Source organism: Phoca vitulina, unplaced genomic scaffold (assembly GCF_004348235.1).
Source record: "Phoca vitulina isolate PV1807 unplaced genomic scaffold, GSC_HSeal_1.0 scaffold23, whole genome shotgun sequence".
NCBI lineage: Eukaryota > Metazoa > Chordata > Mammalia > Carnivora > Phocidae > Phoca > Phoca vitulina.
Window position 1 is genome coordinate 15424961 of NW_022589726.1, and position 67601 is coordinate 15492561.

Below are 67601 nucleotides of genomic sequence, written 5' to 3' on the forward strand. Positions count from 1 at the left end.
GTTTGGAAAGGGAGGTGCCGGCATGGGCTGGGGGTAGGGAACCTGGGCTTGGAGAAAACCAGACACAGCAGAACTATTCTGTCCCAGAGCTGCAGGGTCCACAGATTCCAGACCAAACCAACCAATGGGAAAAGGCCCTCTAATCCCAGAGAACTAAAGAATTCTCTTCAGTTATCCAACTTCCCTGCTGGACCCCACCCCTGACCCCCACCCCCACCCTTACCCCTGGCCGACTCAGAGAAGAATGAAGGCCCCCAGGAGCACAGTCTCATACCCTACGAAGTGAACTCAGTTTGACTGATCTTCCAAGCAGAGTTGAGGAGTGTTCTAATATAGATGTCAATCAGGATCACGATCCCCAACTTTGACACAAAAAGAAAAACAGACTTTTTACAGTCCCCCTGTTCTTGGTCCTTTCCTCTCAGAGGCTCTCTAGCCCTGACTCCAACCCCCACCCTAACCAACACCCATGGCTCTTCTCCCATGGAAGAGGGAGGGGAAAATCCAGCAGCTTTATCAGATGCATAAGAGTGGGCCCAGCCCTCTGCAGCTGTGAAAGGGTTAAGAGGCTGGGCCAGCCACTTCAGCCTGCCCCTCCCAGGGATTAAGAGTCCTCTATAAAGGGGACTGTCCACCCAGAACGGCCAGGGGGGTATCAGGGACCCAAGCATTGTGCCCATCCCCCCTGCCATGTGGGAACTGCGGTCAGCCTCCTTCTGGAGGGCCATATTTGCTGAGTTCTTTGCCACCCTCTTCTATGTCTTTTTCGGATTGGGGGCCTCACTGCGTTGGGCCCCCGGACCCCTGCATGTCCTGCAGGTGGCTCTGGCCTTTGGCCTGGCCCTGGCTACACTGGTGCAGGCTGTGGGCCACATCAGCGGGGCCCATGTCAATCCTGCAGTCACTTTCGCCTTCCTTGTGGGTTCCCAGATGTCTCTGCTCCGTGCCTTCTGCTATATGGCAGCCCAACTCCTGGGAGCTGTGGCTGGGGCCGCCGTGCTGTATAGTGTCACCCCGCCTGCCGTCCGAGGAAACCTAGCACTTAATACGGTAATGGTCAGCTAAGTGGGGCTGGAGGAACCTGGTACCCCGACTCCCCGCCTGGTGGAGGCCGATCAGCTCCTCAGGGGTGTGGGACATTGTGTGTGTCTGTGTGTCTGTGTGTGTGTCTGTGTGTCTGTGTCTGTGTGCGCACGCGCATGTGTCAAAGGTAGTTTGGAGGAGTAGGAAGGCATAAAGGCCTGGACTGACTCAAGAGACCCGAGTTCTGGTTTCAGCTTTCCTTCCAACTCCTTGCAGTTTCTTGAGGAAACTTATTTTACCTGACGGGGCCTGGAGCCTCAGCTTCCTCATCTGCATAAGTGGGTACAATTCTTTCTACCACGAAGGAGTATTATTAGGAGAAATTAAGAAAGAAATACAATTACTGTGAAGGGGGTTGTATCCTCCCTCTCCAGGGAACTGATGGCCATAAGGGGGTTGCTGTGTGGGAAGCCTTGAGGAGGTAACATTGTGGCAACCCTAACGAGCTGCCTCCTTTCTTCTTCCTTTGCCCAGTTGCACCCTGGGGTGAGTGTGGGCCAGGCCACCACGGTGGAGATCTTCCTGACGCTCCAGTTTGTGCTCTGCATCTTTGCCACATACGACGAGAGGCGGAATGGCCGCCTGGGATCTGTAGCCCTGGCTGTTGGCTTCTCCCTCACCCTGGGGCACCTCTTTGGGGTAAGCAGGAAAGGGGAGAAACTTCTTGTTTAAGGATTCTAGGGCCCCTCGCCCTTTCGCAACTTTTGAAGTTTCTTTCTGCCCAGCTCACTGTCAAACATGAACATAGGCCACCTCACTCTGTTTCAGTCGGCAACAAGAGGATTCAACACTGTTCTAGTCCTCTCTTCTGTGACCTCTGTATCTGGTCCTTCTTGACCCCAAGGTGGAAATGTATGCATCATGGGTAGATGCGGGCTTTGTCTATGGATCCATAGTCTGACCCCAGATAAGGTATCAGTGCCTTTCCTCCACTGTGGAGCCCCCACGTAGTTTGTCCTTCCCTACTTGCTGCTGGCTGGGGGCAAGGTGCCAGCCCTCAGGGGTATGTGGGTTGTAGGGAGAGAAGCTGAGGTAGAGGAGGGGAAAGTGTCTCAGTTATGACTGTGTCTTTTGCAGATGTATTATACTGGTGCAGGCATGAACCCTGCCCGCTCCTTTGCTCCTGCCATTCTCACCAGAAACTTCACCAACCACTGGGTGAGTGAGGGGAGAAGGGCAAGATCCTGAAGCCTTCCTGTGTGGGTGTGGGCTGCAGGCTCCATGTGTGGTTCCTGCTTTCCATCTGGATGTGTTAACTGCTTTACTAGCACCCAGCTAAAGGGGCTGTCACAGAGTTTGGCATGCCTGTGTGAACAGGATTCATTATTTTGCTAGAAAGAGAGGCTCTTGCTCATATTGTTCCTTCACTGGTTGGTCGGGGATTTTTACTAAGTAGCCACAGGATTCTAAAACTAGCACTTTGAGGATAGACAACTGAACAGGGAGTCAAAACCTTCTACTCTCAGAGCTCAGGATGTATATGAGTACAGATGGGCCTGTGCCTCATCCCAGTTCTAGCACATTATTGGCCTTGTGTGTGACCACGGCAAATGACTCTGTCATTCTGCACCCCAGTTTCCTTACCATAAAATGGGGGTGTTGAGAGAAATAAGTGTGAACATTATATATGTGAAATATTTAGCACAGAATCTGGTATGGACTAAGACCTCAATAAAAATTGGCTATGTTTGTGCTGTTTGGCCATATGCCAGCCAAATATACAGAAATAATTTTAAAAAATTGTTCAAAGCTGTAAGCCTATTTTCATGGCAGCATTATTCACAATAACCAAAAGGTGAAAGCAACCCAAGTGTCCCTCACAAGTGAGTGGATAAGCAAAATGTAGTCTCTACATGCACTGGAATAGTATTCAGCCTCACAAAGAAGGAAGTCCTGTCACAGGCTACAACTTGTATGAACCTTGAGGACATTATGCTGCATGAAATACACCAGTCACCAAATGACAAATGCTGTATAACTCCACTTATGTGAAGTATCTAGAGTAGTCAAAAATCACTGAAACAAAGCAAAAGGGTACTTGATGGGGGTTCAGGAGAGGGGGCAATGGGCAGCTGTTATTTAATGGGTATAGAGATTCAGGTTGGCAAGATGAAGGAGTTCTGGAGATTTGTTGCACAACAATATGATATACTTAACATATATCTGTACTGTACACTTAGAATTGGTTAAGGTGGTAAATTTTATGTTATATGTTTTACCACAATTAAAACATTTTTTTCAAAGCAATCTATAAACTAGTGAAAACTGGTAACAAGAAATAGAATATATATGTGGGATAAAGGACTAATCTGGTGAGTCAGAAAAGAAATGGTAAGTTTCAAGGTACAGGCAGTAGAGCAGTTTAGAATTTAAAAACAAACAAACACTGGTTTCTGCTTAAATAGTGCCCAGTTGTATATGCCAAGTACAGATGTCTGTTTTCTACCCATAGAGTTGGAAAAAGAGAAGCCTTGCTCTTGATCCCTTCCCCAAGTCTGATTATTCCTCTCCTTTTCCTACAGGTATACTGGGTGGGCCCAATCATTGGAGGGGGACTAGGCAGTCTCCTCTACGACTTTCTCCTCTTCCCCCGGCTCAAGAGTGTTTCTGAGAGACTGTCTATTCTCAAGGGTGCCAGGCCCAGTGACTCCAATGGACAACCAGAGAGCACTGGGGAACCTGTTGAACTGAAGACCCAGGCCCTGTGAAAGCTCCAGTTGGCTAGAGGGAGTAGGAAGCTTCTGGGTTTACTTGGAGGGGCTGAGCCAGCCCCTGGATGAAGAAAGAGACTGGGGGAGGGACATGTACTTCTTTATTTTTTAATTTATGTGTGTGTTTTTTTGCCTTTTGCCGTGTGAAATCTTTCAAGTTGCATTCATGAGCTGATTTGTGCAAACTTCCCTTCCCTTTCTCCCCATCCCACCTCTCTTCGCCGCTGTGTGTGCATGATTGTGCGTACGAATGGTATGAATGTGAGTGAATGTGGCTGTGTCTGAGTTTTGGGGCACAGCAGGAGAGGTAGGGAAGGGAAAAAAGGTGTCACCCTATACCTTCCTCTCCCAACCCAGTGTGGTGAGCACAGGGAACCAAGACCTTTAAGCTTCTGGCCTTCACCCTGCTGCCAGTCAAGTTTATTAGGGCCCTAGGTTTATGCGGGAGCAGGGAAGCAGGGAGTACTCCTCACAGGAGGCAGATGGAGACAAGGCATTCCAAGGATTGGGAGAAGGGGCTGGGGGCAGGGAGAGAGAAAATGGAGGTATGAGCCCCAGATCAGGCTGCAATTGTACCAAAAAAAGTTGGGGAAGTTAACAGGAGAGTGTAGCCTACTTATCTCAGGGATGCTTGCCCCAGGGACTTGGGTGGGGAAGTAGCTCTGAGAAAAGTGAACACTGGGGTTTGAACTGTTCTGTAAAGCCACATAAACTTGTCTACATCCACCGGCTGGGTTTTGTGTTCATTCTGGTATGATGGATCTCTTTGGAGGCCCTGGGCCAGTGAGCTCCCAACCTAAAAAAGGGGTAGGGTGAGCCTAGAATCTAGAAAATTTAAGTAGTTTAGCGGTTCTGCCAGACATCCCCAGAGGGGCTTCCAGGCAGCTGGTACTTAAGCCAAAGAAGAGCTCCCTAAGGTCAAAACAGGAAATCTGATGCCTGGAGCAAATGCAGAGGTAGGGGTGGGGGGCCGTAGGAGGGAGAGGCTTTGACCCTCGGAGTTTTAATTTAGTTAGAGCAGATCAAAACACTCTTCAAATGGTATCTTTCTGCTTTTACCCCTAGTTTTATAGTCTTCTTTATTTTCCTCTTTTTGTGTGCGTCCTTTCACTTTTCTCTCATGTGTCCTTTCATCTTCAGCAAATCTCTTCTAACTCCCTTCATATCCCAGAAACTGATTCTTTCTATTCAAATGATTAATAATTCAGGAGATAATTATTCGTCTGAGCCCTATCTTCTTTTGTCATCGGCAAAATACACTCAATCTCAGCAGAGTCCAGAGGAGATCCTCAACTTACCAATGAATATTTATTGTTGTTCTCTTCCTTTTAGGAGCCTGCACGCTTCGCAAGCTTTTAAACCTATACCTCTAGCATGAAAGACACCCCGCCCGCAAAGACCCCTCTAGCCCGTAGCTCAACTCTCCACTTCCTCCCAAATAAAGCCTAATTTTTCTAACTAACCATTGAGACTTTGGAAAAATCCACTTGACTAGGAGAAGGGGAAGAATGTTTGTAAATTTACCTCTAATCGGACTTTGATCCCTATTTTCTTAAGTCAGCAGAAAATTCATAGCGCTGTGGTTCTTAGCTCAACATAGGGGATCGACTCAGACAAAACAGTACTTGTACTCGCTTCCCTTTTCCTTACTTCATCACCACCACCTCCACCACCACCCCGCTCGCTTGGAGTTACATGGACCAGCCCGATTCGCCCCGCCCCACTCCGCACGCAGGCGGGGACTAGTCCCGCCGGGTCGGGTGGCGGGAAAGGCTGCGGCGCGGCGCGTGAGGGTTGCTGGCTCCGCAGGGATCCTGAGGACCGGCGGGGAGCGGGTGAGTGTGTGGGAGAGAGGGCTCTAGGGGACAGCGTCCTTTCGGAGGCGCGGGGGCACTGTCGAGAGTCGCTGAGCCCGGTTTCCCGCCACTGGCTTTCAAGGCAGGGGGCGGGGCTTGCGCGATAGATGCGCACGCGCAATTCTCCACCCCGAGTTCCGAGTAGGTGCCGCGGCGTTCCGCGTTCGCCTGAGAAGCTCCTGCGTTGTCCCCGCGCCTCTCTGTACAGGTGGTCCTCGCGCAGGGGTGGGGCTGTGATGGGAAGTGCCTTGGAACCCCTAAGGTAGAACAGAAGGCTCCCGGGCATTTCCACTTTGGAACTTTCCATCCAGTTCAGACCCGAAGAAACAAGTGCAGCTTGGTGGCCCAAGCAGGAGTCGGAATTCGGAATTCGCTTGACTTAAATCTTGGGTTTTTATAGAATGGATTTCTCATTCCCTTCCCTCCTTTCTCTCGGGTGTCAGGCTTAAGGAGGATACAGCCCTTGCTTGGGTTTGTTAGCTGGACGGGCAGCTGCTAATTAAGCTCCTTTCCTTGGGTCTCAGTTCTTTATAAAGACTCTGCCCTTCGTACTGCCACGAGTTAAAAAGTCAGTCTGGTCATTTCAGATTAAATTTAAAATTCCTCTTTGGCCACCCACAGTCAGGTTTAAATCCTTCACAGTCTGATCCTCTCAGCCTCATTTTCTAAAGCTCCCTAACATTTTTCCTGTGTGATGCCCTCGAATCCCAGCCACACGGAAGGGGTGTGTCTGCGTTGTGCTCTTTCATGCCTTGGTACCTACGCTCCTGCTGTTCTCTCTGCTTGAAGTTCTGGCCACTTCTCTGCCAAATGAACTTCTCTTTCAGGACTGAGCTCACTTGTCCCTCTGAAAACCTCTATTTCCAGCCCCCACCTCCCTGGCCAAAGTAGTCATTTCTTCCTTTGTGTTCTTGAAGTATTGTACCTCCTTCTATTATTAGTGTCACTGATACAGACCAGTAAAAAGTTCCTAAGCTCCTAACAGGTACTGTGCACTGTGCTCAGTGACAGGTGAACAGAGATGAATAGGACAGAGTTCCTGACCTTAAGGAACTCACAGTCTGGATGGAAAAACACATGTAAATGAGTCCTCTGCAGTTACTGGGTGACAAAGAAGTCTGCCCTGGCTTCCTAAGTCCTCTCACTTTGTACTCTCTTGAGTAAGCTTATTTACTGCCACAGCTTCACACACCTTCTTTTATTCTGATGCCTCCAAATCTCCAGCTCCAACCTTTCCTCCCTCAATTTCAGGACTTGTCTGCTTCAGTTTCAGTTTAGAAACCATTTATTGATCATTCACATTGTGCTGGTCACAATGATTCCTGATCTTAAGGAGTTTATAATTTAGATCAGTTGTTAACAGGATAGTGAGTTAGAATCACCAGATGAGCATTTTCAAAACACTCTAATCCAAGCCCCACCCTCTGCAAGTTCTGATTCTCTAACTAGACTCTGGAAATTCAGAGATGAGTAAGAAATATTTTATGCCCTCGGAATCTAAGACTAAAGGAGGGAGACAGACATTTCAAACAATCTGTTTAAATATGACGTATAACATGATCTGTAGATGCCATGATGGAAGTATATTTACGGCACAAAGTAGACATAAAGGAGAGAGAGGTCTCTTCGGGATGGAAAAGTTGGGAGGAAGTACCATTTGGGCAGTCTTAAAAGATGAAAGGATACACTGGAGGGCATTCAGGACAGAAGAGTAACTTGAGAGAGCAGCTTAAAGGTAACCAGTAGGGAGATTATGAAGGACCTTGTATTGTAGGCATTTGAAGCTGCTGAAACTTTAGTTTTGTAGTGCATGCTGTAGTAAATGATTCAGATAGTACTAAAGTGAAAGGTAAATATTTCCTCCTATTGTAGCTCCCTCCCCATTTTCCCCAGAGACAATCACCATGCAGTTTCTTATGTATCCATTGAAGGGTTTCAAGCAGGGTAGTTTTATGGCCAAATCTAGTAACTATTTTGTGAATAGATTTAAGGGAACAACGCTGGAAGCAGAAAAGGAGGTTAGGAAGTGGTTGAGTAACCTAAGCTAGAGATATTCAGGGTCTGAACGAAGGCAGTAGCAATGGGGATTTATAGGGGTTGGATAGGAGAGCTTAAGGAAGTAGAATTAGCCTGAGTTAATGACTTGAGGTATCTAGGATGACACCTAGCTTTCTATATGAATGACGAAATAGATAGTGTCAGTCCTTAAAGAGATCCACAATAGAAGTAGAGACAAATTTAGGGGGAAGATACTCCATTTTGGACATGTTTAACGTGAGGTATCAATGACACATAAAGATGGAGAATGCTATTCGGTAGTGGAATGTGAGATTGACACCATGGGAGCTCAGTATGGCAAGAGTACAGATTTGCTGGCTAATGACTCAGAGATAGTAGCTGAAGACATGGGAATGGGTGAGTTTGCCCAAGGAGGCTGTGTAGAATAAGACAGGAAGAGAACTGAAGATGAAGGCCTATGGACATCTGTGCTTGAGAAGGGGAAGCCAATACGGCGTCAAAGATTTTGTTTTATGTTGGGTTTTTTCCTCCCTGAGATGGAAGAGCTTTGAGCAACTTATATGGGCTGATATAAAGAGAAGATTGGAAACAAATGAGAAATGAGGGACAACCGGGGCACCTGGCTGGCTCAGTCGATAGAGCATGTGACTCTTGATCTCAGGGTGGGGAGTTCGAATCCCACGTTGGGTGTGGAGATTACTTAAAAACAATAATATCTTAAAAGAAAAAAAAGAAGTGGGGAACAACCAACTAAGGGACAGGAAATGATTGATAAATCACAAATGGAGGGCTTAGATTAGAAGCAAAGAAGTCTGGGTGGGCATTTGAAATATGTATGTTTTTAGGCTTGGGTGGAGAAAGTTGAAAGAGTTCTTCCTTGTCTGATGACTGACCTCAGTTGTTCCTCAGAGGAAGGGGGCAGAGACACCGGCTGAAAGATCTGGGAGGCAATGGAGTAGAGGGGCTTGAGGATAACCGTGAAAGCTAGAAACAGTTGGTCCTTGGGAAAGAGAAGAGGAAGTGGGCCAGGAACACAAAAAGATTGGCTGGGCCAGGCTGAGGGCCCTGCTCAGGTTGGAGACTACACAGTAGTTGTGTATCATTCTGCAGGGTTTGGTTTTCTTCAGCAAATCTAAGTCAGGATTTAAGTTCAGGAGTCTAGAAAGTGGATGGTTGGACTGATCTGAGGTTGGGATCTTTTGCAGGGTTGAATGCAACGAAAGGAAAAAGATTGACACCTCACAGAGAGTGATATGTAGTGATAACAATAGCAGGTCACGTGGTACTGCTTGTGTGACCCCAGTTTGATCATTTTGTTTTTCAGCTCAAAAATCTTCAATGACTTCTTGGTTTTTGTTTAAATCCTTGAATTGGTAGACAAAGACAAGGTTGTCCCATAAAGTCAGTTCCGACCCCTCCTTTCTACTGCTGTCCTGTTAGTTTCAGCTACCCGAATGGTTTCCCTCTCTGCTTTCGCTCTGGGAGTTCTCTGCCTCAATGCCCCAGCTCCTCTCAGCTGCGTGAACACTATGGAGCCTTCAAAGGCCCCGATCTAGTCACACTTCCTCTGACCAAACCTCCTTGACCACTTTCACCTGAAAAGAACCCTAGTTTGTCAGAATATTTTTTTTGGTATCACTTAATTAGAGCTTATACTGATTGTCTTTTACCTTATTTCTTTTCTGTTAGGCGGGTTTTATTTCTGCAACTACATTTCTTAAATTTCTTCAGCACCTGCGCAACATTTATCTTTTCTTCGATTTGGGGGCTCATCGTAAGCATTTAGTGACTGATCATAGAGTCCCGTAGGCAGAGAGGAAATTTACATTTTGAGATTTCTTACTTTGTGCTCAGCATTCAGTGAAGTGCCTGGTATCAGTGCTTCTCAAACCATCTTGGTAAAGGACCAGGTAGGTTTTTCCCCCTCCAAGGTGTTACAAATCAGTACTTTTCTTTCTTTCTTTCTTCCCCCATCCCCACGTTTACTGAGTTATAATTGACATATAAAGTACTTTTTTAAAAACACTTTGGTAAAACACTGGAACTACGTAATTACTAATGATAAACAATTAAGATAGTACTAAAGTGAAAGACAAATGAGATAAATGTTTCTCCTACCCCAGACACCCCCATTCTCCCTAGAGATAATCACGAAGTTTTTTATGTATCCATTGAAGGGTTTTAGGTAGGGTGGTTATATGGTCAAATCTGGTAACCATATTATGGATAGACTTAACTAAGGCAGGGAAAGAGGTTAGGAAGCAGTTGAATAATCTAAGCTAGAGATACGCAGGGCCCGAACTAAATTAAATTACCAGAAAAATAACATGAAAAAAACATACAGAATATAGAGTTTTTAAAATTATTAGATTCAAGGGGCGCCTGGGTGGCGCAGTTGAGCAGCTGACTCTTGGTTTCAGCTTGGGTCGTGATCTCAGGGCCCTGATCTCGGGGTCGTGGGATCGAGCCCTGCGTTGGACTCTCCCCTCTGCCCATCCCTGATCGCTCTCTCTCTCTCTCTCTCAAATAGATAAATACATCTTTTAAAAAATTACTAGATTCAACAAACATTAACTCTTACCTTGCTGTAAGATGTTCTAAATGCTTATGCTTCGTGTCTGTACTTAATGCAGACCAGCAGCTTGTGGACCAGCAGTGGTCCGCATACCATGCTTTGAGTAGCGCTGCTTTCCATGCATGATCTCATTTAAATTTCTCAGTATACTGACAAGGAAACTGAAGTTTAGGTTAAGCCACAAACTCAAGATCACCAATTTAGTACTGGACAGAACTGGAATCCAAATGCCAAATGTCATTCTTTTCATACTAGTGATTCTCAAAGCTGGTTCTTAGAGTTGATTTGGGGCGGAGTTTTTTGTTTGGCTTTATTTTGTTTTCAAGAAGTGAGTTAATTTTCTATTTTCAATAGCAAGTGTATTTAATATTTTCTCCTTTGTTTTTATTTGGTTCTTGCATTTTGAGGCCTACAAGTATTAATTTCAGAGGAATATTGCTTCGTTTGAACCACCTGGTAGTTAGTTGAGTGGGAAAAGTAACTGACATCCCTTTAAATGTCTGCTGAGTCTAAGATGTTTGACAAAGTTCCCATCTGTCTATGATGAACTGTGAAAGTAAAATATAATTAGTTTTTTCATAAATTCTAGTTATCAAATTTAATGGACTGTATTTTATCCTGAGATTTTGTTCTTAGTTTTTTTGTTTTTGTTTTTTATGTTTAAATAGAAAATAGAATATATAGTAATTGCGTGGGATTTTTTTGTAACAGCTTTATTGAGATATAATTTACAGACCATAAAATTCACCCTTTTAAAGGGTAGAGTCCACAGAGTTGTATAACCATTAGCACTATCTAACATTAGAGTATTTTCAACCCCTCCCCCAAAGATACTCTATATGTACCTACTAGCTGTATTCTACCTCTCCTTCTCCCAGGCCCTGGCAACCACTAATCTACTTTGTGTCTATATGGGTTTGCCTATTCTGGACATTTCATATAAATGGAATCATACAGTATGTAACCTTTTGTATTTGTCTTCTTCCACTGAAAATAATGTTCTCAAGTTTCATCCATATTGTAGCATGTATCAGCACTTTGTTCCTTTTCATTGTCAAATATTCCATTGTATAGATATACCACTTTTTGTTTATCTGTTCATCAGTTGATGGACATTTGGGTTTTTTCCCACATTGTGACTACTATAAATGATGTTGCTATGAACATTCACGTACACGTTTCTGTGTGGACGTACTTTTTATTTCTCTCAGATAAATAACTAAGAGTGGAATTGCTGGGTCCTAGAATAACTCTGTGTTTAACATTTTGATGAATTGCCTATTTTCCATAGCAGCTGAACCATTTTGTAGTCAGCAATATGAGGGGTGTGTGTGTGTGTGTGTGTGTGTGTGTGTGTAAGTGTCCTTAAGTTACAAAATGTAAAATTGGCAACCTTATGTTAGTCACCCTAAATTAAGAAACAAAAAATTAAAGACCCACCTATGAAATCCAGAAGTTTGGAAGCCACTGTATTTCACAAAACAAACAAATCAAAAAACCCAAAAACCTATCCAGGAGTTTATTGATGAAAAAAAAGAATTTCTTTTCAGTTGGTTCTTTGGCAAGCCAGAATGGCTGGTTTTCCTGTTTTGCCTCTGTTGTGAGTGAAAGAGGCAGCATGGGGGGAATCGCTTTCAAAGCAGAAAATCCAGGAAGTGTAATAAAATGCTTTTATTAGAACAAAGAGAAATTACAGACTTGTGTTTATTCTGTCCCATGCCTGGAAATAGTACATGCGGTTTCTCCTTTTCCCCCTGTGCAGGAGGAAAAGATTTATTGGAGGTAACTATAGTGAGACCCCACTCTCTTGTCTGTGCATCAGAATTAACTTTTTTTTTTTAAGATTTTATTTATTTATTCATTTGAAAGAGAAAGTGATGCGCACTCATGAGCAGGGGGAGGGGCAGAGGGAGAGGGAGAAGCAGACTCCCTGCTGAGCAGGGAGCCCCACTCCGGTTGGATCCCAGGAACCCAGAATCGTGACCTGAGCTGAAGGCAGATGCTTAAGCTACTGAGCCACCCAGGCACCCCTGAATACCTTTATTTTTAAATACAAGATGTATCTTTTTTTTTTTTTTTTAAGATTTTATTTATTTATTTGACAGAGAGACAGTGAGAGAGGGAACACAAGCAGGGGGAGTGGGAGAGGGAGAAGCAGGCTCCCGCTGGACGCAGGGCTCGATCCCAGGATCCTGGGATCATGACCTGAGCCAAAGGCAGACGCTTAACAACTGAGCCACCCAGGTGCCTCCTACAAGATGTATCTTTATTATTAATTTCCAAGATCCCTCTTCTGCTTCAGATCATTCACATTTTTATGTAGTTGTTATTGTGAACATTCTACTTTATGTGCCCTTTTTTATTTTTATTTTTTTAAGATTTGAGAGTGTGAGTGAGCAGGAGGCAGGGGAGGGGCAGAGGGAGAGAGAGAATCTCAAGCAGACTCCCCACTGAGCAGGGAGCCTGACACAGGACTCAGTCCCAAGACCCCAAGATCATGACCTGAGCCAAAATCAAGAGTCAGCCCCTTAACCGACTGAGCCACCCAGGCGACCCTACATGCCCTTTTTTAATGTAAGCTTTTGAATTTTAGTGTGCAGTTAGTTTTTATAGGACATGTTATTTATTGGTATTCTCTAGTTTTCCTAGCTGTTCCTCAGGCGTGGGATATCTGGCTTGTTTCCAAGCCTTTACCATTAAAGATAACTCACCTACAGAGCTCCTGCGTGGCTCAGTCGTTAAGCGTCTGCCTTCGGCTCAGGTCATGGTCCCAGGGTCCTGGGATGGAGTCCCACATCGGGCTCCCTGCTCAGCAGGAAGCCTGCTTCTCCCTCTTCCACTCCCCTTGCTTGTGTTCCTGCTCTCGCTATCTCTTTCTCTGTCAAATAAATAAATAAAATCTTTTAAAAAAAAAAAAAAACAACTCATCTATAAACATCTTCCTGAAGTGTTCATTCTCTCTGAGCCTCTGTTTCTTCATCTGTAAAATGGAAATGATTGTATCTATCACTTACGACTGTTGTGAGGTTCAAAGTGTAATAAAGCTATGAAAGCATTTTATAAACTAGAATGTACTAGGAAGAGGTATTATATTTGTTTTTGTGTAAGTGATTTCCTCTCTTTTTTGAATTGTTTTCTTGGGTTATAATCTCCAAAATGGGCTCACTGGTTCAGAGGTTATGACCCAGGGCAATCCGTTAATTCAAAATTAATTCATTCAACAACTATGTATTACATGCTCACTATAGGCATGTTCTAGGCATTGAGGAGTACAGCACTAAACAGTAAAATGAAACATTGCCCTCAGGGAGCTTTCCTTTTGTTGGGCTGGTTTATGACTTTTAATATTATCATATAAATATATAAATCAATGATTCCTGGGGCGCCTGGGTGGCTCAGTCATTAAGCGTCTGCCTTCGGCTCAGGTCATGATCCCGGGGTTCTGGGATCGAGCCCCGCATCGGGCTCCCTGCTTGGCGGGAAGCCTGCTTCTCCCTCTCCCACTCCCCCTGCTTGTGTTCCTGCTCTCACTATCTCTCTCTCTGTGTCAAATAAATAAAATCTTAAAAAATAAATAAATAAATAAATCGATGATTCCTAAGTGCCAGTGAGCAGAACAGTACTAGTCTATGAAAACATTTCTATCAGTCTGAAGTCAAATGAGAAAAAGAAGGACAATGTAGGGAGTTTTTCATAAAGACTTGTTTATGTACCTTAAAGAATGGGCATAGCTGAGATTATATAACATCTACTTTTTGCGTGTGTGTTAAGCTGTTTCTTTCTTTTATGAAACATTGGTGTTAATAGATGTTAGTGGGGTTTGTTGTTTTTTTTTTAAGATTTTATTTATTTGACAGAGAAACAGCCAGAGAGGGAACACAAGCAGGGGGAGTGGGAGAGGGAGAAGCAGGCTTCCCGCAGAGCAGGGAGCCCAATGCGGGCTCGATCCCAGGACCCTGGGATCATGACCTGGGCTGAAGGCAGACGCTTAACAACTGAGCCACCCAGGTGCCCCATTAATATCCCTATCTTTAATACCCTTACCAGTCAAGATGGCTTCTCCAGTTTGGGGGGATATATACTGGTACGTGAAATCATGAAGCATGGGAACCACTGATTTTTATTTTAACTTTGTATTATCCATCTGCGCTTACAACGTGCTGTGATATAACTTACCTGGATTCTCACAATACAATAACCATATAATGGAAGTGGAGTAGGTATCTGTCAGTTCAGGTCCAGGGAGCAGGCACTGAGTGGAGAGAGGAGTGCCTGTGATAGACCAAGAAGGCAGCGAGTTTGGGGGCAGCAAGAGGCTCAGCCCAGAGGGCTGATCTGCCAGTCTCAGCCAAGCCAGTGAGAAACTCAGAAGCAAGGCTTGACTGGTAGAGGAGTCCTTGTTGGACAGAAATGGCTAGGACCAAGGACCCCTGTGCTTATCATTTTCCGAGGGGCTGCCCAGGAAGCATAGCGCTGGGGTGGGTCCTGGAGGTACTGTCAGCGAGCCACAGTCTTTGCAGCTGAATGACAAGCTTTTTTTTTTTTTTTTTTAAGATTTTGTTTGTCAGAGAGAGAGCACAAGCAGGGGGAACGGCAGGCAGAGGGAAAAGCAGGCTCCCCACTGAGCAGGGAACCCAATGCAGGACTCGATCCCAGAACCGTGGGATCATGACCTGAGCCGAAGGCAGCTGCGCAACCGACTGAGCCCCAACAAGCTCTTTCTTGATGAGAAATCTCTGAGCGGGCACGTCCATGGCTGCCGCAGCATCTTTGCTGTGACTGACTGCCTTGGTGAAGAACAGAGAAGGAGGCAGGGAAGCCAGGACCCTGACCCCACCTTGTGACCATTGTCCTATTCTTTGTGTTAGTTTTTACTGAATGATTCCCAAATGAAAGAAATTGAGTGCATTCAGAAATGCATAAGCCAATCAGATTATAAGTAGTCTAGGAGAGGAAGATGAGACCAGACAGACAAAGTGAGTAGCTTCTAGTTAAATGAATGAAAAGAGTGAACTCTTAAGTTTTCTGTCCCTGGATGATTTTTTAATAGCGTGTTTCCACCCGGAATGGCTGAAACACCTGTGAGAGCTGTTTGATTCCAGTTCTAATGAATAGGCCCAAGACTGCCAGCTTGCTTCATGACCTGAGAGCTTTAAAATAGGTCATCTGACCCATTTCTTCCTCTGCTTTGCCTGTTGCTCTCTGGTTTTGTCAAAACTGCGGGGGGGGGGGGGGGGGAACCATAAAACTCCAGGGGATTAGAATCTGAAGTCCTGGGTCTCTTAACATAACCTCTTCCGTTCTCAAGTCTGCAAGGACATCTCCTTTCCCCTCCCCCTCTTAGTTTGGTAGCCAGGTAACAGGTAGCTGTTACTACCTTGTTATTTTTGCCTTTCAGGTAAAGTGATGTTTTGAAAGCAGATGTCTGAGTACTCTGCTGGGGCCACTTTTACAAATATTGAATCTTTACATAGCATTGGTCTACAAACTACAAAGGTATGGGGGAAGGGGAGCTGGGAGTGTATGAGGTTGTCTGTCTTAGAGCCTCCCAGCCATGGCTTTGTCTCTGTTGTTAGAAGACTTTATCCTGTCACACCTTTCAGTACCAGAGTGTGATGCTGGGTCTTACTTTGAAGAGGATGTGCTGACTCAGCATCTTTATAGACCGTTTTTGTCAGCTCCCTAGGCTGCCACTTGGAGAGAACAGAGAGGGAAGCCCTTCAGTCTGGGTGTGTGCACGTACGTATGTAAACACACCAGTGATCTATCTGAAAAAGCTGATGTGTCTAAGGGGAGAATCAGAGATCCCACACACTGCACCTACCACACTGGAGTCCAGGTCTGAGGGGCTACAGGTCCCATGAGACAGGGCACTGAAGAGAAGTCTCCCTTCAGACTCTTGGTCCTTCAGTGTTTTACAGGCTCACGCTTGCTGGGCCGAGCATTCGGAAAGTAGATTAGCACTGGGTGAGGATAGAAGGATAGCAAGTAGCCTAGAGAAGTAGACCAATCACATAAATGCAAGGAGATGACATCAGGCATTAAACCTTAGTCCTTTGGACACTACCCATTTACTCTTGGGGAACAGGGGTGGAGTCAGGGGCTAGAGGTAGCTATGGAACAGGGAAAGGTCTCTTCAGAGGAAGCTGCCAAGGGCTGAGAGCAGTGTAGCTGAATAACTAAGGGGCCAAGATTGACGGACATTCCCAGTTTTCCACAGGAACAGGTTAGTGAACACAACGTGTTTGTGTGTATCTGTGTTATTAGGGTCAGGTTCTGAAATATCCAAGATTCAGGATCTCCTGGGGCGCCTGGGTGGCTCAGTCTTTAAGCATCTGCCTTTGGCTCAGGTCGTGATCCCAGGGTCCTGGGATCGAGCCTGCATCGGGCTCACTGCTCAGCGGGGAGCCTGCTTCTCCCTCTCACACTCTCCCTGCTTGTGTTCCCTCTCTCGCTGTCTCTCTCTCTGTCAAATAAATAAATAAAAATCTTTAATTAAAAAAAAAAAATTCAGGATCTCCACCTACCTGATTATCTGATGAGGGTTTAGGGATCTTAATCAAAAGGGACAAGCCTCAGAAAAAGAAGATGGTTCTTCTGGGGAGAATGATGGGGAGTTTAACTGGTTCCTATTTAATTCTTCTCCTCACCCATTCCGTTAGACACTAGCTTCTACTAAGATCCCCAAAATTTAAGAGTAACTTTGGGGAAGAGAGTGAAGGAACTTCCTCTCTGCATGCCCAGTGCCTCAGAAGCCTCCGGACTCCTAGGAATGTCAGATCCTAAGTAGAATCACTGTATGGTCAAAGCTGGGTTTCTTAGCCCTTGTGGTACATAGAGCGGTAACATGGTATGTGGAGGGGCTGTGGAAGGTGGAGGGGCCTTAAAGGAGAGGGAAGCCCATCCCCCGCTTCCTCAAGAAGGCTACGGAGCTCTCTGAGGGTGAAAGTCTCAGAGCTGATGCCTTTCTCTAACCAACCTTTCTTTCTATGCATTATCTTGACTCTGAAACAGACTGTCTCCATAGTTTTAGATCCAAGTTAGAATATGGAGCAGGTGCTTAATTCTTAGGCTTGGAGTCTCCCTGGTTTTGATCAAGTAGAAGCCTTAATTTAAGCTTTCCCTGGAACTAGGAATAGCACTTCTGGTACTTTTGAGAAAAGTGAAGCATTTGAGGGGCGCCTGGGTGGCTCAGTCGTTAAGCGTCTGCCTTTGGCTCAGGTCATGATCTCAGGGTCCTGGGATCGAGCCCCGCATCGGCCTCCCTGCTCGGCAGGAAGCCTGCTTCACCCTCTCCCACTCCCCCTGCTTGTGTTCCCTCTCTTGCTGTGTCTCTCTCTGTCAAATAAATAAATAACATCTTAAAAAAAAAAAAAAAGGCGAAGCATTTGAGGACCTTGGTTGGAATACTCTAAGCATTAGGGTCCTGTTCTATCCCCCTCTCCCTTGCATGGAGAGGCCCCTCCATGTGTTATCTTTCCCTGTCTCTGCAGGCCTCATCATTTCTGGGTCCTGTCTCCACCTACCTTATATCAGTCTCTCTTGGCTGGCCCACTGGTGTATGGACTTACACATGATGAATTGTGAACTTCTAGCCACATGTAGTGCCCTTGGGTACTTAGAGGGAGACACTTACCACAAGGAACCAGATTGCTTAGGTGAGTGCCTTTTTGAGGAAACAGGTAAAAAACTTGCTTGAATTGAGGCGGTCTGTAGAATTTCTCAAGTCATGGGTATGACTAGCCTGTGGGCCGGGGTGGAGCTTCTTCTAGGGTTCCCTGTGTTTATTCTATCCCTGAAGAGAGCGTGAAGGATTTGATCCGCTACTTGAGGCACGAGGATGACACTCGCAGTGTGCGGCAGCAGCTGGGGGCAGCCCAGATCCTGCAGAGTGACCTTCTACCCATCCTTACCCAGCACCGCCAGGACAAGCCTCTTTTTGGTGCTGTTATCAGGTTGGTTCCCCAGCTCTTTAACTTGTACCGTGCGCCAGCCCTTGGTGTTTGAGCCGATAGATTTTGGCGTTGGACGCTGGTGAGGGAACTGAGCAACATCTCCCTCCTTCCTGGTCTCCCCAGGCTGATGGTGAACTTGACACAACCAGCCTTGCTCTGTTTTGGCAGTGTGCCCAAGGAGCCTAGCTTGCGGCACCATTTTCTGCAGCTGCTGGCATACTTGCAGGCCTACAAAGAGGTGAGGTTTTCCTTCAGAGTCCCTGGGGCAGAAGTTGGGGCAGTAGGGAAGGAGAGGGTGGGTGCCACTTAAGGTCCATTCCCCTATTTTATAGGCCTTTGCCAGTGAGAAAGCTTTTGGAGTCCTCAGTGAAACTTTGTATGAGCTGCTGCAGCTGGTGAGTGAGGGTGCACCTGCCAGGATCCCGAGGGACTGTTAGTGCCTTGCTCCTCCTCTGGGCAGAGCGCCAGGCTGCTTGGTCATTGTCAGGACAGTGGAGTTTGGAGATGTGGTCCCAGTCCTTGCAATACATAAGCCCCATCCATTGTCTCTGGCTGCCTCAGGACTTCTTGAACTCTTTTCTTCCTTCTTAATCCTGGTTCTCCTCTGGGCCTCTGTCCTCTAGCCAGGGTAGATGCCACCTGCCTTCCGCAGGGAGTTTCTTCCTCTAACTGTCCTTCTGACTAGGGCTGGGAGGAACGGCAGGAGGAAGACAGCTTGCTGATTGAACGGATCCTGCTGCTGGTCAGAAATATTCTCCATGTTCCAACTGACCTTGATCAGGAGAAGGTGAGAGGGTCTTGGGTTGTCCGCTTTCTTCCGCTTGGTCAGGTTGAGCTGCACTTTTTTGCTTTTCTGCCCTCTGACAAGTCAGGGGGGATCCTTGGTCAAGGAATGAGTTGGAGAACCTCAAGGCAGGGCAGTGGAAGTGAATGACCTCTCTTCCTCCCCGTATCACTCACTGCTCAGAGGATCGACGATGACGCCAGTGTCCATGACCAGCTTCTCTGGGCAATTCACCTCAGTGGCCTGGATGACCTGCTTCTCTTTCTGGCCAGCTCGTCCGCTGAGCAACAGTGGAGCCTGCATGTGCTAGAGATTGTCTCCCTCATGTTTCGTGACCAGGTGAGAACCTGGCTTATTTCCCTAGTCCCTTCACCCATGTACTTTTCTGCTGTGTAGCCAGAATTACTCTTGAAATGGTGGCTGAATTACCTGGGAGCAGGTGGGTGACAGAGTAGCCATGTCTTGAGTATGGGGTACTTTCAGCAGTCCTAGTTCATTCACCCTTTCTGTTCCCACTAGGACTGAACCTAGAACAAGGAATGGCTGCCCTTCTGACTCTTGCTTTGTTCCAAATCTAGAACCCTGAACAGCTGGCCGGAGTAGGACAGGGACGCTTAGCGCAGGAGCGGAGCACAGATGTGGCAGAACTGGAGGTGTTGCGCCAGCGAGAGATGGCAGAAAAGAAGACTCGAGCCCTTCAGCGAGGCAGCAGGTGAGTGGCAGGGAGGTGCCGTGCCTCTGTTCCCATCCCTTCCGTATGGAATGCTGAGGGCTTGGGCCAAAGGCTAACACAGTGGGGACCAGATAACAGTTTGCAGTCATGATATGCTCCGATGTGCTGATGAGAGAGAATGGAGATAGAGCTTCCAGAGAATTGAGGAATCACCCTGGACTATTTTTTGTACTGCAGGCATTCTCGATTTGGGGGCTCCTACATTGTCCAGGGTTTGAAATCCATTGGGGAGAGGGACCTCATCTTTCACAAAGGTCTCCACAATGTGAGTACGCTCCCCATTTGGGGTGGGAACATTGTGGAGTTGAGGATGCCTAAGGAAGGTAAGCTGGGGGGTGCCTGGCTGCCTCAGTCGGTGGCACATGCAACCCTTGATCTCAGGGTTGTGAGTTCGAGCCCCATGTTGGGTGTAGAGATTACTTAAAGATAAAATCATAAAAAGGAAAAGAAAGGTAAGCAAGCATCTCTGGACATAAAGCGTCTTTGTTCTTGGGCTTAGAAAGTTGGAGACAGGGGCACCTGCGTGGCTCAGTCAGTTAAACATCTGCCTTCGGCTCAGGTCATCATCTCGGGGTCCTGGGATCGAGCCCTTCATTGGGCTCCCTGCTCAGTGGGGAGTCTGCTTCTCCCCTGCCCTCTGACCTTCCTTCCTGCTTGTGCGTGCATGCGCGCTCTCGCGCACTCTCTCTCTTATCTCAAAAAAGGGGTGGGGGGCGCACCTGGGTGGCTCAGTCGGTTAAGGGTCTGCCTTCAGTTCGGGTCATAATCCCAGGGTCCTGGGATCTAGTCCTGCATCAGGCTTGTCCCTCTCCCTCTGCTCCTTCCCCTCTTTGTGCGCATGTGCTTGTTCTCTCTCTCTCTCAAATAAATAAAATCTTTAAGAAAGAAAGAAAGAAAATCTTAAAAAATAAAAAGAAAGTTGGAGACAATAGGAGAAATAGAGCCTCCGGCATTATTGTCTTTATCTATATACTTCACTTAGTACCAGAGGGAACCTTCTAAGAGTTTTTTCTGAGGAAATTGTAGCACTAGGGATGTGGAAAGAGCTGCAGGGGGAGGGTGGTGGTGAGGGCTAATTCTGACCCCCCAACCCACACCCCCAGCTCCAAAACTACAGTTCGGATTTGGGAAAGCAGCCCCGAAGGGTGCCTAAACGTCGCCAAGCTGCCCGGGAGCTATCCGTTAAGCGCCGCTCTGCCCTCAATGTGAGACTCTTCCTCAGAGACTTCTGCTCTGAGTTCTTGGAGAACTGTTATAACCGGCTCATGGGCTCAGTGAAGGTGAGAGCCTGGGAAAGATGGAATAGAGTGGTAATGGGGCCAGTGGTGGGTAAGAAGGGCAACTGGGGAGGATATGGGAGGCTGACCCCGGAGTGTGGACTAGTAGGCAGGCAGGGTATAGGGCACCCTTGAGAGATGGTGGGGATGTTGGGAGGGGGTGCGTTATTGGGACCATTTTAAAAAGGCTTAGAGAGGGGGGCGCCTGGGTGGCTCAGTCGTTAAGCATCTGCCTTCGGCTCAGGTCATGATCCCAGGGTCCTGGGATCAAGCCCCGCATCGGGCTCCCTGCTCAGCGGGAGGCCTGCTTCTCCCTCTCCCACTCCCCCTGCTTGTGTTCCCTCTCTAGCTGTGTCTCTCTCTGTCAAATAAAGAAATAAAATCTTAAAAAAAAAAAAAAAAAAGGCTTAGAGAGGGATGTCTGGACGGCTCAGTTGGTTAAGCATCTGCCTTCGGCTCAGGTCATGATCCCGGGGTCCTGGGATCGAGTCCCACATTGGGCTCCCTGTTCAGCAAGGAGCCTGCTTCTCACTCTGCCTGCCACTCCCCCTGCTTGTGCTCTCTCTCTCTCTCTCTCTCTCTCTGACAAATAAATAAATAAAATTAAAAAAGAAAAAAAGGTTTAGAGAAAGTCCCCAGAGGAAGGGGAGAGACCTGGGGAGAACAAGAGAGGGCTGGAAATTCTGAATCCTAGAATATTGTTACAGTGGTGTCCAGGCTCTATCCCATCATCCTATAGGACAAGGAGAAAGTTGAAAGCCCTGGGGTCATGGGGTGATCTTTTTTTCCTGGTCATTAGGATCACCTGCTGCGGGAGAAGGCTCAGCAGCATGATGAGACCTACTACATGTGGGCCTTGGCTTTCTTCATGGCCTTCAACCGAGCTGCCTCCTTCCGGCCAGGCCTGGTTTCTGAGACCCTCAGTGTCCGTACCTTCCACTTCATTGAACAGAACCTCACCAACTACTATGAGATGATGCTGACTGACCGCAAGGAAGCCGCGTCCTGGGCACGGCGGTGAGTGGGATGAGAATTGGGGTCAGAGTGGGCGTCTTGGCCAGGCTGGCAATCTGAGTGCCTGAATTCTGGGTGGTACTTTCTTTCCTGTTTCAGGATTAAGGTGGTCAGGCTGGGGAGCAAGGACCGGCTGGGTCATGGTTTTTGATAGCACTGTTTTTTGGAAGGGGTAGGGGTGGTACTGTTTGCACAAGCCCGTTTGTCCTCCATTTTTTCTCTATGTCTCATCTCACAGGATGCACCTGGCCCTGAAGGCCTATCAGGAGCTGTTGGCCACAGTGAATGAGATGGACATGTCCCTGGACGAGGCTGTGAGGGAGAGCAGCCGCATCATCAAGAGTGAGGCCCTGGCCTGGTCTCTAATCCTGGCCTTTCCCATCTCTTGACCACAATCTCACTCTTTCCAGCCCCAGCTTCATCCATCTCTGCCTTTCCCAAAGTTTCCAGACCAGTCCTTCCATTCCTTTCTCTTCCCCATTCCTAGACAACATTTTCTATGTGATGGAGTACCGAGAACTCTTCCTGGCACTCTTTCGAAAGTTTGATGAGAGATGCCAGCCACGCTCTTTCCTTCGTGACCTGGTGGAAACCACCCACCTCTTCCTCAAGATGTTGGAGCGGTTCTGTCGGAGCCGTGGGAACCTGGTGGTGCAGGTACTGGGCAGCCCTGGGATGTGGAAAGAGCCGTAGGGAAGGGTGGGGAACAGGGAACTCTCCTCACATTTCTGCAGCTTGAGCTGACCTGTTAGAACTACTCTGAGCTAAGGAGGGCAAGGAGTTTGTTGGTGTTGCTGTTGTGAGTCTACTATAGTTTCCTTCTTTCATTAAATTAATCTCCAGTGTAATGTAAATATCCTAATTCATTCAGGAAACATTTACGAAACACCTATTATGTGCAAAACATATAAACTCTGGGGATTCATAATTTTAGAGTTTAGTAATTATGCCGTGATCCTTTCTGGTTATACTTCATAAGTACTATAGTGAGATGGAAGGAGCCCTAAGTTAAAAGCCAGGAGGTCTAGAATCTCATCCTATATTAGTAATTGTTAGAATAACTCAGGCTACTCATGTCAGTCCCCAGATCCCTAAAGATGGGATTGTAATATAAGCCTGAAATGAAATAAAAAACTAAAAGTCTTGGACAAGGGGCACCTGCCTGGCTCAGTCGGTGGAGCGTGTGACTCTTTTTTTTTTTTTTTTTTTTTATTATTAACATATAATGTATTATTTGTTTCAAAGGTATAGGTCTGTGATTCATCAGTCTTTTTTTTTTTGTTTTTTTTTGTTTTTGTTTTTGTTTTTTTTGTTTTTTTTTTTTTTAAGATTTTATTTATTTATTTGAGAGAGAGAATGAGAGACAGAGAGCATGAGAGGGAGGAGGGTCAGAGGGAGAAGCAGACTCCCTGCCGAGCAGGGAGCCTGATGTGGGACTCGATCCCGGGACTCCAGGATCATGACCTGAGCCGAAGGCAGTCGCTTAACCAACTGAGCCACCCAGGCGCCCTGTGATTCATCAGTCTTACACAACACACAGCGCTCACCACAGCACATACCCTCCCCAATGTCCATCACCCAGCCACCCCATCCCTCCCACCCCCCTCCACTCCAGCAACCCTCAGTTTGTTTCCTGAGATTAAGAGTCTCTTATGGTTTGTCTCCCTCTCTGGTTTCTTCTTGTTTCATTTTTTCCTCTCTTCCCCTCTGATCCTCTGCCTTGTTTCTCAAATTCCACATATCAGTGAGATCATATGATAATTGTCTTTCTCTAATTGACTTATTTCACTTAGCATAATACCTTCTAGTTCCATCCACATCATTGCAAATGGTAAGATTTCATTTTTTTGCTGGCTGCATAATATTCCATTGTATATATATACCACATTTTTATCCATTCATTTGTCAATGGACATCTGAGCTCTTTCCATAGTTTGGCTATTGTGGACATTGCTGCTATAAACATCGGGGTGCACGTACCCCTTTGGATCCCTACATTTGTATTTTTGGGGTAAATACCCAGTAGTGCAATTGCTGGGTCGTAGGGTAGCTCTATTTTCAACTTTTTGAGGAACCCCCATACTGTTTTCCAGAGTGGCTGCACCAGCTTGCATTCCCACCAACAGTGTAGGAGGGTTCCCCTTTCTCCGCATCCCCGCCAACATCTTTTGTTTCCTGACTTGTTAATTTTAGCTATTCTGACTGGTGTGAGGTGGTATCTCATTGTGGTTTTGATTTGTATTTCCCTGATGCTGAGTGATATTGAGCACTTTTTCATGTGTGTGTCGGCTATTTGTATGTCTTCTTTGGAGAAATGTCTGTTCATGTCCTCTGCCCATTTCTTGATTGGATTATTTGTTCCCTGGGTGTTGAGTTTGATAAGTTCTTTATAGATTTTGGATACTAGCCCTTTATCTGACCTGTCATTTGCAAATATCTCCTCCCATTCTTTCGGTTTGTCTTTTGGTTTCATTGACTATTTCCTTTGCTGTGGAAAAGCTTTTTATCTTGATGAAGTCCCAATAGTTCATTTTTGCCCTTGCTTCCCTTGCCTTTGGCGATGTTTCTAGGAAGAAGTTGCTGCAGCTGAGGTCGAAGAGGTTGCTGCCTGTGTTCTCCTCTAGGATTTTGATGGATTCCTGTCTCACATTTAGGTCTTTCTTCCATTTTGAGTCTATTTTTGTGTGTGGTGTAAGGAAATGGTCCAGTTTCATTCTTCTGCATGTGGCTGTCCAGTTTTCCCAACACCATTTGTTGAAGAGACTGTCTTTTTTCCATTGGACATTCTTTCCTGCTTTGTCGAAGATGAGTTGACCACAAGAGTTGAGGGTCCATTTCTGGGCTCTCTATTCTGTTCCATTGATCTATGTGTCTGTTTTTGTGCCAGTACCATACTCTCTTGATGATGACAGCTTTGTAATAGAGCTGTAAGTCTGGCAATGTGATGCCTCCGGCTTTGGTTTTCTTTTTCAACATTCCTCTGGCTATTCAGGGTCTTTTTTGGTTCCATACAAATTTTGGGGTTATTTGTTCTAGTTCTGTGAAAAAAGTTGATGGTATTTTGATGGGGATTGCTTTGAATGTGTAGATTGCTCTAGGTAGCATTGACATTTTAACAATATTTGTTCTTCCAATCCATGAGCATGGAATTTTTTTCCATTTCTTTGTGTCTTCCTCAATTTCTTTCATAAGTGTTCTATAGTTTTCTGAGTACAGATCCTTTGCCTCTTTGGTTAGATTTATTCCTAGGGTATCTTACAGTTTTTGGTGCAATTGTAAATGGGATTGACTCCTTAATTTCTCTTTCATCTGTCTCGTTGTTGGTGTATAAAAATGCAACTGATTTCTATGCATTGATTTCGTATCCTGCCACATTACTGAATTCCTGTATGAGTTCTAGCAGTTTTGGGGTGGAGTCTTTTGGGTTTTCGGAGCATGTGACTGTTGAACTGTTGGGAGTTTGAGCAGCACGTTGGGTGTAGAGATTACTTAAAAATAAAATCCTTGAAAAATAAATAAATAAATAAAAGTCTAGGGTAAGAAAACACTAATTCAAAGGGAAACATGCACCCCTTTGTTTATTGCAGCATTATTTATAATAGCCACACTATGGAAGCAGCCCAAGTATCTATCCATAGATGAATGGATAAAGATGTGTATTTTTTATATATATATATATATATATATATATATATATATATAAAATAGAATATTATTCAGCCATAAAAAAGGATGAACTCGCCATTTGCAACAACACGAATGGAGCTAGAGAGAATAATGCTAAGTGAAATAAGTCAGCAGAGAAAGGCAAATACCATATGATCTCACTCATATGTGGAATTTGAGAAATAAAACAAGCAGAGGAAAAAGAGACAAACCAAAAATCAGACTCTTACCGATAGAGAACAAACTAATGGTTACCAGACAGGAGGTGGGTGGGGGGCATGGGGGAAATAAAGAATGGGGATTAAAGAGTACACTTATCATGATGAGAAAAATGAAATACAATGATAAAGTCTAAGACAAGAAGAAAATCTCAATGAATTTGTGTATCCTGCAGACACAGGCACTCTGCTTTGTAAAAATCTTCCTGTAATTCTATTTGCTGTGGCTTACAGTTTGGTCAGAACTAGACTTAAAAGTAGTACCAGTGAGACCTTACAAAAAGATATTTTTACATTCAGGGCTCTATTGTATTCTCAGAAATACTAGGTGCCGTTGTTTACTGAGTGTTTACTGTGTGTCAGATGCTGTGCTTAGGTTTTCATGTCATCCTCATGGTAGCGCTAGGACCTGTGCACACGGTGGTGAAGCAGCTTGTTCGAGGTCTTGCTAGTGCCTAGTGTCAGTACTTAAATCCAGATCTGTTGGGCTCCGAAGCTTATGCTACTAACCTTTGGTGTGTTATGAGTTTCTTGAATAGAGCGTGAGCCTCAAGGGCCTCCTAGTCCATACTATTTGCCTGTGCCCCAAACTGGTTCACAGCCTTGATTTGGGGGAACAGGGGTGGGGTGCTGACTGTCATTTTCCTGCTTTTCCGGAGGAAAAAAATACAGGTTATGTGTACATAGTGCTTTGCATTTTACAAAGCCTTTTCGTATCGAATTTCGTATCCTCATAGTCAGTCTGTTCATTCTGTAAACTTTTGCTTAAGATATCACTGCTTTGGGGAAATCCCTGACCCCAAGAAATAAGTCAAGTACTATTCCTGTGTTTTGCCGTAGCATTTTATGCCCAGCCATATTCTAGTTCTTGCCCATACTGTAATATACTTTACCTGTCTCCTCCACTGGACTGTGCTCCTCAAGGGCAGGGAAATAGACCGTTCACTCTTGCTTCCCTATTGCTTATGAATAGCACACAGTGGTCACTCTGTGACTATCAAATTAATTAATTCAGGCCTCTAATGAATGATTGGAGAAGACATTGATGGGAAAACATCCTCTTAGCTTTCCAGCCATCCTAACAACAGTTCTTTCTCCAAAGAACAAACGAAAGAAGAAAAAGAAGAAAAAGAAGGTTCTAGATCGGCCTGTTGCTTCTGGTGATGTCCCCTCTGGTGCAGGGGCACTAGAGGCTGTGTGGCCATCCCTGGCCGAGCAGCTACAGTGCTGTGCCCAGGTAGGTCGCTGCAGACGCCCTCCCTTTCCCGGGGGTAGTGCGCTGGTGGGCTGTCTGGGGTTCCCTCCTCTGTTCCCATAGCCTTAATCCCGCTCTAGGGTCCAGAGCTCAGCGTGGACTCCGTGGTTCCCTTTGATGCGGCTTCAGAGGTGTCTGTGGAAGAGCAGCGGGCAGAAGCCATGGTGCGGATCCAAGACTGTCTCCTGGCTGGCCAGGCCCCACAGGCCCTGGCCCTCCTTAGGTCTGCCCGGTAAGAGCTCTGCGCCCCCACCCCCGTCCTCCTGGATCCAGCTCCTGGGCTTTTGGGGGCAGAGGGAGGCTTTCCCTGGTGGTCCAGGTTTCTTTGTCTTCCAAAGAGAGAAGCCCCATGAGAAGCACAGGGGCTCTGTACTGAGCACCGAGTCCTGGGAAGTTTCGATTGGCATATTGGGGGTTGGGTTGTTCGTTTTTCTTTTATTTTTGAGAAATATCAGAAAGCACAGTTAATTGGAAAAAATACAAATAATTCTACTGGCTAAAGGTAATCAGTCATCTTTAACATTTTGATGAGTCATCTTTCTTTTTTCCCTCCGTGTTATGTATAGACATACACAACTTTTTTTACAACAATGAAATGCTGTACGTCCTGTTTTATAGTATTTTTTTTTACTTCTCAGTATGTCGTGAGCATCGTGTCTCATGAGATATAGTGCCGTAATTGTTAATGGCAATGTGAGACGTACCTTTGTTCAACCAAGTGTGAGACGTTTCGATTGTTTGCATTTTGTTCCTGCGGTATTCAGTGCAGTGTGGCTGATGAGGGAGGATTTCCCTAGAGTCTTTGTTTCATCTTTGAGGTAACAGTTTGCATTCTCTTCCTGGCTGACAGATGAAAGATGAGTCCAAATTCCTTCGCCCACCTCAAATTGTAACTCAGATTCCCCCTGGCTAAGGTCTTTTTTCTCTCCGTGCTTCAGGGAGGTGTGGCCAGAAGGAGATGTGTTTGGCCCTCAAGACATTTCTGCAGAGGAAGAGATCCAGCTGCTGAAACAGATCCTCTGCGCCCCGCTTCCCCGTGAGTCTCCGTGTCCTTCACATGCCCTTCCTTCCAGCTCTCCTCTAGAACCAGCCTCACAGAGACCCAGTAATCCTCACTTTTTCTATAGGGCAGCAGGGGCCAGAGGAAGGAGGGGCAGAGGAAGAGGAGGACGAGGACGAGGAGGAGGAAGAGTTGCAAGCGGTCCAGGTGTCAGAGAAAGAATTTAATTTCCTGGACTACCTGAAACGGTGCGCGCCGAGCAGTCGCAGTCGGGCCCCGGGTGGAGACTGTAGAGCTGGGAGGGTGAGCAGCGTCCTTCCCGTGCTGACCCGCTCGCTCCCTCCCGTCCCGGCGCAGTTTTGCAAGCTCAGCTGTTGTGCGAGCCTGCGTGCTCCTGCTGCGGAGCTACGCACAGAACAGCGCCCACACCAACCGCTGCGTGGTCAAGCTGCTGCACCGCCTGGCCCACGACCTCCGGATGGAGGGCCTGCTCTTCCAGCTCTCACTCTTCTGCCTCTTCAACCGGCTGCTCAGCGACCCGGCCGCCGGGGCCTACAAAGTGAGCACGCAGCAAGCAGCGGGCATCGAGAGGCGTAGGGGAGTGCTAGGGTCACAAAGGATAGTGTTCAGGAGACAAAGGGTGCTGAGCGGTGCCGAGGGCTGAGAGGTGACAGAACGGTGAGGAAGCAGGCAGGCAGGTTGAGGGGGCTGGGGGAGGGGGGCGGCTAGGAGAGTCTGAGTGAGGAGGGGCAGCCGGGAACAGGCAGAAAGTACCGAGAGGGCCTGGTTGATGTGTACACTTAGGCCAGAGGTCGCACAGCAGCCTCCCTCGCCCACAGGAGCTCGTGACTTTCGCCAAGTACATCCTGGGCAAGTTCTTTGCGTTGGCTGCAGTCAACCAGAAAGCCTTTGTGGAGCTGCTGTTCTGGAAGAACACAGCTGTGGTCCGAGAGATGGCCGAGGGCTATGGCTCTCTGGACGGCGGGTGAGCTTGAAGATGGGGACCCATGGGCAATAGTGGGTGACACGGTCACAGAGTGTCAAAGCTGGAGGAGCTTGCAGATCAGCTAGTTTGACTTTCTTCCCCTTTCATAGGTGAGAAAACAAGCCCCCAAGGTGAAATGTTTTCCCTGAGATCACCCAAGAGAGGAAGTGGGACTGGATCCTAAGTCTCCTGTCTACTCTGGTTTCCTTCCTTCACCCGCCTTCGTGGGGGGCGGTCAGTTGGCAGTGGGGTGGCCCCTTAGAGTCCGTGTGTACCCCGTCCCAAAATGTGCCGGGAAACTGAGGATTCATGGAAATGCTTGCCCTCTTTCCCTGTAGCTCAGCTCCTCTCCTTTTCCCATAATCCGTTCAGCCCTTGCTGTGTCGGCTTCCATAGGCCCAACCCAGAAAGTCTCTTTGTTTGACTTTTGGGATCGTAAGTGGAAGGAGAATGAGGGAAAGGAAGCACGCCTTAGGCCTCCGCTAGCTGGCTCCTCTGACTTACCTGTGTTGCCCTTCTTATTCCTTTTAGAGCTGACCAGAGAGGGCCTTTGGTCTCCTCTCTTGGGGCCAACATCCTACGTGCTCCCTTTCTCCTTTCCCCATTTAGATCCTCCAGTCGCAAACCCCCTATGTGGAGCCCCGAGGAGGAGGCCCAGCTTCAGGAATTGTACCTTGCCCATAGGGATGTGGAAGGTATATGAGCCCTTGAGATCTGAAGATTTCTGAAGTGGGCAGCCTGAGCTCCAGGACCCCCTTTACTGCCTCACTCCCCCTCCCTCTTAGGTCAGGATGTGGTGGACATCATCTTGGCCCACCTGAAAACCCCTCGAACACGCAAGCAGGTCATCCACCATCTGGTACGGCTGGGCCTGGCTGACAGCGTCAAGGACTTCCAAAGGTAGAGGTGCATGCTCTGGAGGGCATTGAGATAGGGAGTCCTCCATTTGCTCCCTGGGCCCCTCTTCCACTGACGTGTCCTTAAGCAGGAAAGGAACCCATATTGTACTGTGGACGGAAGATCAGGAGCTAGAGCTGCAGCGGCTGTTTGAGGAGTTCCAGGACTCAGATGGTAAGTGATGGCGGGACTCCCGAGCCGCTGAGATGAGAGCCAAGCTGTCCGTGTCTTGCCCCTGCCTCCTGTTCCCGAGGAAGGCTTGTTCCATCCCTTCTTTCCTTTATTATATTTGTGGTGTCATTTGTGAGTGAATTGAATTAGCCTCTTTGCAGAGGCCTCTGCTCTCCTTCACTACTCCCTTCCCCCTGTTGCTCTCGTATTTACACTTGCCCTCTTTGTAGACGTGCTGGGCCACATCATGAAGAATATCACGGCCAGACGCTCACGGGCCCGAATAGTGGAGAAGCTGCTGGCTCTGGGACTGGTGGCTGAGCGGCGGCAGCTATATAAGAAACGCCGCAAGAAGCTGGCGCCCTCAGGCTTGGTAACAGTCTTTCCCTGGCTCTGCAGGCCGCCCTCCACCCCACCCCCGCAGCGCTCCTCACAGGTAGCTCACCTGGATGGTTCCTGCCTTAGGCTCTTTCTGGCTAGGTCCCCCCAGTTTCCAGGGGTGGTCAGGAACCAGAGGACTCCACGCCATTCCTCATCTTGTCCCCTTTTTTCATTTCCCACCCCACTGAATTTTAGCCTAATGGAGAGGAGTCCCAGAAAGATTTTTACCAGGAAGATCTGGAAGAAGGAGAAAACCGGCCAGAGGCAGAGAGTGACGAGGATGAAGGGAAAGAGGAGGAGGACTCAGAAGCAGAACAAGCCGAGGGGAGCTCAGTCCTTTCAGCTGAGACCCTTGGGCAAAGCCTGTCGCAGGAAGGTGAGGCCTTGGGCCGGGAGAGATGTCTCAGGTGGAGGGGTGGGCAGTATGAGCCCATGGTAAGTCTCCCTCCTTCCCGTAGGCTTCTCTGCTCCCCTTCTGTGGCTGCAGAGCTGTCTGATTCGAGCAGCTGACAACCGAGAAGAGGATGGTGAGCGGATAACTGGCGGTTTCCAGGGCTGGGGTAGCGGCGGCTGCCGGACACGTGCCCGTGGGATGCTGGCCGTGGGATGGACCACCAGGTCTGGCTTCCGCTCTTCACCACATGACCACTGACCCCGTCCTAGGCTGCTCGCAGGCCGTGCCTTTGGTGCCGCTGACGGAAGAAAATGAGGAAGCGATGGAAAATGAGCAGTTTCAACAGCTATTGCGCAAGCTCGGGGTTCGGCCTCCTGCCTCTGGGCAGGTAAATACCCTGGTTCCACTTTCAGCCACGGCGGCGTGTTGCTGCTCCTTTACAGTACATCTCTTCCTCCTCATTGCAGTTGCCATCTCTGACTTCCTTCCTGGTCAGCTCTGACCGAGGCTCCTGCAGCACCCGGCCTGTTCATGTTCTCTGGTCTCCCCGTCCCCTACTCCACCTTCCGTGCTGCCCCCCAAGTTATCTTTCTAAAGTAGGGTTTTGAGTATATCACTCCCCTGTCCAGAGCACTGGGTGGTTCCCCACTGTCGGCGGGACAGAGTCCGCAGCCTCTGAGTGGCATGCCTGGCCTTGGCCAGCCTTTGCACCCTCACGGCCACGTCACCCACGCACCTCCCTTTCACCATCGTCATCCTGGACTACTTTCCATACCTCCAAACAGCTGGTCGTGCCAGTCCCTCCACTGGATGGCTCCGACTGCACATACAAGGCGACACTCACCTGTCACCCATCTTCCTGATGAACCTCCACTCAGCCTTCAAGAGTCAGTTCAGTTGTCCCCTCCTCAGAGAAGTGTCCCTATCACTCCTTCAACCTCTGAAGTGACAGTAGTAACTTTGGTAGCTGGGATTTGCTCATTCCCCTGATGTAGCCCCAATCCTGTGATGTTACAGTATGTTGGTTCTTTCTTCCACTAGATTGTGGGTTTCTTGAAAGCAGGGATCATATCTGATTCACCTTTAGATCCCCGATATCCATTCATTGATTTATTTCCTTAACAACTGAATTTCCTGGGAACCTTCGGATGTATCAGGCACTGTGCATATATTGGATAAATAAGCAGTAAGAATTTACAACCTTTGTGGATCTTCACCAATGTGGGATCATATTTATTCAATGAATAATATCAAGATCTGGTGAACTAGAGTCTGCTCCTTTCCTGTTACTCCCATTTTCAACTTCTTTGCTCCTGTAGGAAACCTTCTGGAGAATTCCAGCTAAGCTGAGTCCTACCCAGCTCCGGAAGGTAGCGGCTTCTTTGAGTCAGCCAGAGGAGGAGGAAGAACTTCAGCCAGGACCAGAACCTAAAGTGCCCGGAGAGCAAGGCCCTGAAGAGGAGCACCAAAAGGAGCACCGTGCACAGGCCCTAAGGGCCCTCCTGCTAGCCCGAAAAAAGAAAGCCGGCCTGGTGTCCCCAGGGGGTAAGACCACTTGCCTATTGGGTACTTACTATGGGCCAGCCATGTTGATCGAGAGGACTGATAGGGTATTTTGAGAATATGAGGGCCCGGTTCCCTAATTCCATGCCTCTTATGGTCATTTCAGGGGAAGGGGCTGCTGGCGAGAAAGAACAGCTGAAAATGGCACCCAGGAAGCGACAACTGCTAGACAGCGATGAGGAACAGGATGAAGACGAGGGCAGGAGCAAAGGTAGGGAGTCTGACTGGGATCTGCTTTTTCTTCTGACCTCTAGCACTCTTCTCCTCAGTCCTGAAGATCAGCGCTACTGCCCCACTTCCCCCTTAACATATTTACTCTCTCTTCTCACCCCTGTCGTTCCCCTAGCCCCAGAGTCAAGAGCTCCAGAAATCCTAAAGAAGAAACGGTTCCAGATTGAGGATGAAGATGAGAGCAACTGAAGACCTAGAAGCTTTGGGGAAGGGTTAGACCATTTTTAGGTGGGGAATTTAAGTCAGAGTTCAGAGGGTCACACAGGACCCAGAGACTCCTCTTACCAGACAGAAGCAGTAGAGTCCTGGGCTTCCCCGTGGATCTGCGGTTCTGGAAGTTCAGGCAGGGACACCTGGGTGGCTCAGTCGTTAAGCGTCTGCCTTCGGCTTGGGTCATGATCCCAGGGTTCTAGGATCGAGCCCCGGATCGGGCTCCCTGCTCCGTGGGAGGCCTGCTTCTCCCTGTCCCAGTCCCCCTGCTTGTGTTCCCTCTCTCGCTGTGTCTCTGTCAAATAAATAAAAGGCAACAGCTGTTGGATTCCTCTGCAGTCACTCCTTGCTTCTCCCAGTTTTAGCAGAATGCCTCAGTAGCTCTCTGGGGACTTACTCCTCTTCTTCTAGGATCCATTTCTTTGGGTTAGTAGCGCCCCTTATCAAATGGGAGACGTGAGCAACATAGAGAAGGCACCTTGGACCCCTTTCGGCTTTCTGCTAGAGGTGGGTCACAGCACCAGATGGGGAGCGTTGTGACATGACGGGGGGGGGGGTGTTGCACCATTTTTAAAAGACACCAGATGCTCCCAGCCTCGTTTCTTTCCTGTGATCACCCCCTAGACACCATATTGAACCTAATTCCTGCAGTTGAGGTAGGGTTAGGATGCAGTACTTGCTAGATGATGAATGTGTTTGGTATTAAATTAAACGTGTCTAATTAAATTGAAAGTTGCCAATGTTGATATGACGTGCCAATCTGTCTAAGGACCCCAGCCTTCCACCTGCTATGTTCTCGGAAGAAGAACTTTTAACTCTTCGGGTTAAAAGAAACCATCTCCCGTCCCTTTTCTCCTGCCTTCCCTACAGAAGACACGACAACATTCTCACCTCCTGATCCTTTGTCTAGGATAAATCTTCGGGGTGACAAATGTCCTCAGCAGGAAGAAGCTGGAGCCACAAAGGAGCAAAAGCCAGTTCTCCACCTTGGGGCAGAGTGGAGGATAAAGTCTGGGCAAGAAAGAGATGGATGAAGATTACAAATGTCATGTCCTTCCCAATTCTTGGAAACCGTCAGCTTTCTGGCTCCCTGTGTTTCTGGCTAAGGCAGGGTGAAGGAGAGATTCAGGAAATAAGCATTCAGATCAGGGAGAACCCTAGGTAAAGGATGCGTTTGGACTCTTGTTCCTCCAACTGGGTGTTTTTTTTCCTCCCACAGCCCCTAAAGGTAGAGGTGAAGCTATCTCCAGGATAATTGAAGTTTCCAAGGGCTGAGACACTTCCCAGCTCAGACCGGTCTTGGTAGATCTTTATGCCCAGCCTTTCCCCACTTGCCAGCCTGAGCACTGCTGCTTTTCAGCAGGGCTCTGCCTGCTCCTCTGCTGTGTCTTGCTGTCCCCATTGGCTGTCATTCCAAGAAATGCCCGGAAGGGGGCCCTGACCTGTCAGCCATCTTTGAAACTTCCAGCCCCAATTTCTTCTACCAGTTTCTCTTACCAAGTATAGACCATTTACTTGGGTACAGAGGTATTGCTGTCCTTTTCCATTTATTTACCCCATAGTTTTGAATTTTTTAAAAAAAGATTTTATTTATTTATTAGATAGAGCTAGTATGAGCGGGGGGAGGGGCAGAGGGAGAAGTAGACTCCCGGCTGAGCAGGGAGCCCAATGCGGGGCTCAATCCCAGGACCCCGGGATCATGTCCTGAGCCCAAACCAAGAGTCACATGCCCAACCGACTGAGCCACCCAGGCACCCCCATTGTGGCAATTTCTTAAAATAACACAAGTTTGGTGCATTGATTGACTCTTCCTTTCATGAATGATTTCTCCGTAGCATGTGATGCTGCTCAATAGCATTTTACCTACAGTAGAACTTCTTTCACAATTGGAGTCAATCCTCTCAAACCTGTAACTGCTTTATCAACTAAGTTTATGTAGTATTCTAACTTCTTTGCTGTCATTTCAATAATCTTCACAGGGCGCCTGGGTGGCTCAGTTGGTTAAGCGACTGCCTTCAGCTCAGGTCATGATCCTGGAGTCCCTGGATCGAGTCCCACATCGGGCTCCCTGCTCGGCAGGGAGTCTGCTTCTCCCTCTGACCCTCCCCCTCTCATGTGCTCTCTCTCATTCTCTCTCTCTCAAATAAATAAATAAAATCTTTAAAAAAAAAAAAAAATAATAATCTTCACAGCATCTTTACCGGGAGTCAATTCCATCTCAAGAAACCACCTTCTTTGCTCATCCATAAGAAGGAACTACTCATCCAGGAAAGTTTTATCATGAGATTGCAACAACTCATCTTCAGTCTCCGCTGCTTATTCTAGTTCTCTTGCTATTTCCACCACATCTGCAGTGACTTCCTCCATTGAAGTCTTGAACCCCTCAAAGTCATTCTTGAGAGTTGGAGTCTACTTCTCCCAAACTCCTGTTGATGTTGATATTTTGCCCTCTTCCCATAATCATGAATGTTCTTTTCTTTTTTTAAGATTTACGTATTTGAAGGAGAGAGAGCGCAAGCAGGGGGAGTAGCAGAGGGAGAGGGAGGAAAAAGATTCCGTGCTGAGCCCAGAGCCCGATGCAGGGCTCCACATGGGACTGGAGTCTCACGACCCTGAGATCAGGACCTGAGCTGAAATCAAGAGTCGGATGCTCAACCAACTGAACTACCCAAGTGCCCTGAATCACGAATGTTCTCTTCTTTAAAATTTATTTTTATTTTTTTTAAGATTTTATTTATTTGACAGAGAGAGCGAGAGCTCACAAGCAGGAGGAGCAGTAGAGAGGGAGAAGCATGCTCCCCACTGAGCAGGGAGCCCGATGCGGGGCTTGATCCCAGCACCCTGGGATCATGACCTGAGCTGAGGGCAGATGCTTAACCGACTGAGCCACCCAGTGCCCCAAGAATGTTCTTGATGGCATCTAGCATGGTGATTCCATTCCAAAAGATTTTCAATTTACTTGGCTCAGATCCATCAGAGGAATCACTGTCTATGGGAGCCCTACAAAATGTATTTCTCAAATAAGACTTGAAAGCCAAAATTACTCCTTGATCCATGGGCTGCAGAGTGTATGTTGTGTTAGCAGGCATGAAAACCACATTAATCTCATTGAACATCATCAGAGCTCTTGGGTGACCAGGTGCATTGTCAATGAGCAGTAATATTTTGAAAGCAATCTTTTTTTCTGAGCAGTAAGTCTCAACAGTGGACTTAAAATATTCAATACACTGGGGCACCTGGGTGGCTCAGTCGTTAAGCGTCTGCCTTCGGTTCAGGTCATGATCCCAGGGTCCTAGGATCAAGCCCCACATCGGGCTCCCTGCTCGGCGGGAAGCCTGCTTCTCCTTCTCCCACTCCCCCTGCTTGTGTTCCCTCTCTCGCTGTGTCCGTCAAATAAATAAATAAAATCTTAAAAAAAAAAAAAGCTTTACAAAGGAGCTTAAGAGAATGAGTCACATCTTACATTGGTTCTACCCCCAGAGTACACCACTCCTCATTTCTGACCTTGACTCCTACAGTATCTGACCCTCTAAGATTCCTCGTCCCAGTCTCCTCTTCCCTTTCATTCTTGTTCCATTCTACCTGCAGAATTCCTTTTAAAATGTGGTTCCGATCATGTCATTGCCCTGCTCAAGAGCATTTGATGGTCTCCCATTTCTTTCGGGACAGAGTCTGGATCCAGAATAGCATGCCTCATCTCGGCAAGTCTTTGCAGCTTCAACTGCCTTATTTTACATTGTTGCCCTCCCCCGACTTTTTTTTTTTTAAGATTTTATTATTAATTATTTTAAGTAATCTGTACACCAATGTGAGGCTCGAACTTACAACCCTGAAATTAAGAGTTGCATGCTCTACTGACAGAGCCCGCCATGTGCCCCAGCCCCTCACACTATTTTGAATCACCCTCACAGAGCAGGCCTTTTCCTGCCACCAAACTGTTGATCATGGGGCGCCTGGGTGGCTCAGTTGGTTAAGTGACTGCCTGCAGCTCAGGTCATGATTCTGGAGTCCCGGGATCGAGTCCCACATCGGGCTCCCTGCTCGGCGGGGGGTCTGCTTCTCCCTCTGATCCTCTTCCCTCTCGTGCTCTCTGTCTCTCATTCTCTCTCTCTCAAATAAATAAATAAAATCTTTAAAAAAAAAAAAAAAAAACTGTTGATTATGACAGCCCCTGTGCTGGTGGGCTCTATCCAACTCCTATCTCATCAGCTCAGATAGGCTTGCTTTTGTGATGCAGTCTTTGTCACTCTTGGAACCTCAAACCACAAGCAATCACTTTTCTAGCTGGGATTTGTTCATGCCCCTGATAAAGTGCCAATCTTACAGTGTTTCATCTGGTTTGTTCCTTTTCCCATTAGACTGTAGCTCCTTGAAAGGACTGTCTTACTCACCTTGAGGTCCCAAAGGTGCATTTATTACTATATCCAATTAATACATGTTTTCAGTGCCTCCTATATGGTCGCCATTCTGGGCTTTGGGTGTTAATTGGGAGTGATTACTAAAGACTAGGCATATGTAGGTGAATAAAGCAATATTAATAAGGGTCCCAGCACTTGCAGATCTACACCGGTGCAGTATGAAGCACAAAGTAGCTGTTAATACTAACAATGTGCTGATCTAGAGGCTGGTTCTTTCACTTTGCTGCCATTTTCAACTTCTTTGATGCCATAGGAAAGTTTCCTGTGGAATCCAAACACGCTGAAGCCCAAGAAAGTTAGAGGATTCTTTTTTTTTTTTTCTTTTTGAGATTTGATTTTTAAGTAACTCTACACCCAACATGGGACTTGAACTTACACAACCTCGAGATCAAGAGTCACATACTCTACCAACTGAGCCAGTCACGCACCCCAAGTTAGATGATTCTTTAAGTTGCTCAGAGGAAAGCTTCAGCCAGAGCTGGAATCTGAGGTCTCCGGAGAGCAAGGGCCTGATGAGGAGTGCTAAGCCCAAGCCCTGGGGGCCCTCTGTAAGCCAGCAGAAGGAGAGGAGCCCTGGTGTCCCTACGGGAGAGGAGCAGGACTGCTGTCTGTTGAGTACATATGTACCAGCCACTCTGCTCTAGGGGGCTGATTGAGTTAATTTTGATGCCTCCTATTTCAGGGGAGACCAGGCTCATAGGGAATGGTAGCTAAAACACCCAAGATTTTTAGGACAGTGAAAAGTACTCTGTATGGTACCATAAAGGTAGGTGTATGACATTATGTATTTCCTAAAACCAAGAAGTATAGGATGCAAAGAATTAAACCCTAATGTAAACTAGGGACTTAGGTAATAATAATACATAATAAATAGTTTTAATATAATTAATTGTACCACACTAATGTAAGATGTTAATACCGGAAATATTTTAATATTTGGGGACTGTATTTAATGCTCAATTTTCCTATGAACCTAAAACTACTCTACAAAATAAACTACTGGGATGCCTGGGTGGCTCAGTCGGTTGGGCGTCTGCCTTCGGCTCGGGTCCTGATCCCGGAGTCCCTGCTCAGCGGGGAGCCTGCTTCTCCCTCTGCCTGCTGCTCCCCCTGTGTGTGTTCTCTCTCTCTCTCACTCTCTCAAATAAATAAAATCTTAAAAAAAAAGAAGCGTCTGCCTTCATCTCAGGTCATGATCCCAGGGTCCTGGGATCGAGCCCCACTTTGGGCTCCTTGCTCAGCGGGGAGCCTGCTTCTCCCTCTCCCTCTGCCACTCCCCCTGCTTGTGCTCTCTTGCTCTCTTTCTCAAATAAATAAAATCTTTTTTTAAAAAATAGTAAAAAATAAACTACTAAAAAAAACCCTCTACTAATTGAGACAGCAACCAAAAAAAATCAGCTGACAGCTGATGGGAATTGATGAGGAACAGGTGGAAGACAAGGACAGGAGCAAAGGTAGGGAGTCGGGGAGGCGGGGAGGGGAATCTGCTTTTGCCATCATCCTTCTGTCATTTTTCTCCTTGGTCCTGGAGACAAACTCATCACCACTTTTCCTCCCCCTACCATGTTTACAATTCTTTTCTCTCTCCCCTGTCACTCCCAAGGCACTCGTGTTGGAAATTGGAGGAATTTCCACCAAAAGCCATTTTCACCTGGAGGGGGATGCTGATGCTGATGCTGATGCTGATGCTGACTGGCAAACTGGATGCGAGGAGAGGCCCAGTTATCGATGGCGAACTCAAGTCAGAAATGGGAGAATCTGACGGGGTCCAAAAACTTCCCTGAGCTGTCCAGAAGGAGCAGAGCCTTGAGGTGCTCTGTGGATTTAGAGTCCAGGAATTTCAGGCCAGTGTTGGATGCCTCTAGATCCAATTCTTCGCTCTCTCAATTTTAGGATTGTGTCCCAGTAGCTCCCTGAAGACTTATTCCTCTTGTTCTAGAAAACTTTTTCCCCCTGATTTCTTTTTGCTCCTTAGGGCTCCTCCTGGGGCTGAGAGGAGTAAGATAGAAGGAACCTGGGATTTGCTCATTAGCCTAATAATGCCTTTGGCCGTCTGCCAGAGATAGGTTATAGCACCAGCGTGGAACCTGTATGGCAAAATAATGGGATTTCTGTACCAGTTTTTAGGTGGCACCATATGCCATCATTCTCTATTTTCCAGACTACAGTTTCTCATCTAGACCCCTAGAAATAAGAAATGAAGATCAATTCCTACACTGATACAGGCTTAGAAAGAGGTCCTATCAGGGTAATGAATGTGTTTAATTAGGGTATTGCGCTGGTATAACAAGATAAAAACAAAAGTTGCTCTGATTTGATCTGACTTGCCAGTAGGTTCTATTTTCTCATTTTTCTACCTGGTAAGTCCATTGAATAAGAACTGTTTTGGGGTCTCCTGCCCAGAAATCATTGGCATCCCTGCCTTTTGCCTCCCTGCTTCCCCAGAAGAGACTGAGGAATTTTTCCTGATCTAGGTTTAGGTCTAGAGAAATCCTTAGGGTGATAGGGATACGAGGCAGGAAAAGCAGTAGCCACAAAGGGCAATGGCCCTTTTGTCAGCATGGGGCAAAGGTGAGGGGGAAAAGCCTGAGCCAGGAAGAGGTGGATAAATATTTGTGAATATTATGTCCTTCACTGTTTTCAGAAGGGCCAACTTTTTTTGGCTGGGGTGTAGAGAAGGTGAGCTCTAGGAAGTTGTCATTCAGATTAGAGAAGCACCGAGGAAAGGACGTGTTTGGACCATCTTGTTCCTCTGGCTTGTTTCCTTCTGGAGCAGGTGAGGACTGCCCACAGCTTGTAAGGGTGGGGGTGAAGCTATGTCCAGGCTACCTGAAGTTTCCAGGGGTAGAATCACTTCCTAGCTTTGACTAGTCTTAGTGTCTCTTTGGCCCAAGCCTTTCCCCACTTCCCACCCCAACAACCACTTCTTTCCTGTTTCCTGTGGGCTGTTCCTGCTGACCCACCATGATCCAGGCTGTGCTGCTCCTTTGCTGTGTCTTTTTGTTTTTTTAGATTTTATTTTTAAGTAATATCTACAGCTAACATAGGGCTCGAACTTACAACCCCGAGATCAAGAGTCTCATGCTCTACCGACTGGGCCAGCCAGGTGCCCCTTCGCTGCGTTTTGCTGTTCCCATTGGCTGTCTTTCCAAGAAATGCCCAGAAAGGGGCCCTGAACTTCCAGCCATCTTTCACAAAAACTGGCCATCCTCTGAACACACTCTCCAGCCAGCTCCCTCTCCCAGATCTCTTGCACATTGCCTCCTCCTCAGCCCCTCTGCCTGAGTACCTATCCAACTTGGCTCTGGGGGTGGCCCTGGAGGAGGCTGGCTGCCCGACTGAGGCCCACGTTCTCAGCTTCAGCTTGTTAGGATGGGAGGAAAGGACATCACTGAAACTCTTCTCCATGAGAGGAGAGCACAATGAGGAGGAAAGCATTGGCAATACTAAGGTCACTCTGAGGGATCTGGGGGGACCTGCGGGGAAGCTTGGATGAACCTAACACTCAGCTATTTACCCTGAGGAATGTATTGCTGGTGGCAAATACACACGTGGCGTGATTGGTCTACCAGCCATCTGCCATGTTGTGGGTGGCCCAGTTCAAAGATGTTGCTGTCAGTATCCCCTAGAGCGGCAGGAATGCGTGTTGGGAGTGTGAGGAAGAATTAGGCAAAAAGCTGAAGCACCCTCCAAGTTAAGAACCTCTCAGTGTCTACGGATGATGACAATATAATTTATCAAAAGTTCCACAGTTATTTGGGAGTGCTTTAAGGAGAAATTCATTTAGGAATTTGTTTAGGCTTACTTCAGATATTCAATGCCACCTAGGCAACAAGTATCTTTTCTCAGGACTATGTTTAAGGATGGGACATAGTAAGTAGTTAGAAATGTAAAAGACCAGGGGCGCCTGGGTGGCTCAGTCGGTTAAGCGTCTGCTTTGGCTCAGGTCGTGATCCCAGGGTCCTGGGATCGAGTCCTACTTCGGGCTCCTTGCTCGGCGGGGAGTCTGCTTCTCCCTCTCCCTCTGCCCCTCTCCCCTGTTCCTGTGCTCGCTCTCTCTCTCTCAAACAAATAAAATCTTAAAAAAGAAAGAAAGAAACGTATAAGACCACTCAGGACAGATGTACCTTATTTCATGCCAGTGCTAAAACACACATGGGACTGGTGTTAGCCTTGAGCCTCTCCACTTAGTATTGCCCGGCCCCTAGTTCTTATTCCATTTTGCTTTTTTTTTTTCTTTTCTTTCAGTCATCATATACTGTGCATGTAATATGTACTAAGCATGAGAGGTAATTTAACCTTTTTCGCATTCATCCACCCTGTACTAAATCCCCAACTAGATGCTGTAGCTCACTAATTTAATTCTTAAACTGAAAAGAGATACAATAAGAGAGAATCATAGATATCTAATCTCTCCTGACTCTGGGTCTCCCAGCTCATAGCGTGAGCTAGAGTGGAAAAGTGACAGGGACGTGTCAGAAATGCCAAAGAACAGGGTCTTAGGTGTTGAGGTCAATGTGTGACAAGGGGACAAGATTTGGGCAGCCAATACAAATGGACAAATATTTGCAGAGATTGCATCTCTTACTGATTATGGGGGAAAGCAAATATCTCCTTTCTTCATGGGGCAGAGAAGTGGGCAGAACTGGATTGAGGAGCAACCAAACCTATCAAGACAGTCTCGCTCCTCACATGAACTTTGTGGTAATTTGGGGCCCCGTATAAATGGGTGGAAATAAAGCAGAGGAAGTCTCTGGTGACTTGAAGATGGGGAAGGCCAAGTGGGAACAGTTGGGCTGCATTTCCTGATTCTTGGGCCTTTACCTAAACTTAACAGAAGTTTGGAGATGATGGATGAGGTGTGCCCTGAGTCATGGGCTCCTTTCAGACCACAGCCCTTAGGGAAATTGTTTGTATGTTTCTGGTTTGTCCCCTCCCCAGTGTATTCTGTTTCAGACATGTGTGACCTCAGATTCATCACGATACAAGTTGAGCTGCTTTTTTGCTACCTCCTGCTGCACCCTGTGGATGTCATTTCATATGGAAACCGGACAAATATTCCCTTATCCTTGAGATCCTGGCCACCTTCCTCAGACCCCTTGTCCTGCCAGACTCTGCTCCCAAAGTCCCTGCCTGGCTTCACCAACATGGCTCCTCTACCCAAGTTCCTGGTAGCCTTACCACTGGTGATCGCCCTGGAGAAAGCTGGTTGCCAGGCTGATGTCCGGACCCTGCAACTTCAGCTGTACCACCAGGGGGGTGTAAAAGCTACACAGAAACTCATCCAACATCTTCAAGAGCGCCAGAAAAGCAGAAGCACAGGGAGGGCAGCTTCAGTGGATGCCCTGGCCTCTGCTCTACAGCTGTTGGCCAGGGAGCAACCAGGCCCAGAAAGGGCCCGACGCTCCCTCCCTACCAATGACTGTGAGCAGGAGCAGGAGCACGGTGTGCACAATGTAGTCAGGTTGTTTCCAGCAGTGGGAACCTACTACAGTCTCGGCACAGCTTTGTATTATGCTGCTCTGAACTGTTCAGACAAGGCCAAGGAACGAGGCCAAGATGGGGTCATAGATATGGGTTATGACCTTCTGATGACCATGGCTGGATTGTCTGGGGGACCCACAGGACTACTAATCAGCGCTGCGCTTAAACCTGCAGTGAAGGCTGGTATTGAACAGTTGATCCAGTATTACTATGGGAAAGAGGCAAACACCGCTCTGCCAGAGATCAGCATGGAGGACTGGGGGGGGGGCACCTAAGATGTGAGTGACCTGGAAGAAACAACTGCCATGGCCCTTTGGTGTTAGTTCACCTCCCTGATTAGTTCGGGGCTTATATAATGGCTATGACTTAGATCCTGGGAATGGCAGTCTTGGGATATAAAAGGTGGTGATCACAAAATGAATAAATCTAATATTTTGACAAGCTGTAATGTGTGTATGTTCAAAATCCCAATCTCTGGTTTGTTATCAAGGAGGAAGTCAGTGCTGTAAAATGCAGGAATTTTAAAGTTTGGGGTTTGGAGTCCGAGGATTTAGATTTGAATCCAGGCTCCACTTGTAAGAGCCTCAGTGATCACTGACAGTAACAACTTTTACTCCAAACTCGGTTTTTTAAAACCTCTAAAGTAGTGATAATCATTTTCACCTGGATGGGTTTTGTGGCAATTAAAAACGATACAATGAACCTCAAGTTCTTAGCAAGGTACCATCAATAAATATTTATGACTACAGCTCGTCCCTTCCTATCCCGAAGTGTCGAAATTCCGGTCCCACCTCTCATGGAGCTCTTACAGCCTGCAGCGTCCTGGACCAGTCTCAGTTTCCTTCCCAAGGCAAGGGTTCTCGGAAATCAGCTGTTATAGTCCCTGGCTATTCCATTAATCGGACTCCTCCCTCCGCGGGCACGGGGCGGGGCGTAGTTGAGCTTTCCCACCAATCGCTGGAGCTGGGGGTGTGTGGTTTCGGCTCCTCTTGTCCCGCCCCGCGGGGAGAGGACTTGTGGCGGCGCCAATGACTTAGGAAAGTTTGGCTGAATGGCAGCCAGCGTCGGGGTTGCCAGGCAGCGAATGGCGAGCTCCCGAGTTCAGCCGTCCGCTCCAGACCGTGAGCTACAAGGGGGCGGATCCGAGGGGCGGGTCGAAGCCGGGGGCGGAGCCCGCGTCCGAGTTTTTGCGGCCGGAAGCCTTGCCCTGAGCCGCTGGAGAAAGCTGGGATTGAGACCCTTACCAGGTACGGGCCCAGAGGGGGCGTGCGGGGGTCTGGGTGCAGGCGCGAGTTCCTACCCGGGAAAGGCGGCAGGCCCCGGAGGTACGCCCCGTAGTGGTAAAACTTCCTCCCCAGGTTGAAATAGCTGTCTCCTGCTGCATAACCGAATCTCCCCATCCAGCCCAGCTCTCCAACCCTAACACCCGTCTTCCCAAACTCCCCGGCAGCCTCCGATACCCTTAGCTGATGCTTTTACCTTCCGGTCTTAGTCTTAATTTTGATTCTCACCAAAAAAACGATGTCTAAAGGTAGATACGATTTCACTTCCTTCGTTGTTATGTTAAGAAGTATAAGGCACAGGGGCATCTGGGAGGCTCAGTCGTTAGGCGTCTGCCTTCGGCTCAGGTCATGATCCCAGGGTCCTGGGATCGAGCCCTGCATCGGGCTCCCTGCTCGGCGGGAAGCCTGCTTCTCTCTCTCCCTCTCCCCCTGCTTGTGTTCCCTCTCTCGCTGTGTCTCTCTCTGTCAAATAAATAAAATCTTAAAAAAAAAAAAAAAAAAAAGTATAAGGGACAGAAAGGTGAAACGATTTGCCTGTGGTCACATACAAATTGCAGTTCTTTTCCAAAAAGCTGATTGAGCACAAAATATATGCCTAAGAGAGTGAGGGATGGCTGGAAAAAAAGTTGTGTTACAGTCTTTAACCCTCGTGTTTGCGATCTATTTGGGAAGACCGTGGGGTTTTTTTGTTTTGTTTTTTCGTATTTAAACCTTAGGGGTAACTTGCCACCTTGCTCTTTTAATACTAACCGAGATTCGTTCCTTGAGAAGTGGGGCTTCTCCATTTGTGGGTTTGTTTTTTTTTTTTAAGATTTTATTTATTTATTTATTTGACAGAGAGACACAGCAAGAGAAGGAACACAAGCAAGGGGAGTGGGGGAGGGAGAAGCAGGCTTCCGGCGGAGCAGGGAGCCCGATGCGGGGCTCGATCCTAAGACTCTGGGATCATGACCTGAGCCGAAGGCAGATGCTTAACTACTGAGCCACCCAGGCGCCCCTCCATTTGTTTTTTTGTTTTGTTTTGTTTTTTTAAAGATTTTATTTATTTGGCAGAGAGAGAGTGAGCGTGAGCACAAGTAGGCAGAGCGGCAGGCAGGAGAGGGAGAAGCAGGCTCCCCACCGAGCAGAGAGCTGGACGCGGGGCTCGATCCCAGGACCCCGGGATCATGACCCGAGCGGAAGGCAGATGCTTATCAACTGAGCCACCGAGGCGCCCCCCATTTGTTTTTGTTTGTTTGGTTTTTTAAAGATTTTATTTATTTATTTGACAGAGAGAGACACAGCGAGAGAGGGAACACAAGCAGGGGGAGTGGGAGAGAGAGAAGTAGGCCTCCCGCGGAGCAGGGAGCCCGATGTGGGGCTCGGTCCCAGGACCCCGGGATCATGACCCGAGCGGAGGGCAGACGCCCAACGACTGAGCCACCCAGGCGCCCCCCCCCCCCATTTTTTTTTTAAAGCAGTACAGGTGCATAGTTTAAAAAGCCAAGCACTAGTAAGAGGATTAAAATGAAAAATAGGAGCTTCTGACCAGTCCTTTCCTCCCTGTGTTTCTACTTCAAAGAGGTAGAAAAGCATCTCATGATTATTCATACTGTTGGAAGAGAATCTCTCCCACCCGACATTTTTCTTTCATTTGTAATAAGATCATGTGACCTTTTTAAGACCACAGATGTATGTAAATACTCTTTTCTGTTAGGTTCAGGCTGCAGCAAGAATAAGTTTTGATTTCCTAAAAAGACAGATGGCAGGGGGCAGGGAAAGAGAGGAAGAAAGATTCTTAGCCCAGCCTACTTGGTGACCCAAAAACCAGTTTGGAGTGAAATTTCACAGTGAAAAAAAACAAACACCTGTGCTTTCTTTGCCCAACCCTGTCGCAGTGGGGGGGCGGGGGGAGAATAAAAGAAGAAATTTCCGGGTTTTTCACAAAGTTGATAATCTACATGAAGAATCAGAGGTTGATAGAGGTCTTAAAAGTATCACAGTCATGGGCGCCTGGGTGGCTCAGTTGGTTAAGCGACTACCTTCAGCTCAGGTCATGATCCTGGAGTCCCAGGATCGAGTCCCACATCGGGCTCCCTGCTCCGCAGGGAGTCTGCTTCTCCCTCTGACCCTCCCCCCTCTCATGTGCTCTCTCTCTCTCATTCTCAAATAAATAAATAAAATCTTAAAAAAAAAAAAAAAAAGTATCACAGTCTTAGGGATTGAGTGACCCCTTGTGCAGTATTTAAATATCTGGAATGGAGTTCCTCCTTACTATATGGAAAGCAGATTATAAGGTATACCTATCTCTAAAGAGGTTTCGGTCCTTGGGTGCCTGGGTGGCTCAGTTGGTTAAGTGACTGCCTTCGGCTCAGGTCATGATCCCCGGAGTCCCGCATCGGGCTCCCTGCTCAGCGGGGAGTCTGCTTCTCCCTCTGATCCTCCCCCCTTTTTGTGCTCTCTCTCTCACTCTCTCAAATAAATTTAAAAAAAAAAAAAAAAAGGTTTCGGTCCTTGATAAAGCTTTGGGGCCAGCAGGGATCATGCTGAAATAAATAGTTATGACCCATTTATGATCTTGAAATGCTCCAGCATAAGTGAATACAAATACAAGCAAATCAATCTAAAATAAATTCATTGAGGGTGGTAGATGAAATAAAGATGGTGGAAATATTGCTTAGTGAAGCTGAATGATGGGATGGGTACATGGATGATTCCTGTACTATTCACTCTACTTGGTGTGTGTTTGAAAATTATTAAAACAAAAGGCCCACATACTGGAGCTCTTAAATAGTACTCCATGCAAGGATATGAACCAAACTGATAATACTGGTTACCTGTGAAGAGAAGGGGAAGGGACGAAAATTGGGAGTGGGGTCAATGTAGCTTGAATTGTGTGTGTGTATGTGTGTATTTTTTTCTTACCTGTATAATTAAAAATTTTTATTGTAGTGATAAGCAGTCATGAAACTGTGGATGATTTAATCCAGCAAAATTTCCGGTTGGGTACGTGCATCCTTCAGACTCAGACCCCAAATGGCGCAGTGGGAGATGTTGCAGAACCTCAACAACCCGTTTCAGGATCAGCTGCACCAGCTGTACTCAGAGAGCGTCCTGCCCATGGACATCCGACAGTACTTAGCTGTCTGGATTGAAGATCAGAACTGGTGAGCGCCTCAGGAAGTTGGGTGCGGGTGGAATGAGGAAAGTAATTTCTTCTGAGACCCCAGGATCCTGGAGATACCGAGGGTAGGAAGGGGTTAGAAGGCCTCGAAAGACAGTAGCAGCCCTGCGGAGATCCTAATCCTTGTTGTTCCCGGTGCCCAGGCAGGAGGCTGCGCTGGGCAATGATGATTCCAAGGCTACCGTGCTGTTCTTCCACTTCTTGGACCAACTGAACAACGAGTGTGGCCGCTGCAGCCAGGACCCCGGCTGCTTGTTACTGCAGCACAACTTGCGCAAATTCTCTCGGGACATTCAGGTACTCGGAGGAGCCAGGCACAGCCAAAAAGCTGAATAGAAAGGGGACTGAGGGGGCGCCTGGTGGCTCAGTTGGTTGGGCGACTGCCTTCGGCTCAGGTCATGATCCTGGAGTCCCGGGATCGAGTCCCACATCGGGCTCCCTGCTCAGCAGGGAGTCTGCTTCTCCCTGTGACCCTCCTCCCTCTCATGCTCTCTGTCTCTCATTCTCTCTCTCGCAAATAAATAAAATCTTTAAAAAAAGAAAGGGGACTGAGTGTAGAGGAGTATGGTTTAGGGTATGGAAGAGGACCTGGAGATGTGAAGGGATGGGGGCAGATCTGGGGAAAGGGAGGACGAGGTCTGGACTTAGGGGATCACTGGCAGAGAGAAAGGCAAAGTCTAGATGACCCTGTTGGGAAGAGGCTAGGTTTTAGGGTACCAGTGGTGAAGAGGGGAAGAGCTAGGGGCCCTGAAGGGGGAAGTCCTGGGGTCACTGGTGGGGAAGGTCTGGAGGGCTAGATCATTGAAGACAGTTGAGTTCAGTCAATTCTTTATCTTCCTACTGCAGGCCTTTCCCCAGGGCCCTACCCAGTTGGCTGAGATGATCTTTAATCTCCTTCTGGAAGAAAAAAGAATTCTGATCCAGGCTCAGAGGGCTCAGTTGGTAAGAACAATTTGTAGTGATTTTTGAACGCTCCTGGAGTAGAGAGTGACCGTGGAAAGGACATCACATCCTGTGATACAATTGCAGGCCTGGATTTCAGGGATGGAAGGTCAGAATTGAAGTGTGCTCAGAGGCTTTTATTTCAGGAGCAAGGAGAGCCAGCTCTCGAAGCACCCGTAGAGAGCCAGCAGCATGAGATCGAATCCCGGATCCTGGAATTAAAGGCTATGATGGAGGTTAGTGGATGTGGCAAGAGTCGGGGTGGGTAGTGCTCAGCCTGCTGCCTCCCACAGAAGCAGCCTCATCTGGGTCTTATCCCCTCTACAGAAGCTGGTGAAATCCATCTGCCAACTGAAAGACCAGCAGGATGTCTTCTGCTTCCGATATAAGATCCAGGCCCAAGGTAGGAAGCAAGCACACCGAGGGGTGGGGGAAGGCAGATGCCTGCTGGGAGGCCAAGGGTGGAAGAAAGGGGAAGTGAAAAGCCCCAGGAAGCAATAATCCTCCTCTGGCTAGTACACCACCCCGGCTCCAGTCCGTCTGCCAGGCAAGGCTACAAGGGCTGGCGGATGTTATGGAGGTTGCGCTGGAGGTGTGGCTGAGGGACAGTTGGTGGACGTTGGGGGAGATGTGTGGAAAACTGCTTAGCAGATTGAGTGGGCTTTTAGCTCCAGCATGACCATTCAGAATTCACCCGAGGGCCCAGAGGTGCCTCTGCTTTGCTTGGTTCCCCTTCTTCCCCCTTCAGAATTCCCCCCACCTGACTCTGACTGCGGTCCTGGTCAGGATGGAGAGGGGAAGGAACCCTAGGTCTGAACCTCTGTCTCACTCCTGCTCCTGCCATCCAGTGAAGACACTCTCTTTAGATCCCCATCAGATGAGACAGCAGCAGCTTCTGCAGGAGACTCTCAATGAACTGGACAAAAGGAGAAAGGTGGGAGGCAGACAGAGGAAGTGGGCAGCAGGGAGCAGGGGCAAATGAGGGATGTGGGAGCCCTGGCCTCTTAGCCTTGGCTTCTTTGTCTCTTCCTCCCCGGTTGGGTGGTGGAGGGTGATGGTGAGAAGTGCTCACCACTCACTCTATGTCTTTCGTAGGAGGTGCTGGATGCCATCAAAGCATTGCTAGGCCAACTAACGACCCTCGTTGAGCTACTGCTGCCCAAGTTGGAGGAATGGAAAGTCCAGCAGCAGAAAGCCTGCATTGGAGCCCCTGCAGATGGAGGCTTGGAACAGCTGGAGAAGTGGTGAGAGGCACCTCCTGCCTGCCCTTGTCCCAGCCACCCTGCTGTGCTTTGTACATTGTAAATGGTGAATTGTAAGGAATTTCCTCATTCATGTACTGAATTGCCTATCTAGGCAAAAGCTGTTGCTGTCCTTACTCTCTGCTCGCCAAAATGATCCCGGCTCCCTGGTCTGACCACAGTGACCACGCAGGGAACCCGGAGCCCAGTCTTTGCTTTGGTGAAAGGAATGGGTTAATCCACAAGGTGGTTTCTCCTTCCTTTTTAATCACCCAAGAAATAGATGTTTTACTTTTTTTTTTTTTAAGATTTATTTATTTACTTTAGAGAGAGAGAGAGAATGCGAACAGGGCGAGGGAGGGAAGGAGGGACTGAGGGAGAAGGAGAGAGAGAATCCTTAAGCAGATTCCCTACTGACTGTGGAGCCCAGTGCAGGGCTCGATCCCAGGACCCTGAAATCATGATCTGAGCCGAGATCACAAGCCAGCCGCTTTACCAGCTGAGCTACCCAGGTACCCCTCTACTTTTTTTTTTTTTAACTGTAATGACTATAATGTCAAAAAAAAAGAGTGACCATTACCTGTTATTATCTTACTACCCAGATGTAGCTACTGTGATACATTTTGTACTATTTTGAGAACTGTGGTTTTTGCTTTTTAACTTAGCAGTGTATTACAGTATTTACCCATGTTATTCTTTTTTAAATAAGACAGGCTGATGTTTTTTTTTTAAGATTTTATTTATTTATTAAGTAAACCCTACACCAACATGGGGCTCGAACTTACCACCCTGAGATCGAGAGTCCCATGCTCTACCACCTGAGCTAGCCAGACACCCCTACCCATGTTTTTGGGTTGGTTTGTTTGTTTATTTTTTTATTTTTATTTTTATTTTTTTTTTAAGATTTTTATTTATTTATTTCAGAGAGAGAGAATGAGAGAGAGAGAGCACATGAGATGGGGGAGGGTCAGAGGGAGAAGCAGACTCCCCGCTGAGCAGGGAGCCTGATGCGGGACTCGATCCCGGGACTCCAGGATCATGACCTGAGCCGAAGGCAGTTGCCCAACCAACTGAGCCACCCGGGTGCCCCATACCCATGTTATTTTTAATGGTTGCCTTATAGTTCCCTGTATGGAGGTAACATAATTTAGTTAATGAACTCCTATTTTTGGACATTTAGGTTGTTTTTTAATTTCTTGCTATTTTTTTTAGTAAGCTCTTTTATATTAATTTTTTTGTGATGTGGAAAAAATATCCAGTATGCCTTTCAATGTACTTAGAATACCTACTGTTTTAAATATTTTCTAATGAGAAAACTCATTATAATTTATTAAAAATGGGGATGCTTGGCTGGCTCAGTTGGTAGAGCATGCGACTCTTAATCTTGGGGTCATGAGTTCAAGCCCCATATTGGGGGTAGAGTTTACTTTTTAAAAAAGTAAATAAATAATATTTTAAAAAGTAAACTATTGGGGCGCCTGGGTGACTCAGTTGGTTAAGCGTCTGCCTTCGGCTCAGGTCATGATCCCAGGGTCCTGGGATCTAGTCCCACATCAGGCTCCCTGCTCAGCGGGGAGCCTGCTTCTCCCTCTCCCTCTGCCACTCCCCCTGCTTGTGCTCTCTCCCCTGCCCCTCTGTCGAATAAATAAATAAAATCTTAAAAATAAATAAATAAAAAGTAAACTATTAAGAATGAATCACAACAATGTTCATGTAAATTGAAAACAGGTATATAGGGCTTAGCATACAGAATCACTATTTTTTATTTTTTAAGATTTTATTTATTTATTTGACAGAGAGAGAGAGCACACAAGCAGGGGAAACAGCAGAGGGAGAGGGAGAAGCAGGCTTCCCGCTGAGCAGGGAGCCCGATGTGGGGCTCGATCCCAGGACCCTGGGATCAAGACCTGAGCCAAAGGCAGACACTTAACCAACTGAGCCACCCAGGCGCCCCTTTCTGATCAACCTTGTGCTGCTCCATAATCTCACTTTTTTTTTTTCCCTTTTGAAGATCTCACCTTCCTGGTATCTGGGTTTATGCAACTTCTTCTTGAAGTAAGCATCAGTGCGTACTGATGAGTGAGATGTTGAGAATTTTCACACTGCTGATAGCAATTTTGGTGGAGGTGGCAATGACAGATTTCTGGTGTGTTCTTCATGGCGGGACTCGACTGAGGGCCGGAGGTCCAGTCACAAGTAGCGAGCCACTGCTCAAATGCTTCAGGAAAACCACCCTCTTGCCTCTGTGGAGCCCAGTGAGGATGATCACAATGGGGCCAGGAGGGGCGCCTCCATGGCTCAGTCAGTTAAGTGTCTGCCTTCCGCTCAGATCATGATCTCAGGGTCCTGAGATCGAGCCCGGAATGGGGTTCCCTGCTCAGCAGGGAATCTGCTTCTTCTTCTCCCTGTGCCCTTCCCCCTGCTCATGTTCTCTTTCTCTCTCTCCCAAATAAATAAAATCTTAAAAAAAAAAGAAAATATGGGGCCAGGAGTGACACTAGCTTGCAGTTTTCTCACATGCTGACGGAAAGGGTTTTTTTGCCGTGGCTCAACAGCTTTCAAGCCACATCTTCAGTAGGATAATACCTAGACATTTTGTGAAGTTTAACCACTCAGGTTCCACCATTCTTGTCACCACCAACTGGTTTTGTGACAGTAGCAAGAACCTTCTCCTTTTTCTTTTCAACTCTGGATTTAGCTGCTGAATACTTCCTGTTGTACATGGCCTTTCTGGAATACATAGCCGATGGGAAATATCTGCCAATTCCTCTGACTAGGACAGGGTTTTGGCTACAGTGGGGCTTCCCTTTCTTTGGCATTTTAGCCTTGAGGTTACCTTTCTTAATCTTGCCACCAGCATCAGCCTTCTTGGCTCCAGGTTTCTTCTCCTTAGCGTCTGGCTTCTCATCTTTTTCACCCACCATCTTGCAAGATGGGAAAGGATTTTTTTTTAAGTTTATTTATTTATTTAAACAACCTCTACACCCGATGCGGGGCTCAAACTCACAGCCCTGAGATCAAGAGTTGTATGCTCCTCTGACTGAGCCATCTGGGTGCCCCGATTTCTTGCTATTTTAAACAGTGCTGCAGTAAATATCCTCATAGCTACATCTTTATTTACATCCCTAATTATTTCTGTAATATAAATCCCCAGAAGTGGTATTCCTGGGTTAAAGGGTATACCTATTCTTTTTGGTGATGTTATTGTTATTGTGTTGATCCTTTGTTTCATTGTTTGTTTTGTTTTTAAAAATTTTATGTATGTATGTGTTTGAGAGAGAGAGTATGGGGTGGGGGAGAGGGGCAGAGGGAGAGAGCGAGAAGCAGACTCCCCACTGAGCGTAGAGCCCAACATGGGACTCAATCCCAGGACCCTGAGATCATGACCTGAGTGAAAGTCAGTCGTTTAAACCTCCAACTCTTGGTTTGGGGCAGGTCATGGTCTTGGGCTCATGGGACTGAACGCCATATGGGGGGCTCCCCACTCAGAGTGGAGTCTGCTTGAGATTCTTTCCCCCTCCTTCTCCCTCCCCCTTTTCTCCTCCACCCCCCCCCCCACTCTCCCTCTCTCTCTCTAAAATAAATAAATAAAATCTTTAAAAAAAAAAAAAAAAGAAAGAGGAGGGCGCCTGGGTGGCTCAGTCGTTAGGTGTCTGCCTTTGGCTCAGGTCATGATCCCAGAGTCCTGGGATCAAGCCCCACATCCGGCTCCCTGCTCTCCGGGAAGCCTGCTTCTCCCTCTCCCACTCCCCTGCTTGTGTTCCCTCTCTCGCTGTGTCTCCCTCTGTCAAATAAATAAATAAAATCTTAAAAAAGAGCTTTGATTTTTCACATTATAAATATAATGTGTCCCAATTGGAAAAAAAAAATCAGACAATTTAAAAGAAAAGAAAGTAAAAACTACCCATCTGCATAACCTTATCATGCAGGGGTACTCATTGTTAGAGCTTTTAAATACATTTTTTAGATTTTCCCTATGCATATACATAAATATACATCTATACATCTCTTGTAAAGATTTTATTTTTAAGTAATCTCTACACCCAATGTGGGGCTTGAACTTACAACTCCTTGTGTTCCCTCTCTCGCTGTCACTCTCTCTGTCAAATAAATAAATTTTTAAAGATTTTATTTATTTATTTGACAGAGCACAAGCATGGGGAGCGACAGGCAGAGGGAGAAGCAGGCTCCCCGGCGAGCAGGGAGCCCGATGTGGGACTCAATCCCAGGACCCTGGGATCATGACCGGAGCTGAAGGCAGATGCTCAACCAACTGAGCCACCAGGCATCCCAGAAATAAATCTTTCACCAGTTTTTTTTTTTTAAAGATTTTATTTATTTATTTGACAGAGAGAGAGACAGCGAGAGCAGGAACACAAGCAGGGGGAATGGGAGAGGGAGAAGCAGGCTTCTTGCCGAGCAGGGAGCCCGACGTGGGACTCGATCCCAGGACACTGGGATCATGACCTGAGCCGAAGGCAGACGCTTAACGACTGAGCCACCCAGGCGCCCTCTTTCACCAGTTTTATGTGTGAAAGTGGCTCTGATTTTTATTTCTTGGATTATGAATCATGTTGTATAATCTTTCATATGCTTCCTGGGTTCTTTTTTCGTCCCAGTCAGTTTCTGCCTCTCCACATAGTTAAAGGGGAGCTTCTGGAGCCTGTCCGGGGGCCCCAGGAAACTCATCAGTTCTCTCTCTCTCTGGAATCCTATCACCCAGGTTCACAGCTGGAGCCAAGCTGTTGTTTCACCTGCGCCAGCTGTTGCAGGAGCTGAAGGGATTGAGTCGCCTGGTTAGCTATCCGGATGACCCTCTGACCAAAGGGGTGGACCTGCGGATGGCCCAGGTCACAGAGTTGCTACAGCACCTGCTCCGAAGGTCCAGAGGCCGGGGTGGGGCCTCCTGGGAGGGGCAGAAGGAAAGAGCACGAGGGGCCGTTCTTACAGAGCCTGAGCTGTATATTCTCTCCGCAGAGCCTTCGTGGTAGAAACCCAGCCCTGCATGCCCCAAACTCCCCATCGACCCCTCATCCTCAAGACTGGGAGCAAGTTCACTGTCCAAACAAGGTTGGCATTTCAGAACTCATTCCTGCTGCTTTTTTCCAGCCCTGGTACTACTGTTTCCTTTCTGGCTTTACAGATCTTTCTGCTCTTGTCTTCTCTCTTTTCTCCTCAATCCACCTTCTTCTTCTTCGTCTTCGTCTTTGTCTTCGTCGTCTTCGTCTTCGTCGTCTTTGTCGTCTTCGTCTCCTTCGTCTCCTCCCCCTCCCCCTCATCCTCCTTCCTTTTCTTCTTCTTCTTCATCTATCCAGGAGATTAAAGCTGACTGCTTCCCCCTATCCACCTCCCTTCCCCTTAGGCTGCTGGTGAGACTCCAGGAAGGCAATGAGTCACTGACTGCAGAAGTCTTCATTGACAGGTAAGTTGGGGCACATGGGACCATGGGGCGGCCAGGACATGGGCTGCTGGGGCTGAGGAGACACACATTCTTCACCATAAGGCCCTGGGGCTGTGTTCTTATGCCGTCGATTCCTACCTCAGAAATAATAACCCCTCGCTTTTGTTGAGCACTATATGACATGCAGCTTGTCACGTCCTCATTTGTCACAGGAACCCCATGAGTTAGGTATTATCAGTGCGTCATTCAAATGAAGAAACAAGCCCAGAGAGGTCGTGTCTCTTGTGCAAGGCCACATGGCTAGAGAGCGCAGATCTGGGTTCGAACCCAGGTCTGTCTGATCCTAACGACTAAATTCCTAACTCCTACACTGTTTTGCTTCCCAATGATTTTTTTTTTTTTTAATTTCTTTTCAGGAATCCTCCTCAATCACAAAGGTAGGTGTCTGACAAGATGCTGCAAACGTTTGTGCACTGCGTGACCTGCACAGCCACATGGGGGCACAGACGGGGGGGGGGGGGTTTATTTGGTTGGGGTATGGACGAAGGGAGAAGGGGAGGTCTGACATGAAGTGGAATTTTTGTTGTTTTTCCTGCTGAGTTTGTAGAGTAACTCTGCTCCTGTTCTCCATATATCTTCTTCCTCCTGGAATAGCTTCCGGAAGTTCAACATTCTAACCTCAAACCAGAAAACTTTGACCCCCGAGAAAGGGCAGAGTCAGGGCTTAATTTGGGACTTCGGCTACCTGGTAAGAAGGACTAGTAGCTTAAGCTTCTGGTCCAATGGAACAGGCTAAGGGAAGTTCCCAGGCCTTGGGAAGTCTTGAGGCAAAATAGGGGGTACCGGGGATCCTGGAGTCCCCACTCTGGCATTTTTCTCTCCTTCTCTCAACTCACAGACTCTGGTGGAGCAACGTTCAGGTGGTTCAGGAAAGGGCTGCAATAAGGTGAGGGCTGGACAGAGGATCGGGGGATGGGAGGAACTTGCCAAAGGGCCCTCTGACTGTTGTGTCTTCGGCTGTCCTAGGGAATGCTGGGTGTGACAGAGGAACTGCACATCATCAGTATTACAGTCAAATACACCTACCAGGGTCTGAAGCAGGAGCTGAAAGTGAGTGAAAATGGAGGGCAGGGAGAGATGAAGCAGATTTGGCCGAAGGCATTAAGGAGGGGTTAAATAGAAGCCTCTCAGCGTGGGAAATTCTCCCCCTTTGCCCCTGTCAGAGCTAGAAACATCACATCCCCCCTCTGACTCCTGTTTTCTCTTCAGACGGACACCCTCCCTGTGGTGATTATTTCTAACATGAACCAAGTCTCCATTGCCTGGGCCTCGGTTCTTTGGTTCAATCTGCTTAGCTCAAACCCCCAGGTAGGAGGTGGGGCCAACAGTGAGGGAAGGCTAGGAGGGGTGTGGAAGCTTGGTATGAGGGCGCTCCTTCTGAGCCATTCTGCCCTCTTCTTACCCTTGCAGAATCAGCAGTTCTTCTCCAGCCCCTGCAAGGCTCCCTGGAGCTTGCTGGGCCCTGCACTCAGTTGGCAGTTCTCCTCCTATGTGGGCCGAGGCCTTGACCCAGACCAGCTGAGCATGCTGAGGAACAAGCTGTTTGGTACAGACCTTTTCTCTCAGCCTTTCCCTAGCTGTTGTTTCCCCAGCCCTCTATCCTTTCTATTCCAGGGACCCTAGCCTTGCCTCCTTCCATTATCTGCACTGTCTGTCTGCCCACAGGGCAGAACTCTAGGACGGAGGGTGCATTGTTATCCTGGGCTGACTTCACTAAGGTAACTCCCTGCATCCTGTGCGGCTAGATCTAGCCCCTGTGCAAACACTAGTCCTTCCCCGCCTTACTTCTTCTGCTCACTGTGGGCACCTCCACGTCTCTTCCTGCCTTCCCATTCCTCCTGCAGCGAGAGAGCCCTCCTGGCAAGCTACCATTCTGGACGTGGTTAGACAAAATTCTGGAGCTGGTACATGACCACCTGAAGGATCTCTGGAATGATGGGTAAGGCCTTGGTCAGCCTCCTTCTCCCCATCCCTCCCTTTCTGCCTTTCTGCGCTTGAGAGCGGACTCCGGGCGCCCTCATGTGGCGGAAAGGGAGAGAGCAAACACTGGTGCGAGGTTGCAAGGTCGCACCCCCTCCCGTGTGCCAAATAGTCTTAGGCAGCGCGCGTCCAGCATCTGTTGTGCTCCAGAGCCTGCTGGGCGCTCTTTATGAATTCTCTCGTGTAATCTTTACAACCACGCTGAGCCGCAGAGAAGTTAGAGAATTCACCCAATGCGTATAGTCCTGTCTGAATACAAGCCTACCTCTTCCCACCACACTGCCTGCTCATTTGTATAGCACTTTGCCTTTTACAAGGTGCTTTTCATCTACGTGACCTCGCGGAAGCCTTGCACCTCTTCCAACCCTGGAAGGTGGATACGGTCAGTAAGATGAAGTGACTTGGCCGAGAGCGAGGGCCAAAAGCTGGCACCTCTCTCCCCGGACAAGGAGAGCGGGAGAGCAGGGAGGCGGGTTGGCCTCACAGCAGCTTTTCTGTGTTTCAGACGCATCATGGGCTTTGTGAGCCGGAGCAAGGAGCGCAAGCTGCTGAAGAAGACCATCTCCGGCACCTTTCTCCTGCGCTTCAGTGAAACGTCGGAAGGGGGCATTACCTGCTCCTGGGTGGAACACCAGGCTGATGGTCAGCTGCTCTGCCCCGACGTGCCCACAGCCTGTCCTCTCTGCCCCTCGGCCGGCCCTGGGCTTCCCTGGCTCTGTCCTGAATCTCTCAGCAGACTTGGGGTTGGACACCAGGGCGGGACGTCCCAGGCCCCACCTCTTCCTTCAGGCCTGCCTGTTCCCTTCTACAGATAGGGTGCTCATCTACTCCGTGCAGCCCTTCACCAAGGACGTGCTGCAGTCTCTGCCGCTGACCAAAATCATTGGCCACTACCAGCTGCTCACTGAAGAGAACATCCCTGAGAACCCACTGCGCTTCCTCTACCCCCGGATCCCCCGGGATGAGGCTTTCGGGCGCTACTACCAGGAGAAAGGTGAGAATCATGGACATACGTGACTGGAAGGTGGCAGGGATTCTCGGACATCTACAGATCCAACGCCTTTCTTCCAGACGTGGAAAAACTGATAGCCAGAGAAGTGAAAGGATTTGTGCCTAGGACACTGCTGGTTAGCAGGGAGATGTGATTATCAGGACCATTTGCACGAGGGGTCCTGGGGCTATGCGTCCAGCCCCCTGACCTCCCTGTCCTCCTGCGTGTGTGCCCCACAGTTAATCTCCAGGAACGGAGGAAATACCTGAAACATAAGCTCATCGTGGTCTCTAACAGGTGAGAGATGCATTTTTCGCCCATCCTCCCTAACTCTCGTGGGCTGATGTAGTGACCCGAACCTGCTTAGTTCACCTTGCCGGCCTTCTCTCCTACTGACCCATACTCTCCAGCCTCTAGGTTTTTTTTCTCGTTCCGCTAACCTCTTTCCTCTCTAGTGTTCTGCTGCCATCCTTGGTTGTTTCTACAGGGCTTTCCTGCTAATAATCGTCATAATCACTGATGTTCATGGGCATCTACTTGAAGCATGGTACTAGATATTTTTTTAAGAACAGATTTTTTTTCGTTTTATTGAATTCTTTTGAGAATCCATCCAAGTAGGTGATAACAGCCACGTTTAATGAAAGTTTCTTATATGGCAGGTACGGGGCTAAATGTTTGTGTTTAGTTTCTTATTTATCGAATCTCCGTAATAGTCCCGTGAGGCAGCCTTGGGTATGACTGTAGCCGAAGAACCTGAGGTTTAGTGTGGTGACGTGGCATGCCTATGGCACATGGCTAATAAAGGATCCAGGTCTGCCAGATTCCAAAGTCCTTCTTTTAACCATCCTACTGCCTCTCAAGTGTTATTAGGTGGCGGTGTTCCCTTTTTATCGATGATAAATCTGAGGCTCAGAAAGCTGAAGATCACCCATCTAATAAATAATAGGATTCAAACTCTGGCAAGCCTGATTCCAAAGCCTGTGCTCTTAAGCCCTCTGCTCTGTTGCTCTGTTGCCTTCTTTTTTTTTTTTTTTTAAGATTTTATTTATTTATTTTAGAGAGAGGAGAGCGAGTGAGTGGGGGCGGGCGGTAGAGGGAGAGGCAGAGAGAGAATCTCAAGCAGACTCCGCCGCACTGAGCGTAGAACCTGACTCGGGGCTCGAGCTCACAACCCTGAGATCATGACCTGAGCCGAAACCAAGAGTCTGACACTTAACTGACTGAGCCACCCAGGCGCCCCCGCTCCGTTGCCTTCTTAGCCTAGAGAGAGAGTCTCTGCTTGCTCAGCCATTCCCCACTTCACCTAAACAGCCAAGCCCGGCCCCTTTGTCTGTATTGCGGTATCCAGACAGGTAGATGAGCTGCAGCAACCGCCGGACCTTAAGCTGGAGCCAGAAGCGGAGTCATTTGAGCTGGAGTCGGGCCTGGCCCCACTGCTAGAGCACGAGCCAGGCCTGGAGTTAGAGCCACTGCTGGAGGCAGGGCTGGATCTGGGGCCAGCACTGGAGCCCCTGTTGGAGCCCTCACCAGATGTGGTACAAAGAGTGTCAGAGCCAAACACGGGACCAGAGCTGAAGCTGGGGCCTATTCTAGACCCTGAGTCACCGGCAGTGCCAGAGCCAGATTTGCCCCATGACCTGAGACACTTGAACACTGAGGAAATGGAAAGTAAGTGATGAGCTGGGGCCGGGGAAGACAGGACACATTCCCTTTACCAACTGCCCTCCCTTACCCATTATAGAAAAGGCTGAGCCCTAAGCTCCTCATTGGAGGGAGGCTCATTTCTTTGTGATTCCTTTTATTAGAAAATGTACATGCCTCCTCCTTCCCTGACCTGAGTGCCTCCTCAGGCCTTGTTCAGGCCTCTGCTGCCATCCTCCCTCATTTTCCCTGCTGGGAACTCCTTACCTAAGATCAGGGCCTCATTTCTTTCTTTGGACTACCTTAGTCTTCAGAAACAGTATGAAGATTGAAGAAATCATGACAAATGGTGACCCACTGTTTGCTGGACAGAACACCGTGGATGAGGCTTATGTCTTCCACCCCAGCCATTTCTACACGGACGGGCCCTTGATTCCTTCTGACTACTAGGAACGACATTTCCTCTGTTCTTCCTGTGTCTTTTGTCCTTCCTAGCCCCCACATCATGATGTTGCTCTCCAAGGATGGAAAACCCATTCTAAGCTGGTTAACTCTGGGTTTGGGAGTGGGGAGTAAAGGCAGACTATGGGGAAGGAACAGGCACCAATGAATCAGAATAGATGTTAGCCATGGCTCTAACTGGGATCTTTGAGGCCAGCTGCTCTTTGGGGAGGTATAGGAGTTCTGAGGGTAGGCCAGCGCAATTAGACGGTACTTAGAGGGCTCAGGCACTTGGAGTGGCTTCTTTCCAGTATGGGAGGAGTCAACATTTGAATAGTTGGTAAGGCTAACGTGGTGGTGCCCACTAGCATTGGCCATCGGTAGGGAACAGAAACACATGATAGGATTCCATTTCTCTCTTCTGGTTCTTTCATGTCTAGAATAAAACCTTTTCCTTCCTTCTTCCCCTCACTCCTGATTAAAGTCCTAAATTCCTTTGGTTCCTGCAGAGACTGAGAGCTTTCTGCCTCAGCCCACCATGTGAGGCTCCCCTCAGAAGAAGGGAATAGGAGATAAACCTCCTCTGCTTACCAGTCTCCTCCCCTGCCCCCCCAAGCTGGCCACACCCATTCCTTCCCCTAAAATGATCCTGCCAATCTAATATGCCTGTGAAGCTTTGCACAATAATTTACTCTGTCTAGTCTCCACTTCCTCAATGCTTAGGAGACGAATCACTCTTGGAGGCCAGGGATGGTAGGGTGGCTGGGAATTTAGAGATCGCTTTTTATAGTATTAGATAGAATTTGGTGTTTTTACAGGCAAAGAGAAGCCCTGGGTCTTAGATATTCCTCTATTAAGATAACCATTCATTCTTTTGTACAATATATTGCTTATCTGAAAGAGTTTCTATTCCTTGGGTGTGGACCTGGGCAAAAACCAGGTTCCCGGAACTTAGAACCTTGAGTGTTTATCATGGGGCTCCGGACAACCTCACACGTTACTCATCCCCAGGGAACCCCAGGACAACTGCCATTGCACTAAAATGTGTTTCTAGGGGCGCCTGGGTGGCTCAGTCGTTAAACGTCTGCCTTCGGCTCAGGTCATGGTCCCGGGGTCCTGGGATCAAGCCCCACATTGGGCTCTCCGCTCAGCGGGAAGCCTGCTTCTCCCTCTCCCACCCCCCTCTGCTTGTGTTCCCTCTCTCACTGTGTCTCTGTCAAATAAATAAATAAAATCTTTTAAATAAATAAATAAATAAATAAATAAATAAATAAATAAATAAAAATAAAATGCGTTTCTAGTATAACTTGAGATGGCCTGAAAGTGAGGCCCTGTACATACGGCTATTTTCTGGCTGGTATGTTAGAGGAATAGTCCTGTTCAGAAAGAGGCCCTTCTGAGCAGAAGTGGCTAATAAACTTTGTACTGACCTAGAAGTGTTTCCTCTCTGAACTTCTTTACTTCTCTGCTCACAAAGACTAATGTCTTTGGAGACACCAGCAGGCCATGTAGGATCGAGGTCAGGAAATCATGACCTGTCTTCCAGCCACCCCAGTAGGCACCCTCTTGTAATGTTTTTCTTCTCACCCCCCTGTTTAGAACAGCTTTTCCTGTCCCTTAGATTCTTCCGGGGAGGGGGGGCGGTGCTGAGAGCCATCTATGAGTTGAGGGGTATGGTGAGCGGTTCTATAACTAGCCCATTGTCACTCGGCTGGTTGGTGACAAAGCCAAGATACAAGCCTGGGTCAGTTTGACTCCAAAGCCCATATGTTTTTAATGTTGTGACTATGGAGAAAAGGAAGGGGAATGACCACAGTAGCCTTCCTCTTCTCTTTGTTTCAAAGGTAGTTGACCTCCCCTTGGATAGTCAAACCCTCTGATGGGGCTCACAGATGTCCATTTAGGGAGAATCCCCATTAATTTGGGGGATTTACCACCGTCTTCCTGGAATGCCCTTCCTGCTCAAAACAGCTCTGACTTCTGATCCTGCAGTGATTTGGACTCCTGTCTTTGGCCAAATACACTCTTGGCCAAGAGGCCAAGGAGGCACAGGGTCAGGTGGCAAAAGCAGTGACATTTAGGGGCCCAACTTCCTAATCTTAACCCTTGGTAATCCCATTCAGTTTGCTCAGCTATATGGGGATCCAGACCAAAAAGATCCCAGTTACTCTATGGATACACCAGAAGGTCATGAGGATATAGCCCTCTCCACTGGAGCCCTGCAGAATAGAAGGATACATGCTATAGTCCTTTGGCCCTGTTTTTCCTTTTCCCAGCCAAGCCTAGAAATCAGACTCAGATATCCATATAAATAAGTCTTTATTGAAAAAAGTACATAATTCAGAATAAATATAATAAATAATCCTCCCCAAGCTGCTGCCCTGAGGATAAATAATCTCAAGTTTTCCCTTCCTATTTAATAAATACTCAACTTTGTCCTAGGTCAGCAGCATAAGTTAGTCAGTATTGGGAATTTTCCACATATGCAAGTCTCATTAGAATTAATGGACTAATTAACTTGTTGGCTCACAGGTGCTTGGGCTGGTTCATTTTAGCCCTGGTGAGCCAAGGAGATCTGGGTGCCATCCGTAAGCCGTTGGCCTGAGGGGCTCAGGGTTGCTGCTCCGTGGGCAAAGACCCGGGCAGCTACAGCCCCAAAGGCCTGGAGGCTGCGAAGGATCTTGAAGCGGAGAAGGAGACGCTGCCATGGCTGGCTGGGACTGGGCCTTGGAGTTTGCTCAGTCTCCCAGTGGGGCCCCTCAGGCTGAAAGGACACAGGACACGATCAGATAGAACTCTAGATCCTTCATCCTCCGGTCCTCGTCTCTGCTACCTGCAAGCCCCCATTCTCCAGGCCCCTGGTTCATACCTGCAGGAGTTGCCTAAGGCCCAGGAGGGAGGCGTGAAGCTGGCCCGCAGGGCCATCGGGGAGTAGCGAAGGCTCCCCTGTGAAAATGTCTGAGCCCAGCAGCTTCTCATAAAAAACCAGGCCCTGGTGGATCCTTTGTAAGCAGAACTGGCAGGGGTGGGGGGAAAGAAAGCAGTGAAAGGAACCAGATCCCTCCCTCCTACCCCATTCACCAAAGACCCACCCAGTTCTTTGCCATTCTTAGACACTGCTATGGGCTGAATGTTTGTGTCCCCACAAAATTCAGATGTTGAATTCTAACCCCCCAATATAATGGTATTAGGAGGAAGGGCTTTCACGAGGCGATGAAGTCATGAGGGTGGGGCCCTCTTGAACGCAATTAGTACTCTTCTAAAAGAGACCCACGGAACTCCCAAGGCCCTTCTGCTGTATGAAGATACAACGAGAAGTCTGGAGTCTGGAAGAAGGCCCTCACCTGACTGTGCTAGCACCCTGATCTCCAACTTCCAGCCTCCAGAGCAGCGAGAACTAAATTATTTTTGAGGTTTATAAGCCACCTGGTCTGTGGTATTTGGTACAGCAGGCTGAACGGACAAGGACAGATAGAACTTTTCCCAGTTCACCATGATACCCCACAATGTCCCAGTCCCCTCTTCCTTGTAGTCCAGCCTCATCTTACTACCTGACTGTTGTCTCGGAGTCCTTGGGGATCACAGCCATCCCCACACTGGATGCGGGGGACCTCATTTGTGGTCTCGTCATCTCCCTCTTCTCTTGGGAGGTCCTGGAATGGAGGAGGGGGTGGGAAGAGTGAAGAGATAAGAGAAGTGCTTTCAGACTCCACTAGGACCCTCAGGCCCACAACTCTCCCAGGAACCGCCCTCCCCCGTGTCCTCTCTTACTCTGTGATGGGCTGACCTTCGACCCTCCAGCTTCCATCCAAAGCCACAGAGTCTTCCATTGCAGCCTTGGAGAGCTTGGATAGGCTCCTGTTTAGTGCCAGAGCCTGTTACTTACCACATGTCCCATCGGAGGATGTGCACTCCAGGCCAGCGTGCAGAGCTTCTGTGAGAGCTGTTGGCCCCGAGCCCAGGCAGGGCGACGGCCCTCAGGCACAGCCCGGGTCTGAGCCAGCCGGGGCGGCTGCAGCAGCAGAAGCAGAAGCAGAAGCATCACAGCCCTGCTCCCCAGCATCTTGTTGCCTGCTTCGCAAATCTGGCTGGCTCTGCGCCTCGCACCGGTCCTTGTGGAATCTCTCCCCACTTCCCTTCCTTCTGAGCCTGATGCTCTCCGTTCTGTGTGTCTCTGGTTTGGTTCCTTCTGTTCACCGAGTTTCTGAGCTGCTTCCTGCTGTTTTTCTCCCCTTGTCTCTGAGTCTCTTTTTAAGGTCGCTGCATTGTAAGGCCCGCCCTTTATACTAGCAGGTGACTCACAGCAGGTGGGATTCCCCTCCCTGCATCATCCCCCTCCGTGGGGAGCCCAGGTAGGCAGCCTCAGCTCCAAGGGAAATGAGACGTGTGGTTGCTGTGGCTGGAGGCCTGGGATGGGGCATATGTGTAATGCTCTTCATGAATCGCAATGGCTGTGGAGGGGGTGGGGGTAGGAGGAATGAATATTTAAATGAATCTAGTCTCAAGTTCCTTCCTGTTTAACCTTTCCCTCATCTTTTTGCCTCTCAAGCTAGATCTTTCTCCCCAGCACCTAATTTCCTTACCTCCTGCCTGAGGAAAAACCAAAAACGGAAGCATTCATTTATTTCCCAATAGAATAGGGCGCCCAGTTTGGAATGAAGTTTGGTTCCCACCTGGTGCCCTCTATCTAAGAAGCAGGGGGCTTCTCTCTCTCCCTTGGGAACAGTAATTTTCACTGGAAGAGAGGGGCCCCGATGGCACTTTGTGAACTGGGAAGCTATATAAAACTCTATGTATAAGGTATTACTGCTCCCCCTTCAGGCCTCACTGTGGAGGCCAGGAGGGCTCTTGGAGGGAGAGAGTTGTTGCTAAGAACCATGTGATTCCTCAGCCTTAGTGGCCGAAAGTTTCATAGGATCTGTGGGGTTCAGGTGATGGTTCTTTTGGGATACCAGTATAAGCAAGGGCTAGGAGTCCAATTTAGATATTCTAGCACCCAGCCCCCATCCCACAGCTAGGAAGTCCAGGAATTCTGGGGAGTTGAAGGTGTGCCGTGTCAGTGACCCTGGCCAGTCCTTCAGCCTGTTGCATCCATGGGTAAAATCCGCTGACACTGATTTCATCACCCTCCCTGATGCAACATCCAGTGAAACAGCTGAGAATGTGAGGTTGGGCGTGGGAGTGGGGGGTGGTCCAAATATGGGGCTGCCCCAACCCCAGTGGAGGGTCCCCAGAACAATTTGGACGTCAGAATGAGGACATGGCTGACCACACAGATGGTCCTGAAAGCCTCCCCAAGAGGTTGACCCTTCTCTGAGAAAGTTACCCTTGATAGAAGTCTCCCTTCCCTTAGAACTATTCAAAACTGCCCAATGAAATTTTGATTCAAATATTAGGACTCTGTTGTAAATCTATCCTTTGGATAGAACGTTCCCAGCATCAGGACAGGTTATCTCAGTTTGAGTGGGAAATGGTTTGCCTCTCTCTACATATGGTAGACACAAATGGAATAAGGAAATGGGGGTGGGAGGAAGGAGGGGAAGCTCACCTCACCTGTGTTTAATATCTCCTGTGTTCTTCCCACCTCTGGCCCCATTCTGGGAGGCCTAAAGGATAGGAGATGAAAGGTAAAAGAAGGAGGAGGAAGTAGACTCCCGGGGGATGGGATGACAGAGACAAGGGTGAGTTGGAGGCACGGGGCTCTGCTGCTTTGTTTCACTTCCTGGTGCTTCGAGAATTGGGTAGGAAGCAAGGTTGGTGGGGTGATTGTGGGACTGTTCTGTGGCAGGAACTACTTCCAGGACTAGATCTGACCTGGAGCTGCAGTGACCCCTTGACGTCAGCAGGGACTCAACCGTTATGCAAATCACATTCACAAGACACTCCTAGGCAGGCCTTTCCAGTTGGATGCCCAGACTCCAAATCCAGTTGAAGTTCCCCTAGGGAGTTAATAATGATGGCTAATATATAGGCAACTCTCACTTTATGCCAAGTACTTGGTCTAAGCACTTTTTATGTATTAACCCATTTAATTCTCACAGCAACCCAGTGAGGTAGGTACTATTATTATCCCTATATTACAGATGAAGAAACAGAGATAAGTAATTTACCAAAGATCACAGAGCTGAGTGGCCAGAATCCCAGGGCAGACGATTTGCCTTCAGATCCTGCATTCTCAATCATTCTATTATACTGGACACTGTGAGGAGACACAAAGTGTCTTTATAAAGTAGCTCAGTTAGCCCAGGTATATCTGAGTATCTCAGGCCCTGTAATTCTCATAGGTCTGTGAAGTCTTTCTCAATCTGAGACCTCAATATGGAAATTTCTCAAAGTGTACAAACTGTAGAGGTCTCTCAGCACTCATCTTTTCCCAAGATTTTAAATCTTAGGGACCTGTGAAGTCAGATCAGTTTGAGACACCCTCTGAATTAAGGTGTTTTTCTCTCCATCTTTGACTTCTGACTGATTCTAGGACCCCTGTGAATGCTGGAAGTCTAAATTATGGAGTCCTTTTCTTTTTTAAAAGATTTTTATTTAGGGGGACCTAGGTGGCTCAGTCCGTTGGGAGTCTGCCTTCCGCTCAGGTCATGATCCCTGGGTCCTGGGATCCAGCCCCACGTGGGGTTCCCCGCTCAGCTGGGAGCCTGCTTCCCCCTCTGCCTCTACCTCTCCCTCTCCCTCTCCCCCCTGCTTGTGCTCTCTCTCAAATAAATAACATCTTAAAAAAAAAAAAGATTTTATTTATTTGAGGGAGTGAGTGAGAGAGAGCACGAGTGGGGGAGGGGCAGAGGGAAAGGGAGAAGCAGGCTCCCCACTGAGCAGGGAGACCAATGTGGGGCGATTATGACCTGAGCCAAGGGCAGATGCTTTACTGACTGAGCCACCCAGGCACCGCTGGAGTCCTTTTATTACAGTGTATTTAGCAGCCTTTATTGAGAGAGAAGTGCTTTAACACTCTATCCTTGGTGAGAAGTTCCTTCCATCAGAGAGGCCCTCTCTGTGGCCTTTAGAAACTGAGCTAAAGTGCCATGGAGACATCTCACAACCTGGCCCCATTCCACAGCAGTTCAAGCTCAGAATCAGACCCCAAGAATCCCTAAAAATAACTGTTGATGCTAAATCTGTAATTGTTTGGGGTAAGCAAATGTCCCAATTTGCCGTGCTCATCCCCCTCTGAGGGAGAATGTCCAGCTTCAAGAGCTAGGGGAATTTGATAGCTGAGGGGTCTTGCTCCCCGGGACTATCACTGGGGCACGTGGGGAGGGGATCATCACAGATGGGAGTTTCAGATGGATGCCTGCAGAATCGCAGAAGACGCGGCTAGTTGGGCCGTGTTAAGAACCTGGCTCCCGCTTCCTTTTTTCTCTCCCATGCCTGGAAATGATAGGAAATGCCGTCGAGTTTCGGGGGCAACAGGGTGAGAAGCGGCGGAGTAGCTCACAAGAGCACAGCGGACAGAGGGGGTGGACTGGACCAGGCTGGGAATACCCAGCAGTCGATCCCTAGTACTTTACCTTGGGCGTCCCTTATTCTAGATCTAAAGTTATAGGGAGTATGAAAGTTCGGTTTCCAAGC

At 47.9% G+C, this 67601-nt stretch overlaps 6 protein-coding genes across 8 annotated transcripts in view; 5 read left to right on the top strand and 1 right to left on the bottom strand.

Annotated features, from left to right (window-relative positions):
* Positions 1 to 662: 662 nt before the first annotated feature.
* On the top strand, positions 663 to 5256 carry MIP (major intrinsic protein of lens fiber). The gene is made up of 6 exons (XM_032420919.1): positions 663 to 1050; positions 1558 to 1722; positions 2161 to 2241; positions 3606 to 3813; positions 4654 to 4750; positions 5127 to 5256. Exons 1-4 carry the CDS (start codon positions 691 to 693, stop codon positions 3789 to 3791), a joined length of 792 nt encoding a protein of 263 aa, XP_032276810.1. The 5' UTR covers positions 663 to 690; the 3' UTR covers positions 3792 to 3813; positions 4654 to 4750; positions 5127 to 5256.
* A 289-nt stretch (positions 5257 to 5545) lies between these two features.
* Positions 5546 to 33140, top strand: TIMELESS (timeless circadian regulator). Its single transcript, XM_032420728.1, has 29 exons — positions 5546 to 5629; positions 17738 to 17902; positions 18046 to 18199; positions 18323 to 18437; positions 18532 to 18594; positions 18885 to 18986; positions 19167 to 19322; positions 19562 to 19695; positions 19894 to 19981; positions 20820 to 20996; positions 21793 to 22010; positions 22246 to 22349; positions 22495 to 22664; positions 26994 to 27128; positions 27227 to 27378; positions 28085 to 28182; positions 28274 to 28394; positions 28504 to 28705; positions 28986 to 29131; positions 29741 to 29826; positions 29917 to 30031; positions 30120 to 30202; positions 30430 to 30572; positions 30776 to 30956; positions 31039 to 31107; positions 31244 to 31362; positions 32294 to 32519; positions 32644 to 32748; positions 32884 to 33140. The coding sequence occupies exons 2-29, from the start codon at positions 17806 to 17808 to the stop codon at positions 32955 to 32957; spliced, it is 3633 nt and encodes a 1210-aa protein (XP_032276619.1). The 5' UTR covers positions 5546 to 5629; positions 17738 to 17805; the 3' UTR covers positions 32958 to 33140.
* A 6908-nt stretch (positions 33141 to 40048) lies between these two features.
* On the top strand, positions 40049 to 43317 carry APOF (apolipoprotein F). Its single transcript, XM_032421145.1, has 2 exons — positions 40049 to 40172; positions 42338 to 43317. Exon 2 carries the CDS (start codon positions 42355 to 42357, stop codon positions 43153 to 43155), a length of 801 nt encoding a protein of 266 aa, XP_032277036.1. The 5' UTR covers positions 40049 to 40172; positions 42338 to 42354; the 3' UTR covers positions 43156 to 43317.
* A 690-nt stretch (positions 43318 to 44007) lies between these two features.
* STAT2 (signal transducer and activator of transcription 2) lies at positions 44008 to 61145 on the top strand. 2 transcript variants are annotated; one of them, XM_032420880.1, is made up of 24 exons: positions 44008 to 44127; positions 47095 to 47309; positions 47470 to 47623; positions 48173 to 48268; positions 48415 to 48504; positions 48596 to 48671; positions 49135 to 49202; positions 49364 to 49512; positions 54233 to 54391; positions 54487 to 54579; positions 54872 to 54931; positions 55327 to 55347; positions 55565 to 55658; positions 55809 to 55856; positions 55937 to 56020; positions 56180 to 56278; positions 56381 to 56516; positions 56636 to 56688; positions 56815 to 56909; positions 57456 to 57592; positions 57762 to 57944; positions 58181 to 58238; positions 59290 to 59609; positions 59890 to 61145. In XM_032420880.1, exons 2-24 carry the CDS (start codon positions 47179 to 47181, stop codon positions 60030 to 60032), a joined length of 2547 nt encoding a protein of 848 aa, XP_032276771.1. In that variant the 5' UTR covers positions 44008 to 44127; positions 47095 to 47178; the 3' UTR covers positions 60033 to 61145. The 2 variants fall into 2 exon arrangements, with proteins under 2 accessions (XP_032276771.1, XP_032276770.1); XM_032420879.1 differs by having other exon boundaries at positions 44009 to 44127; positions 49117 to 49202.
* A 1292-nt stretch (positions 61146 to 62437) lies between these two features.
* Positions 62438 to 64682, bottom strand: IL23A (interleukin 23 subunit alpha). Its single transcript, XM_032420893.1, has 4 exons — positions 63910 to 64682; positions 63575 to 63676; positions 62893 to 63039; positions 62438 to 62787 (listed from the first exon to the last, which is right to left on the bottom strand). The coding sequence occupies exons 1-4, from the start codon at positions 64084 to 64086 to the stop codon at positions 62575 to 62577; spliced, it is 639 nt and encodes a 212-aa protein (XP_032276784.1). The 5' UTR covers positions 64087 to 64682; the 3' UTR covers positions 62438 to 62574.
* Positions 64683 to 66953: 2271 nt separating this feature from the next.
* Positions 66954 to 67601, top strand: part of PAN2 (poly(A) specific ribonuclease subunit PAN2) — a 14225-nt gene continuing 13577 nt past the window's right edge. For both annotated transcript variants that reach the window (XM_032420691.1, XM_032420692.1), the window contains exon 1: positions 66954 to 67601. This exon is cut by the window's right edge and continues 381 nt beyond it. The gene's annotated coding sequence lies outside the window, so the exon portion shown is untranslated.

Coding starts and splice junctions, on each gene's coding strand:
- IL23A (XM_032420893.1), bottom strand. CDS start 64,086: ATGCTGGGGAGCAGGGCTGTGATGCTTCTGCTTCTGCTTCTGCTGCTG. Junction 63,040..63,574: donor GACTCCGAGACAACAGTCAG/GTAGTAAGATGA, acceptor CACCCCTGCCAG/TTCTGCTTACAAAGGATCCA. Junction 62,788..62,892: donor GCCTTAGGCAACTCCTGCAG/GTATGAACCAGG, acceptor GTGTCCTTTCAG/CCTGAGGGGCCCCACTGGGA.
- STAT2 (XM_032420879.1), top strand. CDS start 47,179: ATGGCGCAGTGGGAGATGTTGCAGAACCTCAACAACCCGTTTCAGGAT. Junction 49,513..54,232: donor TTGGAACAGCTGGAGAAGTG/GTGAGAGGCACC, acceptor CCTATCACCCAG/GTTCACAGCTGGAGCCAAGC. Junction 58,239..59,289: donor CTCATCGTGGTCTCTAACAG/GTGAGAGATGCA, acceptor TGCGGTATCCAG/ACAGGTAGATGAGCTGCAGC.
- MIP (XM_032420919.1), top strand. CDS start 691: ATGTGGGAACTGCGGTCAGCCTCCTTCTGGAGGGCCATATTTGCTGAG. Junction 1,051..1,557: donor GAAACCTAGCACTTAATACG/GTAATGGTCAGC, acceptor TCCTTTGCCCAG/TTGCACCCTGGGGTGAGTGT. Junction 2,242..3,605: donor GAAACTTCACCAACCACTGG/GTGAGTGAGGGG, acceptor CTTTTCCTACAG/GTATACTGGGTGGGCCCAAT.
- APOF (XM_032421145.1), top strand. CDS start 42,355: ATGTGTGACCTCAGATTCATCACGATACAAGTTGAGCTGCTTTTTTGC.
- TIMELESS (XM_032420728.1), top strand. CDS start 17,806: ATGGACTTACACATGATGAATTGTGAACTTCTAGCCACATGTAGTGCC. Junction 22,665..26,993: donor GTGGGAACCTGGTGGTGCAG/GTACTGGGCAGC, acceptor CTTTCTCCAAAG/AACAAACGAAAGAAGAAAAA. Junction 30,032..30,119: donor AGCGTCAAGGACTTCCAAAG/GTAGAGGTGCAT, acceptor GTCCTTAAGCAG/GAAAGGAACCCATATTGTAC.